Source organism: Chionomys nivalis, chromosome 1, assembly GCF_950005125.1.
Source record: "Chionomys nivalis chromosome 1, mChiNiv1.1, whole genome shotgun sequence".
Lineage (NCBI taxonomy): Eukaryota > Metazoa > Chordata > Mammalia > Rodentia > Cricetidae > Chionomys > Chionomys nivalis.
In genome coordinates, this window is record NC_080086.1 from 137,079,978 (window position 1) to 137,152,066 (window position 72,089).

The 72,089-nt window shown below is 41.8% G+C and overlaps 1 protein-coding gene across 1 annotated transcript; it reads right to left on the reverse strand.

Annotated features, from left to right (window-relative positions):
* Positions 1-1,482: 1,482 nt before the first annotated feature.
* Positions 1,483-59,303, reverse strand: Rab10 (RAB10, member RAS oncogene family). Its single transcript, XM_057781460.1, has 6 exons — positions 58,635-59,303; positions 20,803-20,863; positions 12,361-12,499; positions 8,793-8,882; positions 8,126-8,227; positions 1,483-3,908 (listed from the first exon to the last, which is right to left on the reverse strand). Exons 1-6 carry the CDS (start codon positions 58,759-58,761, stop codon positions 3,825-3,827), a joined length of 603 nt encoding a protein of 200 aa, XP_057637443.1. The 5' UTR covers positions 58,762-59,303; the 3' UTR covers positions 1,483-3,824.
* Between the last annotated feature and the right edge of the window lie 12,786 nt (positions 59,304-72,089).

Below are 72,089 nucleotides of genomic sequence, written 5' to 3' on the forward strand. Positions count from 1 at the left end.
CTATAGTTCAGTTGGTAAAGTGTTTGCCTATCTTGCACGAAATGGGTTTGATCCCAGTACTGCTTTACAGAAACAAAAAAGGGACTAGAGAGGCGGCCTGCAAGTTAAGGGTGCTTGCTGCTCCTGCAGAGGCCCCTAGCTCAGTTCCCAGCACACACATGGCGGCTCACAGTCTCCTGTGACTGCAGCTCCAGATGTGATGTTCTCCTGTGACTCCTTCAGGCACCCACATGCACGGGCACATATAAACCCACACAAATTAACAAACAGAAACAAAAAACAGGTGTGGCTTGTGTATAACCTCTGCAACCCTCCCACCCTGACCCCAACTTCTGCTGTAGTACCTCCCATTTTGACAGTCAGCGGGAAGTCCAGTCTGACAGCGTTTTTCTTGACCTCACTAAGTCTCACCTTATTTGTGTGCCCACATCCAATCAGAAGTCAGCTGGTCTCAATAAATTAGATCTTCTCCTGAGGCTTCCAGCAAAATGCAGTAAAATGAGAAGCCCCAGGTTACTGGCAGGGAATTTTTGGGAGACAAAGATGTGGGCTCCTTCTGCCTAAGGCTTCTGCCCTGACAGGGAGCTCCCTCCAGCAGTATCCACCGCTGGAATCAGTAGCCGCAGGCAGAGGGCCTCACCCCTGCCTAAACTATGAGACCTGAGACTCCAGTCCTCAAGCCCCAGACTGGCTCTGCAAGGGCCTTTCTCACCTGCTCCCCCCCTTCCCCAAGCCCACTAGGAGCCAACCACGTGACTGGCACCCATTAGGGGGAGAGCACAGAGGGCTGTGACTCGCCGCTGAAGCTCTCCCACCACACCAGTTACCTCGGCTTCCCTTGGCTGTCCAACCAGTCCATTCCTGGAGGAAGGGCAGACAAGAGTCCAGCTGGAGCAGCTCATTCTGTGTGTTTCGTTATACTGTGCCACGCCCTGCCTTCACCTCTACTCAGCTTGGGAGCCTGGAGGCCCTCGGGCAGCTGTGGAACTCCTATAACTAGAAGGGAGTCACCAAGGGGGTCACCAAGGGGCCTGGCAGCACTGAAAACACTCAGACTCTCAGAAACTACGTGTGAGCACCTGTGCATGATTCTTCTGCAGAGACAAGCAGCCATACTCTTACTGACCAGGCTTACCGTGGGGTTAGGCACTGTTTTTGCCGACACTCGAGCAAGGACAAGCCGTGGTTCCTGAGGCTGTCTAAACACGGCTGCACCATCCTTTAGGAGGAGAGCCTAACTTGGCCCTTGGCACACAGAACTAGCGTGAGCTGGAGAGGACCAGGGCAGTCATCCTACAATCAGGATGATTTTGCTTAATGTCCTAGAGCTCCTTGTGGTTTAAAAGTTTGCTCTACAGTTCTCCCAAATGCTGACAAAATGATTTCCCTTCTATCTTTACCAAGCTTAACAGGATGCTTTTCTGTATTGTTTTCAGAAGCAACCCCCTAACTCTAAAAATAAATGAAAACCAAACCACACAGTTGGAAATCAAGTTTTCTTTTTATATGAACAGAAGTAGACCATCTAGAAATATTTCAGTTTATTTAAATTGTTAAGTAGAGTATGAAACCGAATTTGTAGCTAGTACCAGAGAATGGACTGAACTGTTGGTGTTTGATGAGAACAGCTTCTACACAGGATCCCAGGAGACTTACAGAAAGGGGACAAAGCCCTAATAGTAAGCAAATAAAACTCAGGTTTCAAACAGATTATACAAAAATTGATTTATACTCCATTTCCCTTTTTTTGATATTCAGAAAGTGCAGATTTAACAAAAGGTAGCCATATCCTTTCTCTGTACAATGCCAATTGTAATTATGCAAACAACAAAACTGTCAGCCTGTTAGCCAAAATCCCAGTGTGCAGCTCCAGACCTTAAGTCACTGAGTTAAGAATTAAAGAGGTTGAAAGTGAAGCGGCGACTGCCACATCCCAGACAAAGGGAAGCAACACAGACAGCAAGGACTTGACGACTTCAAAAGCTTAAACATTGCATTTTTCAGAGTGGAAAAACAGGGATTATTTGGCAATGCTGCTTTTTACTAGTAAACAATGATAAAGTCAAGTGTGTGTGGGGGGACTAAGAGCCACCAGTGAGGCATATAAAACTGTCTTTAGGGCACTATCTGAAAAATTCATGGGTTCTCTTAGCAGATATGTCCCTATATTGTTTATGAGAGCCAAGAGGCCATTAAGATGCGTGTCACAGAACTCTTCAATGGAAGCTGCTGTCCTAAACTCAGCCTCTGCCTGAGATGAATCACGCTATTCACAATTATCTCCACAAAGGTATCATCTTAGGATGCCAGCAGCATAGGGAACTTAGCCTATCCTGTCCTAATGAGAAGCAATGGAGCCAAACCAGAAAGAGGAAGAGAGGCGAGGGTCAGAAAGCCAGAGCTCTATCTCAGCTTCATGTGAGAAGCCTTTCGCTGTCCTTTGTAGTCTTTAAAAGTCCATGGTCTTAAGAGTTTTCTGAGAGGATGGGAAGAGAGGACTTGAAATTAATAATATTATAATGTATTTCTAAATCTTACAGTAAAGACAACTTAACACTGAAGTGTTCTTCAAAGGCCAAATCTCAATATATTTGGCAAACATCACTAAGATCCGCTCCTCCTTCCTGTTCTTCACGTTTATTTCAAAACCAGTCTTTCCTGGGCTATGAAACTGCTGGAGGAGTTGCCAGAGTGGAGACTACTCAAATTCAGGTTAAGAAGTTTATTCTAGGAAAGTGAATAGGATATATACCTAATTAGAAAGACAAACCACAACACCCTCCAAACACTAGTGCATGCAATTAACTCTTCCATTTCATAAACTCAGTGGATAGACAGGAAGGGCGGGCAAAGGGAGGGAGAGGAACAGAAGTCAGACAGTGGGACAGGTTTAGGAGAGAGAGTAAATGAGGGGCCAACACCGATTAACTGACATATGATAGTAGGCAGTTAGAATTTATCTTTCCATTTACTTAGCAAGGTAAATCAGTGCTTTATGTTAAACTCGACAAACCTTTTATCTTTAAATAACTCACACCAGGAGTAGTGGGGCAAACAAAGCAGCATGCAGAAAGATGAGACGCAGGGACAGAGTGGCCAAGGGACCTGGTGGCAGGAATCGGTGTAAGTATCAAGGCCACTGGAAACGAGACTGCAAATCAAGTATCATTTCTGCATTACCCTTTGTCCTCAGTTAACTACTGTCAAAGTTACAGCCGAGCACACTGCGAGCATCTGAACGGGTTTATGTTGGGATGAAATGTCTCCTGCACATGCTCCCACCAAAACAAAAAAAAGAAAAACCAAAGAAGTTCCTTTCCACATAAGGCACAGGACAAAATTAACCCCACATACAGATTCAAGGCGAAAATGAGTGTTTTCCTGGCTTTTGTTTCTTTGCTATCACGTCTACAGATTATAGGGACTCAAGCACATTATTCATGACAGAAAATCCCACTGTTGTACAAAATAAAACTGTTAATTCTAACTTTTATTCTTATACAATTTTGCAGAATAGAGTTGAAATGATTGCTATAGTTTAATGTTGATAAGAACTGGACTATAATACAACTGAAGTGCAGTGGTGAGCTGAGCAAGTACATCTGAAAATGAAGTCACAGACATGATTTTTCTATACATTTTTTTGTTTGAAGAAAATTATAATAGTCCGCAAGCAGTCACAGATGAGAGACCAAATAAAATAGGTGGACTGAATAGTTAAGATGAGGAACAAAAATATCTGTTTAGAGTTAAAAATGGACAGTGTTTTATTTTGCAGCGAGAAGAGACGGATGGTGGATGGTAACAGATGGACAGGAGAGCGCTCAGCAGCATTTGCTCTTCCAGCCCGTCACGCCTCCTCCACTGCTGATGTCTACGTTTTCACTGTTGGGTTCTTTTACAGGGGTCTGCAACAACACAAGGAAGCAAGCCATGAGGAAACACTGGCCTGGATGAAAACAGACTCAACGGAAAGAATCACATCAATATCAGCTACACAACAAAAGGCAACAGTCACACGAGAAGCTTGTCCCTTCCCCATGAAAGTCTCAACTTGGAAACTCTTTCTGGTTGTCCTTTAGTTGGTGTTTCTTCTGTGGAGAGTGACAGGTATCTCTGGGCGATACTTACTAAAGCATTTCAAACCATCCCTGCCTAACTAACTCCTTTTTTTGTTTTTTTTTTTTTTTGTTTGTTTGTTTTTTGTTTTTCGAGACAGGGTTTCTCTGCAGCTTTGGAGCCTGTCCTGGAACTAGCTCTTGTAGACCAGGCTGGTCTCGAACTCACAGAGATCCGCCTGCCTCTGCCTCCCGAGTGCTGGGATTACAGGCGTGCACCACCACCGCCCGGCCTAACTAACTCTTCTGAACAGGTTTGGCATCTCTTAGCCCTCAACTATTAGTACTTAGTATTTAGGATCATTAAGCCAGGTGAGGTGGCACATCCTTGTAATACCAGAAAGTAGAAGGCAGAAAACGAAGAACTGGGCTACACAGCAAGATCTGTGTTTTGTTTTGAAAGGCAGACAAGATACTTCAGTGTGTAACTGTCTGTTGCTAACCCTCATGACTGAGTTTGATCCTTGGGACATTAAAATAGGACAGCACCAACTCCTACAAGCTGTTTCTAAGCCCCACAAGTGTGCTGTGGAACCTGTGCAAACCCTGCCCCTCCAACTAAAAGACATAGTAATTTATAACTCACAAAAACCATTGTTAGATCACATCTGACACTAGGGACACCAAACCCTTGCTCTGTTCAGTTTTTTGCCTTTTCAGACAAAAACAATTTGAATTGTTAATATTACTGTACCAGTGCTTTAAACGAGGCCATCTTCATGGTGGTGGTACATGTCTTTAGTCCCAGAACTTGGGAGGCAGAGGCAGGTGGAGCTCTGGTGAGTTCGAGGCCAATCTGGTCTACAAAACAAGTTCTAGGACGGCCAGGGCTACACAGAGAAACTTGTCTTGAAAAACAAACAAACAAAATGGCAATCTCAATCATGAGTAAGTGGAAGAGGAGAGGGAAAAAATGCAATTTGGGTGGGCAAGACTTTCTAAAAGCTCCAAGGACATACCAAAATGTTGACTGTTAACTCTCAGGAGTGGCTTTCTCCGTCATATCATTCTGCTTTCTCCAACATCCTGAATATGATTCTTAGAACATCATAAATAGAACTTTAAAGGCTAAGGTGTGCCTGAGAACTCAGCTTTCATGAAATAGTTTAAAAGTGAAGATCTTTAGCAGAACAAGGGAAAATCCAGGAGCCCTCAGAACGTCTAGTAAACCTGAAGTGAGAATCCTGTCTGACTTATTTTTGCTGTCTCAAGATGGGCTTGTCCCTGTAAACATCAGGGAACCAAGGTGCAGACTAACAAGACTGTCCAAACCCCATGAGCTTCCTGACCACTGCCTTTGCTCCTTGAACAGCTTTTAAGGAAAATACACAGAAAATAAAGAGGCAGCTCAAATAGGCCACACCAAGAAAACACAACTGCACAGGAGTTCACCTTTTCCAGGAACTCTGGTTCCCAGGGTAAGTGTGACTCAGGTTTACTCCTGCATCTCAGTTCAGCTTTCTCTCACTTAAGTGAGATCCATGTAGATCTCAACAAAGGGGCATCTCTTGGTAACACACTTGAGAGTCGCAATATGAATTCAGTTTATGAAGCAGACTTTAATCTGGCTCTCGGCCAGGAAAAGGAAACTAACCCAACAGAACAGAGGATTCTTTAAATTTGGGGAATTATGATGATGATGATGTTGTTACTGAGACAGGGTCTCACTATGTATATAGCCCTGAATGTCCTGGAACTCGCTCCGTAGATCAGGCTTGGATTAAAAGTGTGCACCATTATGCTGAGCAGTTTTTTGGTTTTAAAGGATCTCACTGTGGTATGCAGGCTAGCCTTGAACTCACTATGCAATTCTGCCCCAGCCACCAAATGCTGGGATTAAAAGAGTGTGCCAATGTACTTGGCTTTAAAACATTCTTTCTCATCATCTTTTTTTTTTTTTTTTTTGGTTTTTTTCGAGGCAGGGTTTATCTGTAACTTTGGTGCCTGTCCTGGAACTAGCTCTTGTAGACCAGGCTGGTCTCAAACTCCCAGAGATCCACCTGCCTCTGCCTCCCGAGTGCTGGGATTAAAGGCGTGCACCACCACCGCCCGGCTCCTTCTCATCTTTTAAACAGATTAACTTACAAAGTAGGTTTCCATGGCATTTTCAAGTATAAAAGAGCTATAATTTTCTTCTTTTTTTCTGAGATAAGGTTATCTCATTGCATATCCTGGCTGGCCTGAAACTATGCAGACTAGACCAGCAGAGAACCCAGAGCCTCAAGCATGACAAAGACGTGCCCTGACACCAAGCTGCATTCCCAGCCCAAACAATTAATGCTTAAGAAACAAAACAAAAACAGCACTTTAAAACATTCACATAATTTAAAGATTTTTTTAAAAACCTACCTTTCCAGATCTTCCTTTAATATATGTAACCTTTACTATATAAAATATCTGTTTGGTATCATATAATCTTTTAAAATGAAACCATTATCTTTCCCTGGACCTTTTTTTAAAATTTGAGATGGGATCTCTCTCTTTATTACCCAGACTGGCCTCAACATATGAACAATCTGCTTCATCTTCTTTAGTGATGGGATTAGACATGTGCCATCATGCTTGGCTCTAACCTGCTTTTTGCTGCCCAGTACACTAAAAATATCCTTCATATATTTATACTACACTTCCCTCATTCTCTGAATGCTAGAGATTGAACTTAGGGCCTTTCACATCTATCATTCCACGAATGACCTACACCAGAGGTTCTCAGCCTTCCTAATGCTGTGACCCTTTAATGCAGTTCCTCATACTGCGATGACCCCAACCACAAAATTGTTTTCATTGCTATTTCACAGCAATTCTGCTATTGTTATGAATCGTAATGTAAATATTTTTGGAGATAGAGCTCTGCTAAAGGGGTTGCAGCCTGCAGGCTGAGAACCACTGATCTACACTCTTAGCCCCAATTTTGCTTCTTTTTGCAGGTTTCATCACCAACATCACACCGACCACAAGGAGTTGTACAGGGAGCCGTGTGGAACAGAGACCAGGTAGTGAACACCAACACTACCACTGACTGCCTCCTCCTCCATGTTGCCACATGTTTTCTTCCTATTTTTTTTTGAGATTATAATATAATTACATCATTTCTCTCTTTTCTTTCCTCCAAACCTCCCCATGGTCTCTTTTTTCATTAATCTATTCCTAAATATAACCTGCTCAGTCTGTATGATGTTACTCATGCACGTTTTCAGGGCTGACCTTTTGTTTTGAATAGCCAACTGGTGTGCTTTTCCCTAGGGAAGACTGTTTCTCCTCTCTCATCATTCCTCTATCTATCTATCTATCTATCTATCTATCTATCTATCTATCTATCTATCTATCTATCTATTTATTTTTATTATTTTTTGGTTTTTTGAGACACGGTTTCTCTATGGCTTTGGAGCCTGTCCTGGAACTAGCTCTTGTAGACCAGGCTGGTCTCGAACTCACAGAGATCCGCCTGCCTCTGCCTCCCAAGTGCTGGGATTAAAGGCGTGGGCCACCACCGCCCGGCTTCCCTTTTTTTTTTTCTTTTAAAGATTTATTTATTATGTATACAACATTCTGCCTCCATGTATGCCCACATGCCAAAAGAGGGCACCAGATCCCATTACAGATGGTTGTGAGCCAACATGTAGTTGCTGGGAATTGAACTCAGGACCTCTGGAAGAGCAGCCAGTGCTCTTAACCACTGAACCATCTCTCCAGTCCTTGCCACATGTTTTCTAGACATATAACTTTAAGTTCCTTAATTCATTCTGGAGAATCAAATATTGATAAAAGGTGATCTTTTAGAAACAATAGCACCAAAACTCAAACTATGTGAATACTATATTTAAAGAAACAAAGAACAGAAGGTAATGGAGTAATCCCAGCATCCATAAAGCTAAGACAGAAGGAACAAGAGTTGCAGACCAGCCAGAGGTATGTGTAAGATCCTCTCACAAACAAAAACAAAAACTACCACTACCACCATCACCAAGCCAAAAAATTCAGAAGTGTCAGCGCAGAAAGGAACTTACCTTTCGGAGGATGTCTTCAGCTAATGTGAGGAACGCCTTTTCGATGTTTATATTTGCTTTTGCACTAGTCTCAAAAAACCTAATACCATGCTCCCTTGCAATCTAAAATAGAAGCAAAATAACGTCATGCAACTGTCAAATATGGACTGCCAACTAGTGGCAGCAACATTTTAGAGATAACAACTTTACTCTGAAGCTAGGGTACCAACTAGAATATGTAACACAGACCATTTCCATGAGTCAAGACCTTAAAAAGAGAACTAGGTAATAAAAACAGCCCTCTCCACCATAGGGGTTCATCTCAGATACTCTAAATCAGGAACTATGTTAGAAGTTTGGCATGATGTACTGAATTTCCACCTGCCAGTCTTAGCTATCAACTGTCAGAGTCTTAATAACTGACACATTTCATTAACTTCTAAGAGTAAAATGACTGCAACAAAAACCATCACTGACATGCTTTTCTGTATAGCTTACACAGAGTAACAACTACGAGGCAAAGATGTGGCCCTGCCCCCATGTTAGTTACGCAGTAAAAGTATTTTCTCAGAGGACAAGCTGTTGTTTCCAACAAGCACTTTCTGTAAGGCCTGGTAGACCTGCCCGGTGACCACAGCAACGCCACAGCCACTCGGTCAGAGCTGTCACCACCACGGCTCACTCTTACCTGCTCTCCCTTGCTTTTAGGTACAACTCTCTTATCATCCATGTCACACTTGTTTCCTAGTAACATTCTTTCCACATCTTCATTGGCATGCTGAAACAGGATAAAAGTTTACTTTTGCACAGTGACATGAATAATGACTTAATATTTTCTAAACATGACAGTATGTTTCTTAAACTCATGTCCTTTTTCACATATCTGTGTGTGTGGCATGCAGTCTAAGGGCAGGGACACAGACCCATACATGGGCTCAAGTTTCCTTTCTTCCTAATTACCACCCTTTTATAAGAAGAATTATCTATACCAAAGCTAAGAAAAAGAAAATAACTAAAAAAAACAGCTGACACTTGCTTCTCAGTACCCCCCGCCCCCCGAATTTTTACAAGTCAAAACAGCATTAAAAATTCTTCATTCATGCTGCAGAGATGGCTCAGAAGAGCACTGGCTGCTCTTCCAGAGGTTCTGAGTTCAATTCCCAACAATCACAACCATCTAACGAGATCTGGTGCCCTCTTCTGGCCTATAGGTATACATGCAGGTAGAACACTATACATAAAAGGTTTAAAAAATTCTTCATTCAGCAAATTAAACCTAAGCCTGGGGGGAGAACTGGCCAAGAGCACTTACTGCTCTGGCCGAGAAGTCAGATTGATTCCCAGCAACCACATGGTGACTCACACACATCTGTAACTCTTATGTCAAGGATACCTGAGGCCCCTTTTGAGATCCATGGCACCAGGCATACAAATGGCACACATTCAAATGTGTAGGCAAAACATTCATACACGCAGATCTAAAAAAAAAAAAAAGGAATGGTGGATCATGCCTGTAATCCTAGCACTTGGGAGGCAGAGATGAGAGGAGGATCAGAGATTTAAAGTCAGAGAGCTAAGGCTAGCCTAGGCTATGTGAGACCCCGACTTAAAGACTCAAACCAAAACCAAACAATCAAAAAATCTAAACCAATACGTTTGTGCAACCAAAGGGGTAGCATTAATTTCACTGCAGAAAAGAATTGCAGCATAACCTGGCAAAACAGCTTCTCTCATCTTGGGCTGGAGAGATGGCTCAGCAGCTAATAGCACTTGCTGATCTTACAGACAATACAAGTTCAGTTCCCAGCACCCACACCAGGTCAATCAGAACAACCACCTGTAACTCGAGCTTCAGAGTATCTGATACTCTCTTCTGGCATCAGTGGGTGCGCGCGCGCGCACACACACACACAGTATTTACTCATACAGGTACATTCCTATAAGTAAAGAAAAAAATTGTTTAAAAAAGAGAGAATCCAGGACAAATCAGTGTGAAAAACAAAACAGAAGTTTATTAAGAGATTTTTAACATATACTTAAGCACAGAAGTTAGTAGAAAATGAGGCACTTGGGGAAAGAACTGTGCCCAGACAACTGTGGACATGATTCAAGAGTTACATTTAAGATTGTAGCAACCATTATACATATCATTTTTGGCTTTTTAATTTTTTTTTAAAGACAAGGTCTCAGTAGCTTTGGTGGCCTCGAACTTCATAGAGATCTGCCTGATTCTGCCTCCCAAGTGCTGAGATTAAAGGCATACATCGCCATGCCTGGGATTTTTTGATGGGACTTTCCACCTATTACCACCCCCTTTTTCTGTAAATGACATCACATCATAGGGTGGTTGCTGAGACACACTGGATAGGATTATGGACTGGTAAGGTAAAATCACAGATCATAAGCATTGTACAGGGAGCTAAGACATTTTCATTGTAAATGAAGTTTAAGTTGTAAAATTTCCAGAAAATTACAAGCTAATACCTGGGAAAGGAGGAAGGCTATACTTGCTATGCCTCATATATGCCAAGACCTTAAACATGGGTCACTATTATTTTAAATCCTTTACTGGGAATGTCTTTATACAAAAAAGTCTCTCCTTGTCGGGAATCTACACAGTAAACTTTACTATGTTGGCAGTAATTTGGCAGAATTTCACACAGACTCTGGGATATGGGGCAGCATTCTCAACTCATGTCCCATCAAGTGACAGGTGACCTCATTTTTCTTTCCTGCTTTCTAAGTATGCAAAAAAAGTGAACAGAACTGCAGCTAGCTCGCTGGGTGACTTCCTGCCTACTACACAGGAAGCCCTGAGTTCACTCCCTAGCAGTACATAAACTGCAAGAGGCAGGAGTGATGGAGGAGGTCATTGGCCTCATAGGTTAGAACATAGGTGGGTGGAGTAAACAGAACAGAATGCTGGGAGGAAGAGGAAGTGAGACAGACGCGCGATGCCGCTGCTCGCTGCTCTCCAGGGCAGACGTGATGAAGCAAGCCGCCAGGTCAGACATGCTGAATCTTTCCTGGAAAGCACATCTAGTGGTGCTACGCAGATTATTAGAAATGGGCTAAATTAATACGTGAGAATTAGCCTAGAAGAGGCTAGATATAATGGGCCAGGCAGTGTTTAAAAGAATACAGTTTGTGTGTTGTTATTTCGGGGCATAAGCTAGCCAGGCGGCCGGGAGCTGGGTGGCAGAAACACAGCCTGCAGCTCTCACAACACAGGGAGACTTTAGTTCAAGGCCAGTCTGAGATGAGACCTCTCAAAAGACACTAAAAAGGCCACCCACAAAACAGACAATACTTGTAAACCACATACAGAGCTTCAAGCCAATAAGATGATTCGGTGGATCAAGATGCTTGCTGTGAGCCAGGTAATGGTGGCTTTAATCCCAGCACTTGAGAGGCAGAGGCAGGTGGATCTCTGAGTTTGAGGCCAGTCTAGTTTATAGAGTGAATTCCAGGACAGCCAGGGATACGTAGGGAAACCTGTGAGGAGGGGGGGAGGTGGAGAGAGAGAAAAAGAGCGAGCGAGTGTGTGTGTGTGTGGGGGGGGGCTTGCTGTGTCAGCCTGGTACCATGAATCAGTTGTCTTCTGGCCCCCACATGTGTACCCTAACATGTATAGCCCCCTCTATATCACGCATGCACATACACCAGCATACCTCACACAAATATCTCCTTGTTTTAGAGAAGGAACATGAGACTAAGCCTCCCAAGAATTTGGCTAAGGCTAACTACTTTGGGCCAAAGCACCTTTCCATGAGTATTTCTACAGCCAGGTAGTTACCCTGCTTCATGTATCCAGCTAAAGCATGCTTTAAAAAGTCAGTCCTAGTGAAATGTAAATGCTAAGGACAGTAATATAGTGTGAATAACAATTCCAACAGGAAGTCTCAAAGCTCTAGCAATGAATAGATATGCTTTGATATGTAATTTCAGCTTACACAAAATTGTTAACTTCACATGCATTTGGCACTATTTCCTTTTGGTTAGATTTACTGTTTTTATACCTAAACATTTCAAAATGTCTAGAAACAATATAACCTTTCTATAACTTACTAATAAAATTTTAAAAATTAAATCATTCAATAAAGATTCAGTGAGAAACAAATAATTTAGAAAAAAAGCATCATAAAAACCACTGGTAATTCTTATTATCTTGTGGATACAGAACTATTGAACAAAATTTTAAGATAAACTACTCAGGTGGTGAAGGGGAGAGGGTTTATGCTCCTCCTAGGTCTTACCTCATCTATGTTTCTAAGCCACTTGCTGATGTTTTCAAAACTTTTACCATTGGTGATGTCGTACACTAGCATGATACCCATTGCTCCTCTGTAGTAGGAGGTTGTGATGGTGTGAAATCGCTCCTGGCCTGCTGTGTCCCTGAAATAAACAGTCAATAATTATATTAAGCATTTTAATATCACTACACCACAAAGAAAGGACAAAATAAGACAGCAGCAAAAAAATAGATTAAAATTCACGATTTACCACAAAGGAAAAACAGAACAAGCACTCATTTAACTCTTTCATTTGAGACAGACTTGCTTCAAACTTGCTAGGCAATCAAAAAAGGCTTGAGTCGGGCGGTGGTGGCGCACGCCTTTAATCCCAGCACTCGGGAGGCAGAGGCAGGGGGATCTCTGTGAGTTCGAGGCCAGCCTGGTCTACAAGAGCTAGTTCCAGGACAGGCACCAAAGCTACAGAGAAACCCTGTCTCGAAAAACCAAAAAAAAAAAAAAAAAAAAAAAAAAAAAAGAAAAAAAAAAGAAAACAGTAGCAAGGGACAAAAATGTTTTGAAATTATAAGTAAACCCATAAGTCATATAAAAACTCCTGAATCCATTTTATTCAGTACCTTAATTTTATAACATAACACAAAAGCATGTTTAATTCTTAAATCATTTAAAGACCACGACTCATTTACAAAAGCTGTAAAGACACCCGTTTGTTTACTAACTCACTCACTGTAGCCTGACCTATGGCCCCGCACATGCTGGCCAGGCATTGCACCACTGTGCTACATCCCCTCCTCCTCCGCTTTCCACCTCATTTTACTACATTTTTAAATTATTTTTATTTCTCTCTGTGAGCATTTTGCCTGCATGTATGTCTGTGTACCACATGTTTGTCTTGTGCCCATGGAAGCCAGAAGAGGATATTAGATGCCCTTGGACTTGAGTCATAAATAGTTACGAACTGCCATGAGGATGCTGGGAATGGAACCTGGGTCCTCCAAAGAGAAGCAAGCCAGTGCTCAGTCACCAAGCCACCTCTCCAGCTCCCTCTCTCATCCCTCTTTAACTGTGTATCTTTATTTTATTTTATGTAAATGTATAAGGGTTTTTGCTTGCATGAATAAATATGCACCACATGATTGCCTAGTGCCTTTCAGAGACCAGAAGAGGGCAACAGAGTGACACCTTTTTTTTTTAATTTAAAAAATTATCTATTTTTATCTTACATGTTTAAATATTTTGCTGGCATGCATGTATGTGCAACATGTGCATACCTGGTGCCAGTAGAAGCCAGAAGGGGGAACCAGATCCCCTGGAACTGGAATTAAGAAGAGTTGTAAGCCATATGGGTGCAAGAAGAGAATCTGGGTCCTCTGGAAGAGTAGCAAGGCCTGGACCTTGCTACATAGACTAGGTTGGCTCAAACTCTTGAGATTCCTGCCTCTACCTTTCAATTACTGGGATTAAAGGTGTGCACCACCAGGCTTGGCCCATAAACGTATCCAAAGGTATGAATTAGTGTAGTAGCAAAACCAGAACTTGACAGAATTCAGATTTCACTCTTGCCTTTCACTTACTTGTGTAAGTATAAATAGTTCTCTGCATGTAACATGGGTCAGCAGTTAAGAACACTTGTTGCTCTTGCAGAGAACCCAAGTTCTGCTCCCAGTCCACATGAGATGGCTCACATCCACCTGTATCTCCAGCTCAAGGAGATCTGACACCCTCTTCTAACCTCTACAAGCACCAGGCATGCACATGGTACACATACATACACGAAAACAAACAAACAAAACACCATTTTTAATCTAAAAAATTTTAAATTATATTTACTTATTGGGTGTATGTGTGTACATATATATATGTATGTATGTGTATATGTGTACACACATATATACATACACACATATGTTGATGAGCATGTGTATACCCTGATATATGTGTGAAGGTCACAGGACAACTTTCGGAAGAGATTACTCTTCTTCCACCTTGAGGGTCACAGGATCAAACTCAGTTGTAGCTTGATGGCAAGCCCCTTTCTTTATTCATTGAACCAGCTTCCTGGCTCTTTTTATTCTGAACCTGTTTTGAAAAATCAAACCAAAGCAAAACAAAACACTATCTGTAGTTGCTGTTTCTCCATACATCTTTGTCAGTTAATTCATGGGAGGGGCGGGGGTGTGTTTGCTGGGGGTTGACCTAAGCAGGATCTCCCACTTGGCTAAGCACTGAGCCACACACTTCCATGTCCCCTCATCCAACTGTAGTTATATATATCCTTTTATTAAATCCAGAGAGACTGTGTTTCAAAAGACTTCCAGTAACTTTCTTGTCGTCAACTAGATAGCCATTCCTTTCCCTGTATCTTAATCACTAAGCAGGATTCCAAACAGCTGATCATGTCATCTAGGGTTACAGAGAACTGGCTATAAAGCTTAGGCTACCGTCAAACTTACAATCCTCCCGCCTCAGCTTCCCAAATGCTGAAGTTACAGGCATGCCCAACCATCCTTTTCCTTAAAAGTGATCTTCAAGTTCATGTTGCTCTGTTTCAATTTTCCAGTCAGTCACTTAAATGCAGAATAAGTTTTCCAACAATTTGCTGGAACTTTATATTCCCATGTAAAACAGCAAAGCTGAACCCCTAACTCAGATACAAAACTAAATTCAGCTCTGCAAACCAACACTCCAAAAAGTCTTTAGAAAGGCTGGGAATGTGTAGTTCAGAAGCAGAACATTTGTCCAGTGCACAGGAGGCCTGGGTTTGATTCTAGCACTGCACATCGCAACAGAAGAAAACAAAAAAAAATCTCGTGAATACAAAGGGATATAGCTTCATTTATCTTAGCTATGTTACCAAAGTATAAGTAACAAAATTTAAATAAACTAGACTTCATAAAAATGAAAAACCCACTTTTCCAATTTTGTTTTATGGTGCTAGGGATCAAACTCAGCCCTTGTTTCCGCACCCCCTCCATCTTTGTTGAAGATAGGTGCTTGCTATGTAGCCCAGGCTGGCTTTGAACCCACATCGTCCTGGCTTATTCTCCTGAGTGCAGGGATTGTGTAACACCACACCTGGATTTATTGCCAATGGATACCATGAAGAAAAAAGACAACCCACATAACACATAAATGTATTTGCAAAGGGTTTTGTGCATGCTAAATAATAGTAGACTGTCTTATCTTCAAACAACAAGAGGACAAATGAACAAACTTAAAAATAATCAAAAAGGAGCCGGGCGGTGGTGGCGCACGCCTTTAATCCCAGCACTCGGGAGGCAGAGGCAGGCGGATCTCTGTGAGTTCGAGACCAGCCTGGTCTACAAGAGCTAGTTCCAGGACAGGCTCCAAAGCCACAGAGAAACCCTGTCTCGAAAAACCAAAAAAAAAAAAAAAAAAAAAAAAAAATCAAAAAGGAGTGAGTGAGGGGCTATATAGATGGTTTAGTGGTTAAGAGCACTGGCTGCTCTTCAAGAGATCCTGAGTTCAATTCCCAGCACTCACATAAGCAGCTCACAACTGCCTATAATGGGACCTGGTGCCTTTTTCTGGTGTAACATGCATGCACACAAAGCACCCATATACATAAAATATATAAACTTAAAAAATAAGCAAAAGATAGTAATGCATAGGGGAACAGAGGTAGGTGGGAGGTGGGGGCACGGACGACTAAACAGAATGCTGGGAGAAAAAAGGGAGGAGTCAGAGAGAAGCCATGTAGCCCCACCGGAGACAGACACCAGAACTTTATCGGCAAACCACTGCCACGTGGCGATACACAGATTAATGGAGATGAGTTGAATTAATATGTAAGAGTTAGCCAATAAGAAGCTAGAGCTAATGGGTCAAGCAGTGGTTTAATTAGTACAGTTTCTGTGAGATTATTTCAGTTCTGGGCGGCCAGGATGAACAAGCAGCCCCCTCCATCATAGCCAACTAAAATCCACTTAAAACCTTCCTTTTTACTTAAACAGAAAAGGGGAGGTAATGTGGGATTGTCCTCTGTATGCTGTGAATATGATTGGTTGATAAAGAAAGCTGGCTTGAGCCTATGGCAGGGCAGAGCAGAGGTAGGTGGGGAAGATGGAACTGTATGTTGGGAGAAAGAAGGGCAGAGTAAGAGAGAAGCCATGAAACCACCACCGGAGATAGAAGCTGGGAACTTTACCCGGTAAGCCACAGCCATGTGGCAATATACGGATAATAGAAATGGGTTAAATTCAGGTGTAAGAGTTAGCCAATAAGAAGTTAGAGCTAATAGGCCAAGCAATGATTTAATTAATACAGTATCTATGTGGTTATTTCGGGGCTAAGTGGCTGGAAACCAACAAGCGGCCTCCTACAAACTAGAATTATTCAGACATATAAGTTAAATCTGGCCTTTGCCCTAAACATTAAACATGGGACTGACTGGAGAAATGGCTCAGCAGCTAAGAATGTTTGTTGCTCTTTTAAAGGACTCAAGTTCAGTTCCCAGCATCTACATCAGGTGCCTCAAAAATGGCTGTCTATTATTCCACCTCCAGAGGATCTGATGCCTTCTTCTCACCTCCTTGGGCAATACAGTCACACAGAGACAGACAGACAGACAGACAGACAGACAGACAGACACACACACACACACACACACACACACACACACACACACACACACACCATACTATCCCAGAAGTGGAAAGGCAGTGATACATGTATACATGTGTAAAACAAAAGAATCTTGATAACATGCTAAGAGAAACAGCATCTAGTCACAAACTATCAGGTATTCTACAATCCTATAGATAGGAAATATCTAGACTAAGAAGAGCCAAGAGACAAACTGCAAACTAATAGGGTTTAGGAGAACAGGGTGTGAAAGTAAGGAGTTTCTTTTGAGAGTAAGTATTCTAAAATTGTAATGATGACTACACAGTCTTGTAACTAAACTAAAAACCACTCAACTGGACACTTTAATTGGTAAAATGGCATGTGAAGTAACGATTGACAAGTGTCAATGAAAAAAACTTAAGGGCCAGAGATTGGGGCTCTTCCAAGGGAGAAGTCTGCAGCAGTGACTGGCTACAGAACTTATAGGAGACGGATTCCTTCTCCTTATCCCTCAATGAGAAGCCCGTTCAGTTTTCCCTGAGGAAATATGAATGTCCTCAAGGGTGAGAGATTCTGGTTTTTCTTCTTTCCCCATCTTCATGTGTCTGTGGTGTGCATGTAAGCGTGTAGAGGGCCAGGGATGATGTCCAGCATCAATCTTGATTGGCTTCCATATGATTCATAGGGTCACTCAAGAAAACCCAGAGCTTGCCAATATGGATAGTCTCAATAGCCAGTTTGCTCTAAGGACCTCTTCTGCACCTTCCCAGACTGGAATTACAGGCCAATGCCTCCACCCACCCAGTGTTTATGTGGATTCTGGGAATTTAAACTCTGGTCTTCCTATTTGTACAGCAAAATCTTAACCACTGAGCCAACTCCTCAGCCCCTAGGTGTGTACCAGTGCAGGAACAGGCAAACTCCTGATGGCAAGCAGAGAAGGGTCAAGGCTTTTTTTATTCTTTGGCCAGGGTGTTGAATGCTCCATTATCAACTGTCAACCACAGAGCCATTTTCCTAGACAACATTTCCACCATTCTGAGGACCCCAGAGTCTTTGGCAAGATATTTGGTCACTGCAACTATGCACTGGTGTGGCCTCATCTCAGTCTGTGTCCAAGAAACTCCTTCTAACAGTTTGTAACAAGGACCAGTTTGTAGGCCAGAGAACAGAACACTGTCACCCAGCAACTTTGACAAGGTCACTTGAAACACTATTTCCAAGACCCACAGCTACTTCATTGATACCACCCCCCTCCCCATCCTGCCCCAGGGACTGACCAGAATCACCCTCTTGGAATCCACTGACCATCCTGTGAGAACTCTCCAACAGAGGGTCTGGGCTGCACCTGGACTACCCCAAAGTATTTTTATAGGAGAAAAACAAACTGCTCTGTTGATGAAAGGGAGTGGGATTAGAAGCTGATGATGGGTTGAGACAAAAAGGCACAATTTAAATAAGGGGGTGATCTATGTATGATAGAGAGTTAGGGAAATAAGCCACATCAATATTTGGGAAATGGTGTTCCAAAAGGGGAAGAGGGTGGGAATTTGCAGATAAGTAGGACTGTGTCTTCAAAAAGTAAAAGAAAACACATAATGCACACGTATATTTGTATTCAGGTGTTTTATTCTCTGTTACTTTTAATAATTTTTAGATACTAACAATCAGTACAAGAAGGAGCCTTATGAGAAGCTATTACTCATGTACTATCAAGTTCTTTTTCAACTTTTCTTGGGGAAAAATAGTTTGTTCTATTCCTTTTCCTTCTTGCCTTGGATGTCAAGGTTTTCAGTTAAATTCTACAAACAGACCAAAACAAAGGAGTTGTATAATAATCTGCTCAAATTTTCTCATTTTTAATTTCCTGTTCATCTCCTGCTAATTTCATGTATTTAGTTATAAGTGCTTCTAATCATGTCCTATTAACATGATAGAAAAAGTGGACCAGTGCCGAGATAAGGTCCTTGCCTCTGGGTAAAAGATAAGGCTACCAGTAAGTACAAAGTTGTAGTGACCAAATGCCATGCAAAAGACTCTAGGATCCTCAGGATGATAGAGATGCTGGCCCGGAAAAAGACTCTATGACTGACAGCCATCTTTTTTTATTGATTGATTGATCTTTTTTTTTTGGGGGGGGGGTTTCGAGACAGGGTTTCTCTGTGGCTTTGGAGCCTGTCCTGGAACTAGCTCTGTAGACCAGGCTGGTCTCGAACTCACAGAGATCCGCCTGCCTCTGCCTCCCGAGTGCTGGGATTAAAGGCGTGCGCCACCACCGCCCGGCCTTGATTGGTTTTTTGAGACAGGGTTTCTCTGTGTAGTCCTGGCTGTCCTGGAGCTTGATCTGTAGACCAGGTTGGCCTTGAAATCACAGAGATCTCCCTGCTTCTGCCTCCCATGGCAGTGCTGGGATTAAAGGCATATGCAACTATGCCTAGATGATTTATTTAACATTTATTTTCCTATTTTTTGAAGAGAGGCACATGTATGTCAAGATATACATGTGGAGATCAAAAGGCAACTTCTGGGGAGCCAGATATTGCTTTCCACCATGTAGGTTCTGAGGGCCAAATTCAGGTTTTCAGGTTTGGTGGCAGCCACCTTTCTCTATTGAGTGATCCCACTGAGCCTGTTTTTAAAAATTTTGTCTTTATTTTTCAGAAAGACAACACCTAATTGTTGCCTCCCATTTCTGTTAGAATAACCCAAGTTAATTTTTTATTAGTTTTGTGTCCCATTTTAATTTGCATACTTCATACATTTATACTTTTAAATATAACTGTACTTGACCAAAATGAACTGGCTCCCTTGCTTGTTTTTTAAAATATAGTAGCATGTAGCCAGGACTCTCCTGGAACCTGGTACATAGCCTTGAGTTCCTAATCATTCTGTCTTCACTTCTCCCAAACTGGGAGTACAGATACCATGCTGGGCTCAACCTGGGTTCTTCACCTACCCTTTCCTGAGTTCCAGACCTGGATTCTCATTATGTTGCCCAGCCTCCATGAGTCATTAAGGCAATGAGCAATGTATTTTTTAATTTTATTTTCATTATTGTATTTGTGTCTGTCTGTGCTCACATGTGTGTGTGTCTGTGTGTGTGTGTAGGCATCTGCAGAGGCCGAAGGTATCAAAATTCCCCAGAGCTAGAGTTACAGGTGGTTTGTGAGCTCCTTGATGTAGGCGCTGGGTACTGAAGTTGGGTCCTCTGCAGAGTTCATGTTGTAACCACTGAACATGGTTACAACTTACTTCAAACCAAGAGAAAGGTGGCTTGCCTCACTACCTCTGGGATAACCTACCAGTAACTAACTCCTTTGCTTAGGGCTAGAGCTGCCTATTTACTGATGAAGTTATTTCTAGAACTTCTCACATAGGTCCAAGTCTAATCCAGTATTCTAAGTTCAACCCAATAAGCAAAACTGATGATAAATATCTGAAAAATTATTTTCTTTACCAGACTAGTTAGTATGATTGGGTTTCTAAAATTACAAGCCAGTAGCAAAATTTTCCTTTATAAAAGAGGCACAGCGGAGAGGATGTTGTAAAAACTATTTCTCCTGATAACATGCCGTAAAAAGTGTGCTACATCCTAAGAATCCAAGCAGCTCCTTCCCTCTTGGCCCCACCTGTGGGGTGGTTGAGCTGTGAGCTCTGGGCACTACTCGAAATTATACAGTCTAGGCACAAACAGTGCATGAACTGTGACGTCAATGCAATGTTTTACTTCCTGAAAGTCACTGATTGTTTGTTTCAGGGGGCAGTCTAGAAGACGCTAAACAAATGGCAAATGGGAGTCTCACCACAAACCTTAAGCAACTGGCACCAACACACAAAGATAGGACACTTGTCACTTACCAAATCTGTAGCTTGATCTTCTTTCCTTGTAGTTCAACTGTTTTGATCTTAAAATCTATTCCTGTAACAAAGGGAAGGTAAATTGTAACTGCTGCTTTATACTTAGGGACAATAAAGTTTTCTGAAGTCAAAATGTTTATACTTTTGAAACCGGCTTGCTTGAACACATACACTAAGAGTAAATGTGTCCACACATGAATATGTGTCCACAACTTGGTTTGAGTGATATAAACTCTACCCTGATAGGAACAGTAACTACACAGAAAGAACTTTTCCAAGAAGAAAAAAATTTAAATCCTTATTACTTTAGTTGGAAATTTTAATGCTTATTTATTCCTTAAAAATTTGTTATTTTTACATGTAGACAGAAAAATCCCTACTCACCTGCATCACCATTTTTTTATTTTTTGAGACAGAGTCTGACTATGTAGCCTTGACTGGCCTGGAACTCGCTATATAGATATTTAGACCAGGCTAGCCTCAATTCCTTCCAAGTGCTGGGATTTCACACTCTTACAGAACAAGATGAACATGTATCACAATAAAATGTTTACATGTACTGAAATCATACAATGTATGTGTTCTGATTCCATAAATTTTAAATTGGAAATCACTACAAAAAGTCATTTGGGAAAATTACAAAACATTCAGAATCATGAATCAAATTGGTTGAGATAAAAACATCACCCTAGGGGCCGAAGAGAAGGCAGTTAAGAGCACTGGCTGCTCCCCCAGAGGACCCAGTTCAATTCCAAGAACCCATATGGGGGCTCACAACTGTCTATAACTCCAGTTCCAGGGGATCTGGTACTCTCTTCTGGCCTCCTCAGGCACTGCACAGATAAGGTGTATGTGGGGGAAAGGTAAGCAAAAAACTCGTATACATAAAATAAAAGTATTTTTTAAATTTATTTATTATGTCTACATGTATGCCTGCAGGCCAGAAGAGGGCACCAGACCTCATTACAGATGGTTGTGAGCCACCATGTGGTTGCTGGGAATTGAATTCAGGACCTTTGGAAGAACAGGCAATGCTCTTAACCGCTGAGCCATCTCTCCAGCCCATAAAAATAAATTTTTAAAAATTAAAAATAAATCTCATCCTAAACTCCTTGAATTTTTTCAGAACCACATTTAATCAACACCCACCATTAACTCTCTGAAACTTAAAACCAAAGAGATCTACTTTTGAAAGACTCATCAAGTATATACATGAATAAAGTATGACTTATACCAAAACACATCACAGAAAACACTGGGGAAAGCTTATAAGTGCTTGCAGAGAAACAAAACACGTCACATAAAGCCCAATTCTAAACACCTCAAAAGCAACAGAGAACAGGAGGCTTGGTAAGTGAACTAGTTTCGTTTCCATTGCTGTGACAGATATCTGGCAAAAAACAAGAGTTACTTTAGCTCACAATTCCAGGTTACACAGACCAGAGCTTAAGTCCCAGTGGCAGGAGCTTAAAGCAGCTGTCACATCACACCCACAGTCCAAAGTGCAGAGACATGGATGTACACACCCCACTTGCTTGCTTGTGCTTAGCTCTATTTCTCCAGTTTTACACCATCCAGAATGGTCTTCCCATGTCAATAAACTTAATGCCATGCTAACAGGACAGTCCACTGTGGACAGTCCCCACTGACAGTCTCTTCCCAATTGATTCCAGGCTGTGTCAGCTGACAACTAAAGCTAACTATCACACTGTGCAAGCGTAAATTCCTGAGTTCAGATTCCATTACTCAAAAAGTCAAGCGTGGTAGGTAACCCCAGCACTAGAGGGCTAGGACACAGGTCGAAGACAGGAGGATCCAAAGGTTAGTAAAAGATGTTGCCGCAAAAACTTAGGCCTCTGGACTCCACGTGTACACATATGAACACAGACGTACCAAGTATTTAACATGAGTCTCACCAATACTAAATGAAAGCTATTCTCAGACATGTAAGATAGCAAATAAGTCAGTTCCCATGTGTTAACACAACAGTGCCTTAGAGACTGGCACTGTGACAGGATGAGGGGCAGAAAGTCTGAGAATGGAGAGCTCTCTAAACCTTTTTCAAGCTTCAATCATGTGACCCTTCTTTGAATTTTATGTTTCTGTGAGGATCTGGCACACGTGTGCACATTAATCTTTATACCCTTTTCTCCTGTTTATCTTTGGGTTTCCTTCTACTCGATTACAAGCATTCTGAGGCAAAGTGTTCATTTTTATTTGTATGCATCCTGCAGAGACAGCTACAAGGAGAGTTTTACCAAAGCAAAGAAGAAAGAGACAGGAAATCACTATAAGTGATGAAAAGAACAGGTCAAATTGGCCTGGAGAACCAGAAGTAAATTATTTTCATGATGGGAGCTTCACACTACCAACCCTGAGCTCAGGAGGCAGTTTAGCCTCAGCTACATATCAAGTTCAAGGTCAGTCTGAGCTACAGAAGACCTGGCCAAATAAATAAATAAATAAATGGAGGAAAAAAAGAGGAAGAGGGGTGTCTACTGAGCCTAGGGGTGGGTTATGGAAAAGGAAACAGCAAAACAACCTACAAAAAGCAATGTCTGTTGATTCTGATTGTATTAAAGGAGAGCATCTGAAAATCTAGGTGACTGTAAAAAAGAAGGGACTATAAGTAAAGGTATCCAAGAAAAGAAATGTAAATACAGTGCACTACTTGATTAGGCACTTAACCAAAACATTTGTTATTAGAGGTACCAGGAACAAATTATGGTGCTAAATTCTTATGTTCAACAATAAGAAGAGGTTCCTGAAAATTTTGTTTTTTAAGTTATAGAAATACAGCCTAGGGGGCTGGAGAGATGGCTTAGTGGATAAGAGCATGGATTGTTCTTCCTAGCACCCACATGGCAGCTCACAACTGTCTGTAACTCCAGTTCCAGGGAATACAATACACTCACAGAGACATGAATGCAGGCCAGTGGACATAAAATAAAACCCCAATGGACATAAAATAAAAATCAAATTAAAAATCAAATAAATTATTAAAAAAATACAGTCTAGTAACAGAAAGAGCCAAAAATGTCTGAAAAGTCAAAACAAGCGGGGCACAGGGTAAGGATTTGTTGTTGTACCTACTACATCAACAGAATAAAAATTAGGTTAACCAAGGAGGCATATTTGCAAATACACACTCTCCACTACATGCACAACAACAACTGGATCATCACTGTGTGTAAACATAGATACAAAGATACTCAAGCGGGGCGGTGGCAGCACATGCTTTAAACAAAGGTGCTAATGTTTCTTAGCATAGCCACTCTAGTTTTCCTCCTAGTCACAATCTAGTTCGTTCTGATATAGGGTCTGGCTATGTAAAGCTCATACTGGTCTCAAAATCTCTATACTCTTCCAAGTGCTAGGATTATAGACGTGTGACACCATACAACTTTGACAACTTTGTAACTCTTAACTTTTTCCTAAGTAAATACTTTTGCTATACCAGCATGTAGTTTTTATACTCCGATAGATGCCCAGAATATAGCAAAGCGTGGAAAACTAACCAGAAAGACTTAAGATAAAAGTTAGGGATCAAGACTAGAGAACTGTCTCAGGAGTTAAGAGCACTTGTTCTTGCAGAAGACGGGGGTTCGATTCCCAATAACTCACATGGCAGCTCATGATAGTCTGTAACTCCAGTTCCAGAGGATCCAATGTCCTCTTCTGATTTCTGTGAGCACTAGGTACACATGTAACAACATACATGCATGCAAAACACCCATGCATATAAAACAATAAATTATCTTTTTTTTTTAATTTAGGGACCAGAGCAAAAATAAATAACTAGCTCAGCTGTCTAGAGAAGACAGAAAAACATACCAATAATCCTCTAAGATTCTGTCAAGAGGAATAATCAGATTCTACTGCAATCCTGCCATCTGCTGAAATAGTCAAGTAAGAATTTGATCCCATGAACAATGCCCCCTACAGGTTATACTTAAACACACAGAAGTTCTATTTTATGTTGATTCCACTTAAAAGAGTATTTCATTTACTACAGTAAACGTTTATCAATATTCAGCTGCTCAAGAGAGAAACAAGACTAGAAAACATACCTGAGTTGTGTATAGTAGGGAGTCAGAGGCATGAAGACCACTGCACGTTCAAGGCCAGCCAACCCTACCGGACTTCAATGTTACACGAGCACCATCCAGTGGCAAGAAAATTAAGTGCACCCTCCAGCCACTGCACTGTGAAATAATCTGCATAGACATCAGTGCAGTAAGTTCCAGAGTACTTAAATTTATCAGTTTACAGACTAATTGTCAACATTTGTGGTTTTTATCAAGTAAAATCAAGTGTCTCTGAGAGGGATTAAATACAGTTACCTTTGAATGTTCCCTGGTCTAGAATTTAAGAAACCAGTTTCTAGCCTCGGTTCTTTCAGGAAGAGCACGCTAACGGTACTTCAAAAAGTCCATTCCTTTTTTTTTTAACCTGTTTGTGCATGCAAACAAGTGTCTTGACAGTGTATCAACGGGTAAGGATCCTTTCATACAGTAATAATAGCTCAGTCAACATTTCACAGTGCACTTAGAACACCCTTTGCCTGGATTACCACTTAAATGCTCTAAACAACCCTACTCAACCTTATTATTACTAAAAGATAAATGGGGAAAGAGTTGGGAGGCACAATTCAGTTTTAGAATACATTAGCAATATGTACAACCCTTGTTTCAATTCTATCCTTTTAAAGAAGCAGGGGGAAACGCCAGCTAGTAGAGACACATGATACCTTTAATCCAGCATTTAAGAGGCAGAAGCCAGCCTGGTCTACAGAGCTAGTTCTAGGGCAGCCAAGGCCATACAAAGGAACCCTGTCTACAAACAGACAAACAAACAAAAAAATGGAAGGGGAAGCTTATTCACACTGCTCAAGCTTGATTCTTCTTACTGCTATCCTTGTCCAGACTCCCAGCTTGTCTTTGTGGACAGAACACACCAGTGACTTGGAACTTCCAAGCCTTCAGCCTCAAACCAAGGCCGCATCATTAATTGATCCCTTTTGCTTTGAAGTGCTGCAGTTTTCTTTTTCTTTTTTTTCTTTTTTCTTTTTTTCTTTTTGGTTTTTCGAGACAGGGTTTCTCTGTGGTTTTGGAGCCTTTCCTGGAACTAGCTCTGTAGACCAGGCTGGTCTCGAACTCACAGAGATTCGCCTGCCTCTGCCTCCCAAGTGCTGGTATTAAAGGCATGCGCCACCACCGCCCGGCATTGAAGTGCCCAGTTTTCTGAACCAAGTAGCTACTGATTTCCTAACTGTGATATTATGCAGCCTCCAATATAAACTAACCTAAAAGCCCATTTTATAATTATATACACATTCTATTGGTGCTGTTCTTCTGAATCCTACAACTGTTTTCTTGTACTTTGTTATTCATTTGTACAATTAGATGATTTTCTGAGTTTATATTTTTTGATTAAAAAAATCAATAAATGTTTTTTTAAAATATTTATTCATTTATTATGTATTCAATATTCTGTCTCTGTGTATGCCTGCAGGCCAGAAGAAGGCACCAGACCTCATTACAGATGGTTGTGAGCCACCATGTGGTTGCTGGGAATTGAACTCAGGACCTTTGGAAGAGCAGGCAATGCTCTTAACCTCTGAGCCATCTCTCCAGCCCCTCAATAAATGTTCTTACCTTAGTCCCTCAACACATCATTCCAACTCCAACCTACCTCACTCCACCCCACTTTATTAAGCTTTGTTTTTGAGGCAGGGTCTTGTTACCTAGCCCAGTCTAGTGTTGAAATCCTACTACGCCAGTGCTGGGACTATAGGTGTCTACCATCACATGTGGCTTTTATCATGCCTTTTTATATTTAAATATATCAGCGTTTTGCCTGCATGTATGGATGAACACCATGTTAACTCCTGGTACCCATCAAGGTTAGAAGAGAGTAATGGATCCTCTGGAACTGGGATTAAGATGGTTATAAGCAACCATGTGGATACTAGAAATAGAACTGGGGTCCTCTGCAAGTGCAACAAATGATCAAAAACACAGAACAACCTCTCAGCCCTATACCATTCCCTTTTAACTCTAGTTTTCAATAATTTGGGTAGGATGTGTCTTAGTGCTGTTTTCTTTGTATTCATCCCACCAAGGTTCATTAGAGTCAGCAGGCTTATAGCTTTTATTGTATTTGAAAATTCTTCAGCTGTTATTTATCAACAAATAATTTCCTATAAACTACCTTTTTCCTGGATTCCAATGACATGTGTATTAGGCCAGGTGACAGTGTCTCAGACATCACCGCCTGGTTTTTGTTTGTTGATCTGTGCTTCAGTGTAAATAGTTTCTATTAACTTTTCTTTCTTTTTCTTTTAGAATGTATAATAGCCAGAGATCCCTGACAGAACTTTTCATTTCAGATCCTGAATCTTTCAATTCTCTGGGTTAGTTTCACTGGGTCTTTTTTCTTACGCCTTTCAACGATGGCCTGATCAGGCTTTAAGTACTTCACTGCAACTGTCCAATCTGTCCTCTTTTTCATTTTATCTATCTTTTTTCTTTTCTTTTGTTTTTTTGTTTTTTGAGACAGGGTTTCTCTGTAGCATTGGTGCCCGTCCCGGAACTAACTCTTGTAGACCAGACTGGCCTCAAACTCACAGAGATCCACCTGCCTCTGCCTCCGAGTGCTGGGATTAAAGGCGTGCACCACCACCACCCGGCTTCTTTATCTTTTAATATGGGATTGGAAACTTATTTTATATACTTTGCTGACCTTTAATTTTAGAAAAGATCTCACAGTGCAGGCTGGCCTTGAACTTATTGTGTAAAGAAGTCCTAGTGAGCCTTAACACTCAAGATTCTTCTGTCTTAAATTATCAAGAGTTCAGGTTGGCCTTGAACTCTCTAACAAAGCTGAGGCTGGCTTGGAATCCCCCCCACACACACACCCCCGTTTGTTTGTTTTTCGAGACAGGGTTTCTCTGTGTAACAGTCCTAGCTGTCCTGGAACTAGCTCTGTAGACCAGGGAGTTCGCTGGCCTCGAGCGCACAGAGATCCAACCACCTGCCTCTGCCTCCCAGGTGCTTGGATTAAAGGCATGAGCCACTATTGCCTAGCCTGGCTTGGAATTCTTGATCTTTCTGTGCCTCTCAAATACTGGAGTATTTGCACCACCACACCTGGTTATAATGGTATATAAACTGTTTGCAATGTTGGGGGTTTTTGTTTGTTTGCCCCATGGCAGATAATTGAGAATTGGCTTGATCTTTTTTTGCTAACTTGGTGACTCTGGGAATAGAAGCCAGTGTCTCCTGCATGGAATGCAAGAACTTTAGCACTAAACTGCACCTCAATCCTAGCTTAGTATTTTGAAGCCCCCCCCCCCTTTTTCTTCTCTACCCTTTCCACTTCATCTTCAGGGCAGGGCTAAAATGGGTCTTTTCTCGGGTTACTTTATCCTTAATGATGAGGATCTACTTAGCACATTACAAACTAGACTGCTTCCCAGCCTGTGGGTGCCAATAACGTCTACCAAGTTCTTCATAGCTTTACCTGCCCCAGCCCCTGAGTCTCACCCAAAGTCAGCCAAAGACAAAAAAGGGGGCTCTTCTGAAGATTTCTAAATCTCACTCTTTATTCTACAAATTCCTGCCTTCCATCCAGCCTGCCCTTTGTTTTTTATTCCCTTGGCCTGAAAGGACTGCCTTTCTCTGCTTCAACTGTGCACTGGAATTCAGTTTCACACAGAAACCTGAGGAGATAACAGGGCTCATTTTTTCCCTTTTCATAGGGAGCAGTTGTTTCAGTTTCCTAGTTATTTATGGCTAGAGCACTGGCTGTGTACTAGTTACTTTGTAGTGATCACAACTGGAAGTCCTCAAACCTTTCTGCTTTTAAAAGTTAAGCAGCTGGGGTGGTGAGATGGCTCAGTAATTAAGGAGCCGAGGTTGAACTACACAAATGCACCCAAATGGCAGTTCACAACTCCGGCCCCAGGAGATTCAACACCCCCTCTTCTGGTCTTTGCAGGCAGTACATGCACATGGTACAGACATACATACATGCAGGCAAAACATTCATGCACATAAAATAAAGTTAAGCAGTGTTTTACCCTTTTGGGGAACATTTTCTCATTGAGAACCCGAAGAATGTCATGTATCCTTTGCCCACACCCCTTACCTAAAAATCTCCTAGATTTAGGATCTCCTGTAAAATCCTGTAAAACCCACTTTACCTGTTAACTATATGAAGCTTTTAGTATTCTATTCTGATTCTCATCTATAGTACCAGCTCTGAAAGCCTGGTTCTGGATAGGATCTGCTAATTAAACATCCTAGAAGGAAATGAAAGAAGAAAAAGCAAGTCATCTTATTTTGGTAGTAGCTACAACAAACCCTGCGGCTCTGCCTCTACTCAGAGGTCACAGTAGTGGGCAATCCAGTACAGGGAATTAGGTCAATCATCAGTACAGCAATCACAGCAATGAGAACAAAAACAAGGTCTCTGTTTTAAGATGAAGTCTTGTCCAGGTTGGTCTTGAACTCACAAGCTCAAGTGATCCTTGCACTTTAGTCTACAAGTATGTGCCTCTATGCCTAGCTGAACAGAAAGGACACCTCCAACAGCTCATGAGGTTAAGTACATGCTCAAGAGCTGCAGCCCTCAGAAGGTGGTGGTTCCTTCTTTGTCTAAGAACCCCTTCTCCCATTTGTTCTTCCAACCTAGGCCTTCCATCACTTCTGAAACAAATTCTACTAGTAGTTCCTCCTTTCTTCTCAGTGTTTTGAGTCAGGGTCTCGTGACAGTCGGGGCAGTCTGGAACCTGATGTTATAGCAAACTTGCAACTGTCATCCTACTTCTGGCCCCAGAGTGCTGTGATAGTAGGCCTGGGGTTCCATGCCCAATCTTCCTCTTTCCCTTTAAAACAAATAACTATACTCTGAATTAAACCTAGAGTGGTGTCTGCTTTCTAGAGTCCAGCACAGACTTGTCTCTGAGGTACATTTTACGATCTCAACATGTACACAGGAGACACAGAAACTGTTTCTTGTTAACTGAGGTGTCAACAGTTTCTCATATTTTTTGTTCTGTCCTTTATAACCCCAAATTACTGAGGACCCAATTAAGCTTTTGCCATATGGTTTATGCCAATCTGTATTTACCATACTAGAAACTAAAACTAAGAAAATTTTAAGCACATGACTAGTGTGTTTGAAAATAATAAACATACTGCGTGTTAACATAAATAACATTTCTACTAAAAAATATCATTATCCAAAATAAAAATAAAGCCAGTGAGAAAAGTGGCATGATGTTAAGGTTCTGTAGCTCTGCTGTTCCCTTGACAGCAGTGAGTCTGAGGTCCTGCACTCAGTCTGCTACAGATTGCTTGGCTGAAGCATGAAGTATATAAAGCCAAGAGAAAATCTAGTTGCATACAGATACGTATCTGGAAAGGGGGGGAGCTTTGAATTTAGAACAGTCTATCTTCTAGGTTTCTAATTCAAGTGGTACAGCCCCAGTTCCCTGAGTACTGCACAACCATGCCCAGTGGACATTTCTTTCTTTTTCTTTTTTGGTTTTTCAAAACAAGGTTTCTCTGTATAACCACCACCCAGCTCAGTGGTCATTTTTTTTAATTTATTTATTTATTTATTATGTATACAATATTCTGTGTGTCTGCCTGCAGGCCAGAAGCGGGCATCAGATCTCATTACAGATGGTTGTGAGCCACCATGTGGTTGCTGGGAATTGAACTCAGGACCTTTGGAAGAGCAGGCAATGCTCTTAACCACTGAGCCATCTCTCCAGCCCTCAGTGGTCATTTTTTAAAGACAGTTACAATCTAGAATCTGAAGCTCTATCGCTGAACTCTTCATACATTACTACATTAAAATACACTAGTCACTCACACTTTCAATGGGTCTTCTTGCCGAGTATGATTTTTTAACATTATGTGCTGGCCATTTGGAATTACAAGTTTATTGAGCTACAAGTTCCTTAAAATGCTGACACATTTCATTACAACATGGGGAAAAGGCCATGTTTATTATCACCATGGAACTTACCAGACTGTAACTGTTTTGTTTTAGACAGTGTCTCACTCTGTAGTCTAAGTTGGCCTTTAACTTCTAGTGGTCCTCCTGCCCCCACTTCACCGAGTGTGAGCCACCAGGCATGGAAGGAGAAAATTCAACTATTGGGAAAATGTGCCACAGAGAATCCCACAAGGTTACCAAAACTGTAAAGCATGAATTTTATCAGCAGCAAATATTGTCACTTGGTTCATTTGAGAAACGTATGAGCCAAGTCCTCAGGCCTAAACAACCATTGTTATTACAAAAAAAAAAAAAAAAAAAAGGTTAATTCCAACTATCTCAAAGGTGCTTTTCCTTAGAAGAAGTTCTACTGTCTCACAATGAGGCAGCTGTTTCACAATGACTCCCAATGTACTCACACAAAAACAGGCACACAAAGGTCAGGGCTAACCACAAACTCATTTTTTTCTGGGGTTTGTTTTGAGGGACAGCAAATTTTGCTACTTAGCACTGGCTGACCTGGTACTTGCTATGTAAGACAGGGTGGTTGTTGGATGGCCTTGGACTCACTCACAGTGGTCTTCCTGCCTCGGACTCTAAACTGCGGGACTAACAGAAAAGTGCCACTAAGTTCATCTCACAGACATTCTTTGGGGTGCAGGAAATTTAGGCAGAGCCAAATTAAACTTAAATGTCTAGTCCCAAAGCTTCCTATCACCACACTAAAGGCCTGGCTTCACTATACTTGTCACATGATCAGCATATGCCGCTAAGCCACCTCGCACACCTGCACAATAACAATGGCTACGTCTTACTCTCTTTACTACTATGTGAAAGAAGCACAAGGAGGAAAGAAAATGCAATCCAGAAATTTCTAAATATTCCTAAACAAACAAAAACAAATCCAAGAAGAAATAATCCTAGAGGCTCAACCTAATACAAACTTTATTACATGATTATAAAAGTTTACAAGCCTGTTTAAAGAAGTCAAACCTAACTAAAATTAGATTTCTTCTTCATCTAGTACTTGATCCTTGTCCCACCATTCTCTACTGTACTCAAAAACCTAGCATCCTGTAGCAAGCTTCTACACATTGTTAAAAATCCAGGAGACCATGAAGACTGGACCCTATGATAAAGCCAAGGATGCATAATTTGAAGTCCAAAGAGTTCCAAAATAAAAACATATCGCTGCTAAGTATAGCTCAACGCAATAGACAATGTAAAGATAGAAATCTAAGACTGACATACAGCATTCCCAAACCAAGACTATTATAAAAATACCTGATCATGCTAAGTGTGGTGGCTCATGCCTGTAATCTGTAATTCCAGCACTCTCTCAGGAAGCTAAAACCTAAGCCACACAGAAGTTCCAGGATAAAGAGACCTTGTCTCAAAACCCCAAAATAAAGTCAGGCATGGTAGTATTCACCTATGATGCCAGGACTTGAGAGATAGAAGTAGAAGGATGAGCTACACTGCTGAATGAGGTCAGCCTGGGCTACATGAGACTGTCTCAACAACTGAAAAACAGAAACTGTTATGGCAGACTGGAAAGTGACCCCAGAGCTGTACACCTGCTAGACATGTGCTCCATCAGCTCTATCTCCAGCCTGTTTTATTACTTTCCTTTTGAGACAGATTCCTCCTAAGTGGCTTAGACAGGCACTGAACTGATATATAGCCCAGACAGACCTTGGACTTGAGACCATCCAGTCTCAACTTTCCAAGTATCCAACTTGGCTGATAGTTGAGATTTTTTTGAATGTCTTGCTATTATTCCCTAGCTTAAATTATTATTACTTTTTAATTCGGTAGGGGCTGGAGAGACGTCTCAGAGGTTAAAAGAACATACATACTGTTCTTACAGAGAACTGAATATGAACTCAAATTCAGTTCCCAACACCACATCAGGCAGTTACATTAAGCTGTTTACAACCTTCTCTAAATCCAGCCCCAAAGGATCCAATGCTTCTGGCCTCCACAAACACCTGCACATATTCATACACAGGTACACATGTACCCCCGACACACACACAGTTAAAAAATAAAATCAGGGCTAGAGACATGGCTCAACCATGTGGCGCATGTGTATTATTCTTGCAGAGGATCTGTTCAGTTCAGATTCCTGCACTCAGGCCAGGTGGCGCAGAGCTGCTTATAAATCAAGCTCCAGGTCTCTACAGACACATGTGTCCACACACACATACATATAATTAAAACTAATAAATCCTATATATTTCTTAAAAAGCTTGAACTAAAAAGAAACCAGACTAGTATGATGGTACACACCTTTAATCCTAGCACTTGGAAGGCAGAGGCAGGTGGATTTCTCTGAGTTTGAGGCCAATATGGTCTACCATAGGAAGTTCCAGGTCATTCAGGGATACATATATATCTCCAGATCTATGTATGCAGCTCACACCATCTGTAACTCTAGCTCGAGGGATTCTAATATCCTCTTCTTGTTCCTGTGAGCATCAGGCATTTCATGGAACACAAATATACATGCAGGCAAAAAAAAAAATTCATACACATAAAATAATAATAAAATACTAAAAGAGAAAGATTTGAAAACAACTACAAAGTCAAAGAAGCAGTTTAATAGATGCAACTAGCTAGAGGCATTCTACTGCCAAAGAGCCCAGTACCCTCCGATGGTTAAACTGCAGAAATCATGTTATTTGCAATCCTAGCACCTAGGCACATAGAATGCATGTTCCAGGCCTGTTGGATTATTTAGCAGGATTCTTTCTTGAAAAACTGGAGGTGGAGGCAGAGGCACAATAAATGAAACATACATGAAATAACAGAAGAGGTATGGGGTATTATTAAGTTTTCTTAGTTGGTTTTAATTAAGCCTCGCCCACACAGTCTGAGAAAATGACTCAGCAAGACTCAGCCCATATGTGAACTAGAGTTAAGCGATTAACACAATTAAGTTAAACACATGTTTCTTAAATTTACAGATAAAGAAGCTCAGAACTTAAAAGACTTGATCAAGTTTAAGAGCAAATTAACTACATACAGAATCTGACCTCAGGTTCAATATTTTGCTAAATGTATTTAGCACTTAAAGGCCATTAAAAAAACATAATTGCCACAGTCCCTGATTGGTCATTTTCACATATACAGCAATCCGTGTACCTTAAAGGTTAAGTAATTCAGTGTATCTCTAGAAGTTTAAAGACGTCTTTGCTTTGGCTAAGTCTCTAACCAGAAAATTTCAATTCCAACCTATTCTGCACCTCATCTCACAGCCATTTCTTTTGTAAATTGAACCAAACCATTTCACATCCCTGCTCAAAACTTTGACAGAATTCAAATTCTTGCCATAATTACCAGGCTCTACACCATCTAGCCCACATCAGCTTCCTCAACATCTGACTCTGATTACTTCATCCCAGTCCAGCTTGCAGCAAACAAGGAATGGTCTTCACCTGATCTTTACATAATTATTTCACTATTTCCTCTACCTAAAATGTCCTCTCTCCTCTGTATTTTCCCTTAATTACTTAAAAATGAAAGACTGAAAATATAATTTTAGAGATGATGAAAATACAAATGGTTTAAAAGGATTATTTGGTTTTTAAATTGTAAAAACCAAACAAACAAAACTTGTGAGGAAAAGGGCCATCAAGACTGCTCAGCAGGTAGACATTTGCTAACAAGCCTGACAATCGAGTGAAGGAGAGCTAACTCCAGAGAGTTGTCCTCTGAATTTCATACACTCACCCACACACATACATACTAATTAATTAACTAAAAAAGGTAATTAGAAAAAAAAAATAAAAAAAAAAAATAAAAAAGGTAATTAGATCAGCAAGATGACTGAGGGTAAAGGCACTTGCCACCTCCAAGCCCGAGGACCAGAGTTCAATCTGTAGAATCCACATGGTTGAAAGAGAACCTACTCCCAACAAACTATCCTTTGACCCCTATATCACTCCATGACCCACATACAAAATAAATAAATTTAGTTCTAAATTTTAATTTTAAAACTGGAATAAAAATACATATAAAGTGTAGTGAGAGCGGCTGGCTGCTGAAGGAGCTGCGGGCTGCATTCCTGCCGCCCGGCTCCTGGCCGCCAGCTAGCTTATGCCCCGAAATAATTACATGGAAACTATATTCTTTTAAACACTGCTTGGCCCCTTAGTTTTAACCTCTTATTGGCTAGCTCTTACATATTGATCTAACCCATTTCTAATATTCTGTGTAGCACCACAAGCTGGCTTACCAGGAAAGATCTTAACCTGCATCTGGAGTGGGAGAATCATGGCGACTGCCTGACTCGGCTTCTTTCTCCCAGCATTCTGTTGTGTCTACTTCGCCTACCTAATTTTCTGTCCTATCAAAGGGGCAAGGCAGTTTCTTTATTTAACCAATGAAATTAACACAAAACAGAAGACTCTCCCCCATCAATAAAGGGCTATGCTGTTCCCCAAATGAAAGATCTGCTTTAAATAATAGTGCAGAAATATACATACATGGTAAATACACTGTAAAATGTGTTACTTGTTGCACAATCCTAGAAGCAGTTACTCTTCTTTGCACTCAATAATTTTGTTCCCAATACTTAAACACACTAAGTCAAGTTGACCACTTTATTAACCCAAATTCTCACCTTTCTAACTCCAATGGCATCTTTTGCTAATTTTCCTCTCTTCCTTCATTAACTTTCAAGTTAACAGTTTGGTTTATGAGTCTTCATGTTCTTCTCTACATTCATGATGGTACTAAGAGCATCACTTATAAAGGGAGATAGAAAGTCATACATTAACTATGAAATCCCAGCATTTGGGAGGCAGAGGCTTGAGGACCCTGAGTCCCAAGCCATTGTTCCTTCTACACCAAAATTCCCTATAACTTCTTAGAAAACCCAAAACTTCTTAATAAGACTTTCACAGCTGTCTATGCTCTCCCAGCTCACTGCTGGCAGGCCCCCCACACACACTTCAGCCACCTCTTACTCCCCGCAATCTCTATACATATCATATGCCTACAGACACATTTCTCTGAGGATGCCATCCAACCCCCCAGAACCTTATTCCTCATGTTTTAGGACTCAAATGAGCTTCCCTGTAAGTCCTTCAGAGCTCACTTAGCCTCTCCCTTGTGCTTCCCACACAAGGTCCTGTTTTAGGTCTAGAGCCATGGGACAGTGTGGCAGATTCACTGTCACTCTCTCTGCTGCTAGGATAGGTGTTGATCTCCCATTTTACAGATGAAGAATGAGTTCCATGTGAAATTACTCCCACCACATAGGAGCACTCCTGACTGCACTGACTGAAGGTCTAAGTTCTATCAGCATGTTAAGGAGTTTGAAGGGGCAAGGAAAAGGGGGCTCACAGGACATTCATACTAGATCATTAGAATATGTCGGTAACATAGGTAGTCAGAAAAGTTCTGATATAAGAAATACGACAGGTGCTTGTAGCCCTCATTTGCACGCTAGGACAGATTCTATGCTATTACCTAGTCATGTGTCCAGAAGTCAGGATGCTACTGACCTGTATGTTAGTAGCATATAGTAAGAATCTTAGCCGGGCGGTGGTGGCGCACGCCTTTAATCCCAGCACTCGGGAGGCAGAGGCAGGCAGATCTCTGTGAGTTCGAGACCAGCCTGGTCTACAGAGCTAGTTCCAGGACAGGCTCCAAAACCACAGAGAAACCCTGTCTCGAAAAAACAAAAAAAAAAACAAAAAAAACAAAAAAAGAATCTTAAAAGTTCTTCCTGTATCCATTTCAAAAACAAAAAACAAAAACAACAAAAAACCCACCAGGGATGATGGCTCATGCTTAGAATTCTAGCACTCAGAAGGCTGAGTAACACACACACAAAGAGTTTAAGACCAACCTAGGTTAAACAGAGAGACTGCGTCTAACAGATAATGAGGCAGGCATGCTGGCTCACCCAGCACTGGAAATGCTAGGGCAGACAGATCATCATAGGTCTGAGGACAGCTGGAGCTACTGAGTGAGACCCTGTCTTGAAAAGGGGAGAGGGACAACAAAGAATGGGATCTGTTTAAAACTAGCTAAGTTAGATGGCACAAGAGAGAATCTGAGGACAATTTTTATTTCCCACACATCTACAAAATGCTGCTGTGTTGGTAAAGGTACCATCTCATTTTGTGTTTGCTTTTAAGAATTTCAGGCCAACCAAGCTACAAGAGGGGGGAAAAAGAATGAATGAATTAATGAAAACAAACAATCAAGAGTAAATGGGTTGAGAAGGACAAATGCTGCCTAAAAGCAAATCATTAACTAACCCAGATTACAGCAAGCTGTGCAATAAAAATTAGCTGACAAAATGCAAGGATATGAACCAACCTGTAATACTATTCCCGGGAGGATTTTAAATTCTACAAACACCGGCAATCAGAAACACCACACCACCGCTTTCAGGAAAATATGTTTTCTAGAGTCAAAGCTTCAGCATCCATGCCTCCTTACAAAAAAGTTAGAACAAATTAACACTGTTTTAATTGTTCACTCATATAGTTAGCTTAAATGCTTTTTTCAAAGCCAGTGTTTAATAAGACCATCTCTTAAAGCTTAAACACTTTAGGTTTTCTACTGTCCCTTTCCCCTAATGCCTGTGTTAACATCAATAATAAAACCATCTCATACTGAGTATGTAGCTCCAAACCTGTAATCCCAGCACTAAACAGGCTGAGACACAGGGATCACTGTGAGTTCAAAAACTGTCAAGAGTTAGACTGAGTTCATGGCCAACCTGGGGGCAAGGCATTGTCTTAATAAACAAAACTAAGCTCAGTTTGGTGGCCTCCACCTAATCCAGATGAAGGTAAGAGGATCTGGAGCTCAAGGTCATCCTAGGTACAAATTCAGTTGAAGACCAGTTAGACCATTTGAAACTCTCAAAACAACAAAAAAGATGCAATACGTTTTATGTTGTTGTTTTGAGACAAGGTTCTCTATGTAACCCTAGCTGTCCTGGAAGTTGCCATGTAGACCATCCTGGTCTTGAACTCACAGATATCTATCTGCCTGCCACTGCCTCCCAAGTGCTGGGAAAAATACATTCTCTTAATAAACTCCAACTATATGCATCATTAAAAAAAATATGAGTTCCAGCAATTTTACTTTATGTATGTTCAAAGAACTGTTCCGTTCACCAAGGACATACCTGCTTCCCCAACATCACTGCAGCATTACTGATAATAGTCAAGATATGTAAGCAACCTAAATATCTGCCAATAGATGAATAAAGAAAATGTGATATATGCACAACAACATACACCAGTGGTTCTCAACCTATGGGTCACAACCCAAAGGGGGCCAAATAACCCTTTCACAGGGGTTGCCTAAGACTATTGGAAAACACAGATATCCACATTACAGTTCATAACAGTAGCAAAATTACGGTTATGAAGTAGCAATAAAAATAATTTTATGGTTGGGGGTCACAAAAAGAACTGTATTAAAGGGTTTCAGCATTAGAAAGGCTGAGAATCACTGCCATACACCACATTTTTAAAAAAAAATATTCTGTTGTATACAGCAATATGGACAGAACTGGAAGAGAAGACATTAAACTCCATCAAATCAGACACAGAGAAATGAATACTATGAGCCAGGCAGTGGTGGCACACGCCTTTAATCTCAGCCCTAGGAGGCAGAGTCAGGTGGATCTCTGTGAGTTCGAGGCCAGCCTAATGTACACAGCAAGTTCCAGGACAGTCAGGGATACATAAAGAATCCATGTCTTGAAATGAATAATTTTAAAAATTAATAAATATTAGGGGCTGGAGAGATGGCTCACCAGTTAAAAGCACTGGCTGCTCTTCCAGAGGACCTGAGTTCAATTCCCAGCAACCAAATGGTGGCTTGCAACCATCTGTAATGAGATCTCGTGCCCTCTTCTGGTATGCAAGCATACAAGCAGGCAGAACATTGTATATATAACAAATAAATAAATATTTTTTAAAAAATAAAAAAAAAATAAGTCAATCTCACAGTATTTCAAGAGCAGAAAAGTGACTGGTATTAGTGAGTGGAAGGGAGAAATGGATTTAGAAAAAGATGTTGTTGAAAGAGCATTAAGTTTCATATAGGTTAGATGCAATTTTAGCAATCCACTGTACTGCATGGTGGCAGTAATAATGTATTATGTATAGTAGAACTGCTACAAATTCTGTGTTCTACACACAAAGTTGCTCAGGGAACAGATGTTAATACACTCTACTAAATCACTTAACAAAGTGTCCATAAATAACAATATTACAATAAACCCTTATAATACATATATTTATCTTTTTAAAAGATTTATTTATTATGTATATAACATTCTGCCTCCACATATGCCTATATGCCAAAAGCAAGCACCAGATCTCATTACAGATGGTTGTGAGCCACCATGCGGTTGCTGGGAATTGAACTCAGGACCTCTAGAAGAGCAGTCAGGGCTTTTAACCTCTGAGCCATCTCAACTCCTATTTATCTTTTTATTTAAATGAGTAGCAGCCGGTGCAATGCCTTTAATCCCAGCACTCAGGAGGCAGAATCAGGCGGATCTCTGTGAGTTTGAGGCCACCGTGGTCAACAAATCGAGTTTCTTGACAGCCAGAGCTGTTACACAGAGAAGCCCTGTCTCAAAAAACCGATAAGTAGACAGACAGACAGACAGATAGACAGACAGACAGAAGAAAGCTGAGTATAGTGACAGTAATACCAGTACTCAGGTAAACACAAGAGAACCAGGAGTTCAAAACCTGCTTGTGCTTTGTGAGAAAGAAAAGGGGAGGGAGGAAGGAAACGGTTCTAGGGCTAGCAAGTCGGTTCAGCAGGTAAAGGTACTTGACCACCAAATTGATGACCTGGATTCAATCTCCAGAACCTACTTGATGGAAGGAGAAAACTGACTCACCAAATTGTCTTCTGACCTTCACACTCTCACACCGTGTGTGGCACATGTGTGCCTACCCATCTATCTACACATACACTAAAATATAAACATTAGTTCTGTAATTTGTGTCATCTACAAGAAAAACCTTTGGGCAGGAAGAGATGAGGCAGGTTGTGTGGATGAAGTTGGAAGTGAAACCCTAGGAAGATTCATAGTGGTCAAACACTACACTTCTCAGTTATCCCTTGAATTACAGAAAGCATCTGTCTGTTTCAAGATAGTCTCACTCAATAGTCCAGGTTGTACTGAAACTTATTATATAGCCCAGGCTGGCCTCATACAGCAACACACAGCAATCGGCCTGCCTTAGCATCCTGAGTGCTGGAATGACACGTGTGGAGCACCATGCCCAACTCAGACAAATATTTTTAGGCATGTGTGTGAACACGGTGTGCTCATATCCATTTAAGTGCATTTATGTGCACATATGTGTTCATGCCTGTGGAAGCCAGATGCTGAGAATAATTGTCTTTTATTCTTGCTAAACCAGATTCCTAGATTGAGCTAGTTAAGCAAGCCACCTTGCCAGAAGGTCTCCTGTCTCTCCTCCAAAGCACTGGGATTCAGGCAGTTGTCAATCACACCTGCCCTGAGCCATCTCCCCATTCCAGAAAAACAAGTTTTTTCAGAAGAAAAGCTACAAAAAAATTAAAGAGGGAATGTCATATTATACTCTAAAAGTTAGTTATGCTAATTAGTTAGTAATTATCTGATTAATACTGAAATTATTTTTATTCCCTTAAAGCACTCATTCTTCAACCACCAAATAATCTGATAGCTCACGTGTTGCTTAATTTATAATTATTTATATTAAAAAATGTTCTACTTAGTAATAGAATATTTTACTGCTAAAAAATCCCAGAAAGAGGGGCTGGAGAGATGGCTCAGTGGTTAAGAGCACCGCCTGCTCTTCCAAAGGTCCTGAGTTCAATTCCCGGCAACCACATGGTGGCTCACAACCATCTGTAATGAGGTCTGGTGCCCTCTTCTGGCCTGCAGGCATACACACAGACAGAATATTGTATACATAATAAATAAATATTAAAAAAAAAAAAAATCCCAGAAAGATATCAATCTGCAAACTCTCACATGATCCAAAATGCCTAGGTTCTTCTCCGAGAGGACTACTAAACCAGAGTGTGACTGGCTCCCCAGATCCTCACCTTAGAGGCTGGGGAACAGCCGGTGTCTGTTAAGGAGTTCTTTATGTGCCACATGTGTGACATCACATGCCTGGGGAGGCCCTTTCTGAACCAACTTAATATAGAAAAATCACCTTTTTAAATTTATTCAATAAAATCCTTTTATTTATCCCCAAAACTGGTTCACTTACATTTCAAACTCGCCTACAATCCTAATACCTCAGTATTAGTAAGTATTAAGTTTCTCTTATCCAGGCTATTCCTATGTGCTTACATTATACTCTCCCTCCGGCTTCGCTTTTCCACTGATGCATCCAGTACTCAACCTTCTTTAGGCAATCATCTATTATCTTACAAATCATTTATGTGGTATCTTATAGAAAAGACTTACTCTACTTCAAACCCTCATTTACACTTGAAGCACCAAAAACTTATTTTCATTGTTTCCAAAGTACATAATTTTCTTACCTTTACAGAGATGAGAGGAAATAAAGGAATTTCTTCTCATAATCACATCTTTTTTGTTTGTTTGTTTGGTTGATTTTTTGTGACAGGGTTTCTCTGTGTAATAGTCCTGGCTATCCTGGAATTCACTTTAAATCGGACTGGCCTGGAACTCAAAGACCCACCTGCCACTGCCTCCTAAGTGCTGGGATTAAAGGCGTATGCCACCAATACCCAGCCACATCATCTACTTTTATCTGCATGGTATGGTAATATAATCTCAACTTTAGCTTACAGATTTCCATATATTTCTATCTGTTATTTCCCCTGGATGAACATGTTAGCATTTAACAAGCAAAGTTTGCTCTTCTCAGTTGCCTAGAGCTTAATACAAATCAGGTAAAAGGTCAAAGTCTGATGACTCTAGAAACACAGACTCATACTTCAGGGTGTCTCCTTTCTATCAAACCTCTATAAATGCCAACTGTGATAGAAAAAGAAAAATTAGAGCCAATGAGATGACTCAACAGGCTAAGAGGATCTACCACCAAGGCCACCAACCTGAGTTTGATCCCTAAAACCCACATAGTAAAAAGAACACACTTATGAAGTTTGTCCTCTGACCTCCAACACACAAACTGTGACATATATGCCCATACACAGATAGATAGATAGATAGATAGATAGATAGATAGATAGATAGATAGATAGATAGATAGATAGATAGATGATAGATAGGCAAGCAAATAAAAAGATGACTAATAAATAAAAATTTAAGTTAAAGAGCAAGGCAGCCAGGGCAAGTCAAGCCTGTGATGCCAGTACTGTGAGACTAATATGGATTGAAAGCCACAAAGTGAGTGCTAAACCAACTTGGGCTACAGAGTGAGACCCTGTGTCAAGCACAGTGGTCTGTGTCTGCAATCTCAGCACTTTTGGTGTAAGTGATGGAAAATCAGGAGTTCAAAGTCATCTTCAACTGCTCAACTACAAAGTGAATTCTGGCCAGCCTAGACTTGGGATCTTGTTCAAAACAAATATAACACAAGGGAGGGAGGGAGGGAGGGAGGGAGGGAGGGAGGGAGGGAGGGAGGGAGGGAGGGAGGGAGGGAGGGAGGGAGGGAGGGAGGGAGGGAGGGAGAAGGGCAGATAGAGGCTACAGGGTTCTCAAAAAATTACAACTAATGTCTCACTTAAGAGATAAAATATTAGCCGGGCGGTGGTGGCGCACGCCTTTAATCCCAGCACTTGGGAGGCAGAGGCAGGCAGATCTCTGTGAGTTCGAGGCCAGCCTGGTATACAAGAGCTAGTTCCAGGACCGGAACCAAAAATAAGCTACGGAAAAACCCTGTCTCGAAAATTTGAAAATTTAAAAAAAAAAAAAGAGAGAGAGATAAAATATTGTTAATATTATGATTGTATAAAGGTAAATTAACTCAACATTTGCCTTTCATAAGCAAATATTTACTAGGTTTTGAATCAGCCAAAATTCAAAATTAGTTCTTACCATTTAAAGCCAAGTGCTATATGTAATTCTGACAGGTTATGAAGCAGCTAAGCCATTTGTTGTTGGGGGTTTTACAAAAATAATGTATCAAGGGGGCTGAAGAGATGCTCAGCAGTTAAAAGCACTAGCTGTTCTTCCAGAGGACTGGGGTTCAATTCCCAGCATTCACATGTGTCAGCTTACAGCTGTCTGTAACTCAGGTTCCCAGGGATCTGACACCTTCATACTAATGCACATAAAATGAAATTAAAAATAAATTTTAAGACTGGCATTTAAGACTATAGTCACACTCTGTTAAAAAGCAAAAATATCTCCAAGTAATCAAATGACTAGGTAAAAAACTAGGCATTTAATGTTTACTTAAATGTCAGCTATAAAAAGTAGTAGAAAACTTCTGATTCTTTTCTACATTCATCTGATTTTCCTAAGTAACATTAATATTACCTTGAGAGTAAATAGGGTATTAACAATATCAATAGCAAAATACTATGATTTATTTTTATCTTATATGCTTGGTGTTTTACCTATATATATGTCTGTGTGATCTCCTGGAACTGGAATTATGACAGTTGTGAGCTGCCGCATGCCCTAGCAGAATACTTGCTGCCTTACATGTAGGAAGCCCTAGGTTCAATCACCAGTAAAGCATTGTGGCACATGTGAGTTGGAAGCAGAAATATCAAAAATTCACTGATATCAAGTACAAGGACAACTTGTGATACAACCTTTCTCAAAAATAGCAGAAGGGGCTGGAGAGATAGCTCAGTGGTTAAGAGCACCGAGTGCTCTTCCAAAGAACCTGGGTTCAATTCCCAGCACCCATAATAGCAACTCACAACTATCTCTAACTCTAAGATCCAACACCTTATACAGACATATACCAATAAAATCAAAATAAACAAATAACATGAACTCTAACATCCACTGTAAGTTCAAAAGTAGAGTCATGGGTTGGGGAGATGGCTCAGTCTGGAAAGTATTTACCTTAAAAGCATAAGAACCTGACTTTAATCTCTAGAACCCACTTAAAACTGCCAGGCATAGATAGTAACACTATAATCCCAGCATTGGGGTACAGAAACAAGATTCCTGGGACCCATTTATCCAAATTGGTGAGCCCCAAGCCAATGGGACTCTGTCCTGAAAGAGGTGGATGGTGTTTCTGAGGATGTCACCAGAGGCTGCCCTCTGGTACACACACACACCCACACACACACCTGCTTCAAAAAAAAAAAAAAAATAAGTCACTAATTTAAAAATTATCTCAAATTCCAATAGATAGAAAAGCTGATTCCCTACTTCCTTCTCTCTGAACACTAAAACAGAGAAAACAAGAGTTATAAATTCTATCTTCTTTTCAATAACTAGACACTGCAACTCTAAAAACTCAGGGCCAACTGAAGACAGCAAGTAGGAACATACCAATTCATGCCTTAGAACCCTAGAAAAGTTTAACATCAGGAGAACGGGTCTCAAGATGCATAGGGGTTCCAGGACAGGAACCAAAAGCTATGGAGAAACCCTGTCTCTAAAATTCAAAAAAAAAAAAAAAAAAAAAAAAAAGGAGCGCTCACCTCTATGAAATCTTCAGACTGAAAGAGAGTGAGTTCCTGTCTCATCCCACCTTATATTTCTCTCTAGGACTGGTGGTACACCACCAACACCTGGCCTCTGTGGCTAAGTAGTGTGGCTGCTGGGATTAAAGGTCTGTGCCACCACTGCCTGGCCTGTATGGCTGACTAGTATAGCTGTTTCGCATTCTAATCTTCAGCCAACATTTATTTATTAAAATACAAATGAAACACCGCTACAGTTCATCATTCTGTGAAGGTCTCAGCATTCATGATTAAAGATTAAAGGGACTACAAATATCCTTTTCTTTCTTTTCTCTTTTCTTTCTTTTTTTTTTTTTTTTTTTTTTGCAACACCCTCTCACTATTTAGCCCTGGCTGGCCTTGAACTCACAGAGATTCACCTGCCTCCTGAGTCTGAAATCAAAGATTTCAATACCATGTCCCATCAGTAAATATTTTATCAGGGGTGGAGGTCTGGGGGTGAAGGGAGGAAGTTAACTGGAAATTGAACCTGGTGCCAAAAATGCTAAGCAAGTTCTCCTATCATCAAAAGACATGGCCACCCTTTTTACTTTGCTCTTAAGGCAGAGTCCCACTAATCTATCTGAGTTGGCCTTAAACTTGTCGTCCTCATTTCAACCTCCTGAATAACAGATTACAGGCCAGCACCACCAGCTGTAAATTACCTTTTAAACAATACACTCTTCTTAAATTTTTAAACCTCATTATGTGCATATGCACACCTGCCATCCAGGGTGCATGAGTGAAGTCAGAGAACAATCTGTGGCAATCACTTCTCTGTTTCAACAATGTGAGTACCAAAACCAACTTGGGACATCAAGTTTGGCAGCAAGTACCTACTGAGGTATGATCCCATTACTGGGAGGCAGAGGCAGGACAATTGTTGAAGGCCAGTTCCCAAGCAAGTTCAAGACTATTCTAGAATTCGTAAGACCCTGTTAAAGAAAGAAGGGAAGGAAGGAAGGAAGGAAGGAAGGAAGGAAGGAAGGAAGGAAGGAAGGAAGGAAGGAAGGAAGGAAGGAAGGAAGGAAGGAAGGAAGGAAACCAAAACAAAGGCCAGGACAAGAGTTACTGAAGTTGAAATATAAGCTGGACATAATAGGGCAAGACTGTAATGCTAGCCAAGAGGCAGAAACAAAGTTAGGAGTTCAAAACCATCCTTGAGGTTCATAGTTCAGGCCAGTCTGGGCTACAGAGGGAAAAAGAGAGAAATCAAGTGAGCAAGACAGAAGGACAGACCCAGACCCAGATCTATTCAATAGAAAAAAAAAGTTTAAATATAGTGGCACGAGTCTATAATCTGGAGGCTGAAGTTTAAAAAAGGAGGAAAAAGAAAAAAAAGAAAATAGCAAGGCTAAAAGATAAGGTTGAAGAAACTTCACAGGTGGTAAAACAAATCAATAATATTGGAAAATTAAAAACTAAGACAATTCATATAGTCCAACATCCAGTTAAAAAGACAACAGAAAATAAAGAGAAAAAAAAAATGCAACAAGATTTCCAGTGACGAACCTGAAAAGACACCCATGTGTCCAGAACAACAGACTTTAAAAGAATGCCCAGCAAGCTAGAACTAAAACCTCTAACTAGGAACTTGAAGAATTTTTAAATCCCAAGACTTTCAAAAAGCAAGCTCTGCCACTAACAAAGAAGGAATCAGAAAGGTGCTGAAAAAACAGCATCATCCAAAGCTAGAAAACAAAAAACTGCTTTCCATCTATGATGTGGAGTGTCCTTCTGTGTTGCTTTTATTGGTTGATGAATAAAGAGCTATTTGGGCCAATGGCTTAGCAGAACAAAGCCAGGCAGGAAATCTGAACAGAGATATAGGGAAAGAGTAGGCAAAGTTAAAGCAACGCCATATAGCTGCTGAAGGAGAAGGACATGCAAGAACCATACTGGTAGGCGATACACAGATTGAAAGAAACAGGTTAATTTAAGATATAAGAGTTAGTTAATAAGAAGCTGAGCAGTGTTGTAATTAAAATATAGTTTCTGTGTGATTATTCGGGTCTGAGCAGCCAGGAACAAAGAAGCAGTCTCCACTTACAAACCCAGACTCCCATCAAACACTCAAGTGAATCAAAGAGAGGAATTAAAACACTGTCATGGAACTAGAGGCATGTCTCCAAGGTAGAACCCTGTAGCATATTATGTGAGGCCCTGTTTCACCCCAGCACCACTTTAAAGAAAACTTGTCTATGATGAGATGTCTCACAAACTTCTCTTTATATGCAATCTTTGTGTGCAAGAAGCTACTAGAGGATGACAGGCTTCAAGCTAGAACATTCAGCAAAAACACTGTCACACACAGGAGAAGGCCTAGGGAATCTCCCAGGCTATAGTTATGCAACCAGTCTAATTAATAACCAGCCTGTGACAAAAAAGAGGAGAAAAGGTCTAGACTAGAGATAGCCAGGAAAGCAATAGGAGCCAAAAGACTATCTCTCTGCTGGCTTCCCTGTGAGGAAACTCACAAAGGTTACTGAGGCTATAGAAACAGATAAAAGGTAATTAGTCAAATAAAGAGAATTTTTAACTCAGAAAAAAAAAGGAGGGAGGGCAAGGTGGCTCAGTGGATAAATATGCTTGCTAGGCAAGCCTGACAAACTAAATTCAATCCCTGAAACCCACCTAAATGTTGAAGGAGAAAACCAGCTTCACAAAGTTGTCCTCTGGCCTCCATACGCATGCCATCACACACACACACATGCACACACACACATGCACATACCCTGTGTATGTCCAAATAGTAATTTTTTAAAAAAACTTACAAGAGAAAGACAAAGAAGGGTGCAAAGATTTTAGGGAACAGGAATACATTTCTATAGAGAATAACATTTGCCAGACATGATGGATGTGACAGCACAACTGCACACATGCTGGTACTACATGTACAAAACTGAAAACTTGTACATATTCAAGTCAGATAAAAATCCCAGCACGAAGAAGGTGAGTTGGGGGTAGGTGGGCATTGAGAAGCTATTGGCAGGTGATAGTTGCTGGGAGAAGGAGACTGTTTTCTTCAGGGATGTTCCAGTAAATGGTCCTACACTATGACATACAGATAGCAACTCAGTAGAACTAAAAAAGAGATAATACAGGAATAAATAAGCCACATAAAGATGGAATATACACACAGAGTCTGGATTATGTATATTGTGTGTTTTTTTTTTTAATTTTTGACTACAGAGAGATATCTGATTCTGGGGACTGCTAAGCTAAACCAACAGATATGTTTTAAAGGTATCTTGACTTCAAAATTTGGGTCTAAGGATATGTTGCTTTAGAAAGGAGGTTTTGCTTTTGTTTCTACAGAGGACAAAAACCTGTGGATTCCTTCCAGACTAATGTGGTTCAATGGACCAAGACCACCCAAAAAAAGGGGTCTCCATAAACCCCTAAAATTACTTCATCCAAAAAAAAGCAGGAGGGGGCTGGAGAGATGGCTCAGTGGTTAAGAGCGTTGTCTGCTCTTCCAAAGGTCCTAAGTTCAATTCCCAGCAACCACATGGTGACTCACAACCATCTGTAATGAGGTCTGGTGCCCTCTTCTGGCCTGCAGGCATACATGTGTATACAAAATAAATAAATATTAAAAAAAAAACAGCAGGAAGCAGTTTGAAGAGAACTATGCCCAAATTCCTAAATATTGTTTATAAATGTTTGTTTACATTTAAAGGGGGTATGCTATAGAGATGAGTACTTTGCATTGGTATGGATCTTGGTTTATTGATACAAATTTAAGGTCAATTTTGTTATATGTATATTTCTGCTCTTGATTAAGGTACTAGGTTTGTGCAGCTCATTTTAAAATGTAAAGTATAATTAAGAAATATAGGTGAATAGAGAGTCATCTATAGTCAGCTTATAGTCATGTCAGTTAGGTTTTCTAAACGAACAGAGATATATTTCAGTTAAATACTCTTCAACACTTTCAAAGACCTACAGAATATGGCATTTAAAATGTTTTAAGAACTTGGGACCTTTCATGACAGTGAGAAACATCTGTTCCTGGCAGCACCAATCTACTTCAAGAGAATGATGGGCATCGAAGAGGCTCCTCATGGAGTTTGTTAGTCATTTGGGCAAGAAACTGCTCTTGCCTGAACTGCTTGACTGGACTAGCAGGACCCACAGAAAAATGACTGTTGAAGCTGCCTAAAAAAGGTGAGACAGTCCTTTGGGGTTCCTGCTCCATGAAAGAGTCTGCCAGACATTCTGCAGGACACAGAAGAAAGTTACTGACAAACTGGCAATATAGGTGGAACTGTCTTTGAAATTTCCTGCTTCATGGAAAAGTCTGCTGGATACTATGGGCCAGTAGGCTAAAGATGGGTACCCATAACATTACAGAAGAACTTTGGGTGACTGTCCAGGCAGTGAGATATCTCTGTCAATTCTAGAGTTTTGGAAGTTACTTATAATGCACTTCCTGTTTACATAGGTAATATTATATCCTTCTGGAGTCTTTGATGGAGCTGAAGGATAGTTATAGTTTTCCTTAGTTATGATAAAAGATGAAGTAGATATAAATATTATAACTGTAATTCTTGCTTGATACCTCCTTTGTTATATGTAATTTCACTATGTTAAAGTTAAAACCTACCTTTTTCTTTAAACAGAAAAGGGGAAATGGTGTGGGAAGTCCTTCTGTCTATGTGTTGCTTCTATTGGTTAATGAATAAAGCTGTTTCGGCCAGTAGCTTACCAAAAGAGGGCAAGGAGGGAGTTCCAAGCAGATAAAGGAGGACAGAGGTCAGGGTCAAGGAGGAGCCATGTAACCCCTCCAGAGACAGATGCTGGGAACAGAACTTTACCTGGTAAGTCACAGCCATTTGGCAATACACAGACTAATAAAGATGGGTTAGTTTATGATATAAGAGCTAGCTAAAAATATGTTTCAGCTATTGGCCAATGTTGCAATTAATACAGATTTCTGTGTGATAATTTCTGTTCCGAGCAAACAGTCTCTGGCTACTGATATGAAAGAAACAAATCAACAGTATGTTCTGAATATGATGCATTGTACCTTTTCTATCTTCTTATGTTTTGTAACCTTGGGTGCTTTTTCTGCATCATACTGGAAACACATATCTCCATCACTAACACCAGTTATTCATGCTTACAACCCAAATTACATGACAATATCATTAAAAAAAAACTTTTTCTCATTCTTAATTTCTTTAAGTTTTATTTTCATTTTCAACAGGTCTCCCTCCTGCTTCTACCTCCCAAGTGTTGAAACACATGTGCACCACCATGCCCTTTATGTTGCTCTTAGAATCAGAGGGTTTCCTGCATATTAGACAAGCTTACTATCTACCAAAGAAGCACAAACATTTTCAGCTCCACTCCTTTTTTTTTTCCTTTACCTTTATTCTCCTTTTAAATTCCTATCCTCACCAAGTCCAACTTAAGAAATTTTGTTTCATTTACTCTGGTTTTTGAAACAAGGTCTTGCCCTGTAGTCCTGGCTGGCCTCAAACTTACTACATAAATCAGGCTGACCTCAAACTTCCAGCATTTCTTCTGCCTCTGCCTCCCCAGCACTGGGGTTACAGGAGTACAGGTACAGCTTCAAAATTGATGTATTTGAAAAACTCCGTATTGTTCTTACCAGTTGTAAAGGTTCAAACATATTGCCCCAACCTCAGTATACTTTCTCACTCTTTTAAACTCCTCCTTTATGACTTAACCATCTTCATAAGAAGTTTCCTCATGTACATCTACAGCTAATAATAAAATGTGTATGTTGTGCTCAATAAACAATCTCATTTGTAGATCAAGACTTAGCAGCCTCTACCACAGCACTAGCTGGGCAACCTTGTACTGTTTCAAGTTGAAACAGATGCCAGTATTTCTCCTCCCATTTTTTTCCTCCTCTGAGTCACAAGATAGTATCAGTGGTTTCGTTCCAATACTTGTCACAGCATTATACCCTATAATCCTTGAACTAATGTTACCACCTCTGCTCTATGAAGCTCTGGACAACTCTACCACGAAAAGGACAAATAACCCAAGTCAAAACATTGCCCCTCGCCGGGTGGTGGTGGCACACGCCTTTAATCCCAGCACTCGGGAGACAGAGGCAGGCGGATCTCTGGGAGTTCGAGGCCAGCCTGGTCTACAAGAGCTAGTTCCGGGACAGACCAATGCTACAGAGAAACCCTGTCTCGAAAAACAAAAAACAAAAGAAAAGAAAACAAAAAAAAATTGCCCCTCCCAAGTAACCCCAGTCTTCAAATCAAAACTAATGTGAGTAGAACTATCGTACCCCACCAATATTTTGGGGGGTGTATAACATAACAATTAAATTCTCAGAATGAGAAGTATAGTCATGAACAGAGCCCTGAAAAAGAACAGTGCTAGACTCTAAGTGAAACCCTTTTACTGAAGGTTCCTCTTTCCTCACCAGTCACTGTCAGCATTAGCTGTCATCTGGAACAGAAGGGACTTTCTATGATCAAATGCTCTTTTAGAGCACAAGGTCAAATGTTTCAACAGTCTTGTAGGTTATTTGGTAGTGGGTGTCACATGTCACAAAATTTACCATTTTAGCTTTTAAAAAACTGAACTTAGGTTGGGCTTGATATTGCAATCTCAACCAAAAGGGTGGGTGAAACTAGGGGATCAACAGTGCCCCATTACCTCTAACTAACACTTACTCAACAACTCAAATGAAAAATTCTATGCCCATTAACCATTAACTTTGCATATGTCTGCCACTGACATCTTGGTAATCACTATTTCCTTTTCTCTGTAAGTCTGTCTGCTCTAAGTACCTAACATCCTCTTACATCTGACTTACTTTGTTGTTTTGTTTTTGAGCCATAGTCCTGGCTGTCCTGGAACCCACTATGTAGGCCAGGCTTGCCTTAAACTCAGAGAGATCTACCTGCCTCTGCTTCTGAAGTGCTGTAATTAAAGGTGTGAACCACCACAGTGGCTATTTTTATGTGTTTGAGGCCCATCTATGTTATAGCACTTAGCAGAATTTCATTCTTTTTCAAGGATGAATAATCCATGGCATAAAAACATATTTTAGTAATCATTCATCCATCAATAGGCTCTAGGTTATTTGTACTTTTTGGCTACTATAAATAATGTTCCTATGAACACTGGCATACAACCATCTGTGAGTCCCTACTTCAAACACTTTGAATAGGTCTAACCTGGCATGCACAAGGTGCGGGGGGGGGGGGGGGTGTCAGAGTTCTAGCACAAATTTTTTTGTTTTTCCGAAACAGAGTTTCTCTGTAGCTTCGGAGTCTGTCCTGGAACTTGCTTTGTAGACCAGGTTGGCTTTGAACTCACAGAGATGTGAGTTCACCTGCCTCTGCCTCCCGAGTGCTGGAATTAAAGGCATGTGCCACCACCACCTGGCTCTAGCACAATTTTTTAAAAATGCTTTTAACTGTCTTGGGTATAACTTAGAAGCAGATTTACTAGATCATATTCTTGTTGCCCTTTAAAAATAAAAGCAAGGGGCCGGGCGGTGGTGGCGCACGCCTTTAATCCCAGCACTTGGGAGGCAGAGGCAGGTGAATCTCTGTGAGTTCGAGACCAGCCTGGTCTACAAGAGCTAGTTCCAGGACAGACTCCAAAGCCACAGAGAAACCCTGTCTCGAAAAAAAATAAATAAATAAATAAAAAAAATAAATAAAAGCAAGGGGCTGGAGAGATGGCTCAGTGGTTAAGAGCATTGCCTGCTCTTCCAAAGGTTCTGAGTTCAATTCCCGGCAACCACATGGTGGCTCACAACCATCTGTAAAGAGATCTGGTGCCCTCTTCCGGCCTGCAGGCATACACACAGACAGAATATTGTATACATAATAAATAAAATAAATATTTAAATAAATAAATAAACAAAAATAAAAGCACGTTTTGTAGCCAGGCTAGACTCAAACTCCCTATTTAGCCAGGGATGTCCTTGAACTTCTGATCCCTTTGCCTCTTCCTTTTGAGCACCAGGATTACAGGTGCATCACCACACTCAGTTTATGAGGTGCTGAAGACTAAACCAGGGCTTCCTATGTGCTAGAGGAGCAGTCTACCAACTGAGCCATGTACCCACGTCCTTTTTTTTTTTTCTGTATTTTTTCAAGCAGATTATCACTGTATAGCCCAGGTTAGCACTGAACTTACTATGTAGCCGAGCCTGACCCTGAACACACAGCAATCCTCCTGTTGCAGCCTCATGGGTCTGGAGTTACAGTCATGAGCAGTAACACCAGGCTCACATATTCAATTTTAGAAAAACTCCTATGCTGTGTCTGAAAGTGGCCAACTATCTGAAGTCCCAGAGACATCACAGAGCTCCAAAGGCTCCACATCGTCAACACTTGCTTTTTTGTCTCTGTTTGTTCTATGGGTACTGTAAGAAATCATTTATTCTCGCACATACCCCCACGTGAGCCTCACACAAGCTAAGCACCCTACATCCCCAGCCCTCCTTTTGTTCCTTTTGAACAAGTTCTCACTAACTTGCTCAGGATGGTCTTGCTCTGTAGACTAGGCAGGCCTTGAACCTGAAATCCTCCTGCTGCAGCCCACATAGCCTGTGCCACCATGGTCTAATAGAGAATAGTAAAATGACTGTAAAATAACTTCTCACTGTAGCTTTGACTTGTATTTCTTTAAATATTAGTGATAGTGAACATATTTTCATGTGCCTGTAAGCCATTTGTACATTTTTTTTGGGAGGGGGGAGTAAAGTTTACATAGTTTCAATCTATCCTAAAAGCACATGCTTCAATGAGAAAAATCCCTTAGGCATTCTAGCATTCCTGCAGCATGAGCCTGAGTATCATCACTGCATAGCTCTCACATGCTTTATATGACAAAGGTTTGGCTCATTTCTCTAAAAAGCAGCACTATGTAAAATGGAGTCAGTTGAGTTTCATCAACTCTTCTGTTCTTTTCCTTTTGTATGGGAAGCCAGTATCTTACTTTGTAGTATGGGTTAGCCTAGAACATGTTACATAAACCAAGCCTGCTTCAATTTGCAGTAATTCTCTTGCCTCTGTCCTGAGCAATGGATGGCATTACAGAATTGTGCCAACAAGTTCAGCTTATCTCTGGTCAGCCTGGAATTATTCATGTAGATCAGAATGGTCTCAAACTTACTTAAATCTCTGCCTTTTGAGTACAGGAATTACAGGCATACACCACCACATCCAGTTAAATCAGCTGATTCTTAGGGGGTAATAATTTATATTTACTGATTTGACTGTGTGTGTATTCATGAGCACACTGAAGTGTCACAGCATACATGCAGAAATCAGAGAAAGACTTGGAGATCTGATCTCTCCTACCAAGTGGGTCCCAGGGATCAAACTCAGTTCACTAGGCTTGGTTCAAGTACCCTGCTGAGCCCTCTTGCTGGCCCAATCAACAAGTCTTTATTCAGATTAGTGGAATCAATTTACTCTTCCAAAGAATAGGTAATGCATTCAGTTGATAAAGACACTACACCTCTCAGAGGCAAGTCTTTATCAATTTAAGTTCTTACATGAGGGCTGGGATTACATTATATTCAGTGAGGATATTGTCCTTACAGGAAGAATATGTATGGGGGGAGGATTAAGGACCAAGCGATAGCACATGCAGTAGGAACAACCCATTATTCTTTTTTTTTTTTTTTTTTTTTTGGTTTTTCGAGACAGGGTTTCTCTGTGGTTTTGGAGCCTGTCCTGGAACTAGCTCTTGTAGACCAGGCTGGTCTCGAACTCACAGAGATCCGCCTGCCTCTGCCTCCCGAGTGCTGGGATTAAAGGCGTGCGCCACCACCGCCCGGCTACAACCCATTATTCTTAATTGTGTACTTTGCTGGACAGTGGTGGCACATGCCTTTAACCCCAGCACTCGGGAGGCAGAGGCAGGCGGATCTCTGTGAGTTCGAGGCCAGCCTAGTCTACAAAATGAGTCCAGGACAGCTAGGACTGTTACACAGAAAAACCCTGTCTCAAAAAAATAAAAATAAAATAAAAAGAATGTGTGCTTTGCCTGGCAATGGTATCACAAGCCTTTAATCCCAATACTTGGGAGGCAGAAGCAGGCAGATCTCTGAGCTCCAAGCCATCATGATCTACAGAGTGAGTTCCAGGACAGCCAGGAATACACAGTTGTCTACAGAGAGACCCTATGTTGAAAACCAAACCAAATCAAATAAAAAACAACAACAAAACAAAGCAAAGGACTGTGTGTCTTTAAGAACAAGTTCATACAACTATACTATCATAGAGTAACACTTTCCAGAGCTCATACTGCCAAAATTATGGTCAAATCAACTTCTGAAATTTGTACATCCAGAACCAATAACTTTCTTAATTTCCAAACAATCACTGAACTTCTAAGACCAGTTTTGCTCTAAAATGTTTGATGCACAAGCAGAAAGACCTTCGTGCACATTCCCAGTGTCCAAGTAAAAAGTCAGCATGGCACAGGGGAATCCCAGCACTGGGGAAACTAAGACAGGAGGATCTTTGGGGTTTGCTGGCCAGTCATTGTGACCAACTGGCAAGATGGGTTCAGTCAGAGAACCCATCTCAAAAAGTGCAGCGAGAACAACAGAAGCTCGCACCTGACCTCATCCTCTGGCCTCCATCTTAACCACATGACCACACAAACACACATACACACATTACTCAATTATCTAAACAGCTAATATTTATTAACTAAAATATGACCCCAATTTATTTTGTAATAGAAAGCAAATAAAGAATGTTCCGTATAAAAAGGATCCCACTGTATTATCTCATTTCCCTTCCCCTGTGTTCATTTATTCATCGACCACCTACCTCTCTTAGGTGCTTAGCACTTACAGGCAGAAAGGCATAGATCCCTGCCTCTATGTAACTTATTTTTCAAATGATCTTAAGATTCACTTTTTTGGTATTGTTTGTGAATGGTCTTACTATTTGAACCTGTGATTTTCCTGCCTCAGCCACTCAAGTTTTGAAATTAGAGGCATGAGCCACCACACCCAGCTGTGACTTTAGATTCACTTTGGTTAAATGTGAAACATACCAGTAATTTATTTTTGCAACAGTATTCAATAAATCTAATCATAAAAACTCACATAATTTCTAATATGAATGTAAAAGAGCTAAAGTCTACAGAAATGCAAGCCCAGTAGCCCTGAGCACTCTAACAACCACTAATCTATAAAGAGTCTTCCTTCAGAGTCAGTATGAAGCTAAAATGACCCTGCCTGAAATATAAAGGGCTGCATTACTTGTCGCCTGGTCCTCCAGAACACTTGTAAGGTGAGTACTTCTTCTTAATTGCAAGTGTTGAGGCTCGTTGTATATCTCAGTAGTGGAATGCCCATCCAAAAGAGGAGATGAGACTCTGGCCAACTGGCAATACTTTATATTTTAAATGTCCTAAAAGTGGTAAACAAAGTATCTCTAGCTATCTGTACATCATTTGGCTACATTTCTGTTGTTTGGACATATACTGTCAATAGAGTAGCCAGTAGCAACATCTGACAATCAGACAATTGAAATATGCCTAATATACACTGAGATGAGTGGCCCATACAGCTCCCACACTAGAGGAAAACAATGGAAAATACCTGTTTGAAGCAGGCTGCATAAAAGTACATCTTTGATGAGGTAAAGAATACTATTAAATTTTTCCTTTGTGACTACCAAAGTTTAATTACACGGGTAGCTCACAATTCTTTCAGACAGCACTCTTTTAAGACAGTAGAAAAATTCAAATTTCTGCACAGAGCTAATGTATGAATGTGTTTGAGCAGGACTCAGAATTGTCAGAATTGTGTTGATTTTCTCAGCTACTTTATTCAACATCTCATACCAAAACATCAAATGTTTTCATATCAAAATGTGTAAATGTCAGAGGTTACAGTAAAATTATTTAGCAGAATACCAGCAAATATTTAAGTGGCCACTCTGTACAGGACACATTCAATCCATAAAGCAACATCTTCTGTCACACACCAGTAGCACAAAGGCCATAAATTCTGCACAAATCTGCACGTGCTCCTACAAAGTACCTGGCACCATTGCTAAGTGCTTTGCTCTCGACGACCTATAAAACCCTCACAAGCACCACACACAGTAGATACTGTTACACTGTTTAATACTATTTTAAGACATTGTAGCCAAAGTTGCAGTTAGTAACCTGTGGACTCAGGATTCCAACACAACAGACTACAAGTGAAACAACCCATTTTCCCAAGTGGAAGGACAACAAAAAAAACTATGCATGGAATCTGGACTGGAGATGTAGCTCAGCAGTCTGCCTACCAGGCATGAGACTTCAATCCCCAGTACCTGGGAACAGGCAGCTTGGGAGCTGAGTGATCAACTTTCAGTAAAAAACTTTGCTTCCTACTTTCCACCTCACCCTTCTGGATGGCAGGTTTTAAAAAAACTGATCATATGCTGGGCTGTGGTGGGAGACACCTTTAATCCCAGCACTCGGGATGCAGAGGCAGGCAGATCTATCTCTGTTGAGTTGGAGGCCAGCCTGGTCTACAGAGCAAGTTCCAAGCCAGGCTCCAAAACTACAGAGAAACCCTGTCTCACAAAAACAAAAACCTGACCATACATTAAATTCTCTTTCAGAAAGGCTGTCTCCCTCTGACCCAATTTACACTTGTCTTTCAGGCTGCATCTGAAACTGTCCATGCAAAGCTACTCAAGAGTCCCCACAATTTAGACTAGACCCTTCCCTCGCTCTGCTCACTACAGTGCTTTGCACATCACTGTGCCTGTCTTTATCAGAGTGGTCAAGGGGTCTATTGTATCCATCACTTATTCCCAACACCTTTAACAGTGCCTAGCATTAGGTGCTCAATAAATATTTGCTGATCTAACCACCTGACTCACCCAGCTACACCTCAAAGCAAACTCGGTTCTGTAAGTGCTAACCCACAAAGCAGAGGGCAAGTTTAAGCTTCATAAAATTTTGACAATCCCTCCCACCAGTAAGGTAAAGCAATTTATTTTAAGTAAAAACTTGTTCACTCTAATTTCAATAAAACTTGTTTTATATGAATGAATTTAAGTTATTGATAAATACCTGTCCTAAGGAAATACAAGCCGATTTCAGTAATCCTATAAATTGGTTGGAATCAATTTGAGTTTCACAATTCTTAAGAGCTGAAAACTGCTGTTTCTTTAATCTCATCATGAAATCAGTTACATTTATCACAAGGTTTCCGGCACTGCCCTAATTCTGAAGCCGAGGTCCAAAAATGATAGACACAGTATACTTTAAAAAATGGGGGGCGGAGGTGGGGGAGATGTTTCATGTACAGTTATTTTGACAAAATTAGTATTGGTGCCAGAGTCAAAACGACTTTCTTGGAACCTTCCCTTTTCATTTCCGAAACAGGAAACCCATTTAAAAGGTCAACCCCCGCGCCCCAGCTTTTACTTCCATACCAACTAATTCCGAAATATGAGGTAAAAGTACATTAGAAGTCCGTAAGGCCAAGACCGGCGAAACATTTTCCTGTAAATTCTAGCGTCAAGTAAAACACGAGAACTTGACTTGATTCCATCGGGTTGAAGACAGAAGAAACCGACCATCTCCCTCCGACTACCGCTTCTGTTGAGGTCCTGAAAAACCACTGTGAGCCAATCATGCCAGATTCCCACCCCAAGCACGAAGAGCCTCCGATTGTTTGACACATCAATGGTTTAGTCAAGACAGCCAACTCACTCCCCCCTCACCGTCCCTCTCAATTTCCTTAATGATTCTGCAACTCTCAAGTTTACTCCAAGTTACAGCCAGATGGAATATACTCTGTGACAGCAAATATAAATTCGGGCATTTACCACGTAGCCAGCAATGCTTCAATCTCAACCACTAAAATATGACTATTACAAATATCACATCAAGCAACTTCACCGATTATGGAAAAGCCAGTCAAGTCAGTTAAAGAAACAGGATTCTGGAACGCTGCTAAATGCTGCTGCATATTCTTGTGCCAGCAGGCAACGAAGAGAGAAGGAGACTTGAAAGCAAAGACCGGATGGAAAGCATGGGAAGACCCCGCCCCAGTAAGCGCTATTCCGATTCCAACAGTAACTTAGGTCTGTCGTCTGGAATCGGAATTACTGGAACAAAGGCGTAAATTCCGGGAAGCAAGACGTCTGGCATAAAAGAAAACGGCTCGCGGCTACAGAGCCCCCACACCATCCTCCCACAGGTCTTACCTATGGTGGAAATAAAGGTGGTATTGAAGGCATCATCCGAAAAGCGAAAAAGGACGCAGGTCTTGCCCACTCCCGAGTCCCCGATCAGGAGCAGCTTGAAAAGCAGGTCGTATGTCTTCTTCGCCATTGGGAGGAGCGGCTCGGGCGCTCGCCGCCGGTAGTCCCAAGGGATCGGTGCTGCTCACTACGGCCAACTCCTCACCCGGGCGTTCTGGGGCCGCAGCAGCGGGGAAGCGTATGCCAGGGAGAAAGCAGCTCTCGAGACGGAGAGGGAAACCTTCCGAACGGCCTCGTCGAGGAAGCCCCGACGGTGGCGGCGCCCGTGCCTCCGAGGGGCGGCGCCCGCGGCTCCGCAGCCTCTCCCAGCCGCTCCGCCCGGTTCCGGGGAGTCGGTCGGGACAAAATGGCCTCCCCTCCCCCCTCAGCGCGGCTCGGCCGGGACGCTCCCACGGGCGAGCGAGCGAGCTCTACGTCGAGGGAGCGCGGCGGGCTTAGACACGGCCTCCGCCCGGAGCACAAACTCCGCGCTAGGACCCGGGCGAGGGCGGCGAAGGAGGTCTCGCGAGCCGGCGAGCCCTGCTACATAACCCCAGGAAACCGAGCCGCCCCGGCCAGAGCCACCTTTTTCCCCGTGCCCTCTCACGCCGGCGTGCGCGCTGCCTGAGACGCACGCAAGGACGTACACCCGCCCTTCTCTCGCGCCCTCGCCCCTGCGGTCCGCTTCTGCGCACGCGCGCGGGAGGGCATGTAGGGCACACGGAGGTGGGACCAGAGAGCGCGAGGCCGCGGGCGCGCTCCCTTCGGCCTTCGGATTGGGTGAGCGGCGTGACTAACCCGCCTCTCGGGAGGCGCGGCCGGGAGAATGCGCAGGCGCACTACGTCCCTGTAGCCCCTGCCTTCCCGCCCCCCCTTTGCCTTTTCCGGGGCGCCCTGCTGATTGCTGGGATCCTCTGCTCCTCCTCAGTCTCCTGTTGTGGAGCTAAGGATGTTGGCTCAGCGACGTGCGTGGGTGGCCACGCGTCCCTGTGTATGTGTAGTTCGTAGATGCGAGAGAATGGAGTGCACTGGGCCATTCAAGAACCGCCTTACTAAAACCAGACGTCTCCAGAAGGGCCCTTGCTTGTGAGCCCGTCGTGGCATCGCGGTCTTCTCAAGGAGCTAGAGTTCGAAGGAGCCGGAATTCCAAATTGAAAAATCGCAGCGCTCCTGGGATCGGAATGATGTCATCGGCCTGAGGAACCCCGGGTGCAGGGAGAACCTTCCTGCGAATGGAAGCTTCGCTGCTCCACGCCTAAAGAGTCTTGGAATCCCCTCGAGCTGGAGCGCTCTAGACAAGAGAAGGCGGGACAGGTCACTGTTGCCAAAGTCGTACTACAAAGTTGAAAATGCAAAAGCCTGCCCCATCCCAACCGATCTCTTCTTTGCTTTTCACTTCTTTGTAGGTTGGTTATTTTGTTACAAAGTCCGGCTGTGCACCGTACCCTCATGCTGACCTCCAATTCATGATTTTCCATTCTCAGCCTCCAGTGTGCTTCTCTGTTAGACTTGCACCGCCAGAACCTGTACCATGTCTTTTCATCTGCCTTACCCCTTTTCCGTCTCTCCCTATCTGTCTTATTTACACGTCCCCTTTCCCGTCTTCCTTTCTGTAGTTGAAACAGCCATGTTTCTAACTTACCTTTCTTAGTAGGTTCCATCACTCCAGCACATATAGGATGTGGTTGATGGTAGAATAGTTGAGACTGGTGAGCTGGTTCAACTTGGAACATCTAAAAACAAATAGTTTTTTTTTTCTAAGAGAAGTAAAAACTTCATTTTAACACACATCTCACCATCACCAAAATGTGCATTTCATGTGTAACCTAAATAAGCTTTTGATCATGTTCTTTTGTGACCATCTCAGTTCTGGTCGTGTTCTTAAAATATTTGCCTTCCTTCTAACACCCCTAAAGCTATGACAATGTTTGCATTCCCTAAACCATCTCCCTCTAGTTGATTGCTCTTAGTTTTATCATTAAACTATATCCTCGGAATCATTCTTCCTTCAGTTGGGAATGTCTTAATGATAGCATAAATCAACAATTTTACGTAAATTGCAGGTGAGCACTGGCTTTCTGGGTTTGTCATTCAGTCATAATCCTGAGCACCCCAGGAAAACCTTCCAGGAGTTGGGGATGTAGCTCACTTTGTAGAGTGACTGTTTAGCATAAATGAAGCTCCAGGTTCAACATTCGCCTGCTTCCCCCTCCCAGATACTGAGTTTGCGGGTAGCTTTCCACACCTGCTTGAATGTTACAGGTTTGTTTATATGGTAGCTGAATTTAGAATGCAATGCCATCACATAAATTTGGGAAGTAATGGACTGCTAAAAATAATTTTTTGAAAGTTCATTCTCTGCCCCAGTTGTTTCCAAAATCCAGAGTCTGAAATTTTGCAAATTATTTGGTTATGTTTATTAACAGTTGTTTTTATTCTTAAATCAGGATTGTGGGATCTAGAGCTATCCCATCTTTGAAATCATGACTGTGTTTGGATGTGGTACAGATGCTGTGATCTTAATGCTTAGGAGGCTGAGGCACAAGGATCAGACTCTGGCAACTATTGTGCTGTAGACACGGTCTCACTCACCCCATCCCACCCCATCCTCACAAAACTAAAAAAGGAATTGACTCTTGCTGTTGGGAACTGAACCCTTGTGCACAGTAGGCAGGAGGGTCACCAACGTCTCTACCTGACTTCTTGCTGTTTGGTCTACGTTCCACTCCTGGGTCACACTGTTCTTCATAAGAACTGTATCTTTGCTTGAAAGGTGGGGTGGTCTTGCTATATGTATCATCGCCTAACTGTAAAACCTGCCTCTTCCAGTCTGTAGGACTTTGCCTGTTTACTACTGCCCATTTCCTGTGCTCACACCCACAATCTTCTGCAGGGACTTCCTGGAGGAAAGTTTTCTTTAGTCTGACCTGATTGCCAAGAGGCCACCACAGTTCTCACCAAGCCTGCCTCCCATTGGCTGTTGGCACTGAAGAGACTACAGGCCCGGGTAACTCCCCTAGCTCCTACAGCTCTCTAGAAAGCAGGAAGAGTTTTCTCTCCCACAGTTACTATTGTATCTTCCGGATTTCAAGGTTATTTTAATGTAGTTCTCTCCTTGTAAAATGTACCTCAAATCACTTGCTCTCCCTTCAGCCTTGAGTGTAAATGCTTCTCCCCATAGCCACTTCTGCTGTAAGTAGCTTGTGTCTCTCTGAACCTCTTCAGTACTTCTCAAAATCAGTTGTATTGTGGGGTGTGGTGGTGTAGCCTATAAAATACTAGGACTTTGGAGGCACAGGTAGGAGGATCAAGGAAAGTTCAAGTTCAAGATAGAAACCAGCCAGGGCTACATAGTGAGACCCTATTTCAAAGAACAACAAGTAATAAATTGTATTTTTTCATTTAATTTCACAATTAATAGATATTTATTTGCCGGGCAGTGGTGGCGCATGCCTTTAATCCCAGCACTCGGGAGCCAGAGGCAGGCAGATCTCTGTGAGTTCGAGGCCAGCCTGGTCTACAAGAGCTAGTTCCAGGACAGGAACCAAAAAGCTACGGAGAAACCCTGTCTCAAAAAATCCAAAAAAGGGGGATGGAGAGATGGCTCAGAGGTTAAGAGTATTGCCTGCTCTTCCAAAGGTCCTGAGTTCAATTCCCAGCAACCACATGATGGCTCACAACCATCTGTAAGGGGGGTCTGGTGCCCTCTTCTGGCCTGCAGGCATACACACAGACAGAATATTGCATACATAATTAATAAATAAATAAATATCTTTTTTTAAAAAAGAAAAATCAAAAAAAAATTTATTTTAGAAACTTCATGGTGCCTCATGCCTGTAATGTCAGCACTCAAGAGGTTAAAAATGACAGATCTCTGCCAGTTCTAAGTCAGCCAGAGCTAGGTACATAGTGAGACCCTGCCCACCCCCATCCCTCCCAAAAAAGTTACAAAAAGTTTTTCAAAACAGGGTTTCTCTGTGTAACCGCTCTGACTGTCCTAGAACTTGATTCTAGGGCCAGGCTGGCCTCCAATTCACAGAGATCCGCCTGCCTCTGCTCTGCCTCCTAAGTGCTGGGATTAAAGGTATGTACCATCACAGCCCAGCTTATTTCCAGGGTTTTTTTTTTATAATAAAGTTTATTTTTTAAAAAAGTATTTAGGTGTCTGGAGAGATGGCTCAGTGGTTAAGAGCACTGGCTGCTCTTCCCGAGGTCCTGAGTTCAATTCCCAGCAACCAAATGGTGGCTCACAGCCATCTGTAATGAGATCTGGTGCCCAGAAAGGCAGAGCACCCATATACATAAAACAAATAAATAGTTTCTAAAGGGTTTAAAGATAAAATGGAAAAATAACACATTTGGAAAAAATTTTTGGAATAATATTTCATCCTTTATTACTTTTAGGACATACATGAAAAACTCAACTCCACTGAAAGGCTGGTTTATCCTGTAAATGTGATCAATGGCAAGGCTAATCAGGCAGCTGTGATTCAGCAGAATGTACTAAACTTGCGGCCAGACAACATGTAGTTCAGAACTAGCTGCAGTGCCTGGCTCTGTAATAAGGACGACTCATTGAACCTCATTCAGCCTATTCTGCTTATGTACCAAAGGGCATTTTACTCACAATGGTTCCAAAATTAAATAAGATATGCCTGTTAATATACTTTGTATAGCCGGGCGGTGGCGCACGCCTTTAATCCCAGCACCTGGGAGGCAGAGACAGGCGGATCTTTGTGAGTTCGAGGCCAGCCTGGTCTACAAGAGCTAGTTCCAGGACAGGCTCCGTAGCTACAGAGAAACCCTGTCTCGAAAAACCAAAAAAAAAAAAAAAATATATATATATATATATATATATATATATATATATATATATGCTTTGTATAGCCAGAGGAGTATGCAAAGGTAAGTTCTTTTATTATATTAAGAAACAATGAGTTCCACCATAAGAAAAAGAGCGAAAACATTACACATTAGAAAACATAAATGAGCCGGGCGGTGGTGGCGCACGCCTTTAATCCCAGCACTTGGGAGGCAGAGGCAGGCGGATCTCTGTGAGTTTGAGACCAGCCTGGTCTACAAGAGCTAGTTCCAGGACAGGCTCCAAAACCACAGAGAAACCCTGTCTCGAAAAACCAAAAAAAAAAAGAAAAAAGTATTGATGAGACCAGAGGAAAGAAAGTCAGTGGCTGAAGGCAGCAACCTCCCAACCCCCAATAAAAATCCCCAAACTGCAGACTTCAGCAATGCCAGCTCTCTTTGCGCATGTCAGGGCCTTGGGCCAGCCAGGTGGATCAGTGGGCATCATTGCTTAATGCACAAACCTGACTTTACCTGAGTCCTCAGAACCCGAATAAACTGATTTCACCAAGTGTGTCATGCTCTCACACATCACACACACGCAGGACTGTGCGCATGTGCAAACACTCACACGCACATACAACATGGCCCTGAGTTTTCTAGACCTAAAGTTCTATTTTTAGATCATTTTGTTGAAAGGAGACTGAGTAAGTTGCCCAACCTCTCTAATCCTTTCTCTCCATCTGTGAGTGAAACAATCACAGGATTGTGCAAGGATTAAATGAGATGCAGCGTTTTGCATCTGTTGTTACTGTTCTTGTTTGGGGATTTTTTTGTTTGTCTGTTTCATGCTGAGGATTAAACCCCAGGCCACAATAATGTTAGACAAGAAATCTACCACTGAGCTATATCCCAGCCCTCAAAAAAGTTCTATTTTAGCATCATTGGCTTAGAAAAATGTAATCTAGAAAGAAACGCTATTTGGGGATTGGTTTCTGTGGTCGTCATTGTCACTGTTTTTGAGACAGTCTCATGCATCTCAGAGTGATCTTAACTCATTATGTAGCTGAGGCTAGCCTAGGCATCATGATCCTCCCACCCTCACATTCTGAGTACAGAGATAAAAAGCATACCCCTTAGACCTAGCCAGCTAATTATGAAAATAATTATTGAACTGGCAAGACAGCACATCAGGCACTCGCTACCATGTCTAATGACCTAAGTGCGACCCCCAGAAACTAACCCCCAAAAGTTGTCCTCTGACTACACACACACACACACAAATAAATAAATATAATTAAAAAGACTTGCCGGGCGGTGGTGGCGCACGCCTTTAATCCCAGCACTTGGGAGGCAGAGGCAGGCGGATCTCTGTGAGTTCGAGACCAGCCTGGTCTACAAGAGCTAGTTCCTAGTTCCAGGACAGGCTCCAAAAACCACAGAGAAACCCTGTCTCGAAAAACCAAAAAAAAAAAAAAAAAAAAAAAAAAAAAAAAAAAAAGACTTTTTTTTAGAAAGTTGAAGGTAGTAACTGCTCTGTTTGTGTCACCTAGACAAACACGGTCTGCAACACAAAGCTGTGCATAGACAGGGCCTGGGTGGGTCAATGAAACAGAGCTATAAGTCCCAGGACCAGGACTCCGTGGTTCCAGAGAACCCGGCATGTTTACAGTGGCATAAATGCCTTTTATGCCTAACAACTACATAACCTAACAAAAGTTCCACAAAACTTAAAACAGGACAGATTTATGTGATCATGAGAGCCCACACTGCATGGACCTGTATGTTCCTGGAGCATGGTGCTCAGTGTTCAGTGGACAGCTGTCAGCTCTTGCTTTGCCCTGCCTGCTGCTGGCTCTTTGGAAGAAGCAGTGTGTTATTTGCAGCTGCCCCACCCCTTTCCTGGAGCCAGGGATAGAACAGAAGTACAGAATAGCAAAGTCCTCTTGTTACACGCCAATAGAGTCCAGTGCTGCCAAGACCGTATCTGAAAGCCACCATCGCTATGTCCTAAATATTCCAAAAGAGCCTAAGCTAGTACTTTTTTAAAAAAATAATGTATACTTTTTAATCTATTGATTTTTCTTTTTTAAAAATATTTATTTATATGTATACAATATTCTGTCTGTGTGTATGTCTGCAGGCCAGAAGAAGGCACCAGACCTCATTACAGATGATTGTGAGCCACCATGTGGTTGCCGGAAATTGAACTCAGGACCTTTGGAAGAGCAGGCAATGCTCTTAACCACTGAGCCATCTCTCCAGCCCCCTGATTTTTCTTTTATTGGTGTCTTGCCTATATGTATGTCTGTGTGAAGGTGTTGAATCCTGGAGTTACAGACAGTTGTGAGCTGTGAATTGAACCCGGGTCCTCTGGAAGAACAGCCAGTGCTCTTAACTGCTGAGCCATCTCTCCAGACCCCCAAGGCTAGTTCCTGATTGTGTTTGTCCACTCAGGGTTCTCCTGCCTTCTGCCAGTCTCTGGGCGCCATTATCCTCAAGAAAGATTTGCCCAGTGTTCTTTTTTTTTAAATTTATTTATTTTCTGTGCATTTGTGTTTTGCCATGGGTGTCAGGTCCCCTGGAACTGAAATTATAGACAGTTGTGAGCTGCCACATGAGTGCTGGGAATTGAACCTGAGTCCTCTAGAAGAATAGTCAGTCCTCTTAACCACTGAGCCATCTCTCCAGCCCCTTGCCCAGTGTTCTTAAAGGCCAAATAGGGATAATATTTCTTTGCCACCAATGGCATTCCCCACCTTTATCCACATTCACCCTCTGTGTGCTTGTGTGTGTATGTGTGTGTGAGTGTGTGTGTTAGGAGGAGCCGTGCCACGGGGAACATGCAGAGATCATATGACAACTTTATAAAGTCAGCTATCTCCTTTCTGTTTTATGTGGGTTTTGGGAATTGAACTCAGGTCATCAGCCCTGGCTAGTGATTAGTCAAACTGAGCCATCATGCTGGCTCTCATGGCCTGTTTCTGCCCCATCCCCAATTCCTGAGTCAAGTCCTCTGGCTTTTCAATTAAAAAAAAAAAAATCTAAGCCCTTATCAGTAGCCTTTCAATAAATGTATGAATTGCTTCTAAATGCCAAAGTCCTCTTGTGGTACAGTGAAGACTCCTGACTAACTTGCCACTGATAGAATTGCAGTGGGTGGCGGTGGCATTTACCTTATGGTCACACTCTCCTTCCCATGGCTTGCCGACCTCCCCACTAGAACTTGGCTCCTCTCTACCAGACTATCCCTGGGGGCCAGTGTATCCTCGCCCCCTCCTCCCTGCAGCTCACTGCCTTCCTCTGACCCCAATCTGGGCACAGGCACTTGTGCCTTCAGGCCATCCTGACATCCCAGCATGGTGCCGGCAGGAAAGACTCTCTCCAGGGGGTTCACTAAGGGGCAAGGGGCACAGAGAGGCAGGAAGGAAGTAGAAACTTCTTATTTTCCCATTTTAATAACATAAGTTCATTTACTTAGTTCCTGCATTGTGCCAGCTTTGTCCAGGCATGACTCATAGCAATGTTTTGAGGTAGAGCTGGAGAGATGGCTCATGGGTTAAAAGTACCAGACACTCTGCCAGAGGACCTGGGTTCAGTTTCCAGCACCCACGCCAGTGGGCTCACTTCTGTGACATTAGTGGCAGGGGATCCATCACCCTCTTCTGGCCTCCTGGGGCACCCACTCATACATGAAGTGAAAATTAAAAAATTAAATACTTTAAAAAGTAGATAATAATTTCTGCATTTTTTTTGATGAGGAAACAAGGGTTTAAAGAAGTGAAGAAAGACAAAATTGATGCCTGGAACCTCCTTGAAAGTAATTGACTGGGGGCAGAAAATGCCTCAGCAGGTCAAAGAACTTTACAAGATTAAGAACTCAAGTAGGAGGGAATCAATTCCCCAAAGTTGCTCTCTGTTTTCCACACTCCTGATGTATACTATACCTGTGCCTACACACGCACACATACACACACACACACACACACACACTATGGATGGATGGACGTGTGTATATATATTATATTTAATATATTGTGAATATATAAATACACACTATAATAATTTTAAATATTTTTAAAATAATACATGGGTAGAAGGAAGGAAAGCAGAGTAGAGATGAAGCAAAACTAGCCATGGGTTGGTAATCTTCCCAGACACATAATGGACATATGGAAGGTCATTATGCTATATCAAATTTCATGTCTACATTTCAACTTTTCAATTATTAAAAATATTTTCAGGACTGGGGATGTAGGCTCAATAGTAAAATGCTTGCCTACTACGCATGAGATCATGGGTTAAATTCCCAGGACCAGGAAAACAAAATTAATTAACAAACAAAACTAAACTTTATAAAGTCAAATGAATAATAAGTCATATGAGGGCTTCATCTCAGGCTCCCAGCTTTAGTGTCTTCTCTCTCAACTTCTACATGGGGTTTCTGGCAAGGTCTCTTAAAAGACCTAAGTAGAACTCGTAAGTGATATTCAGAGGAATCAACAGAGATCAAAAACATGTCAACTAATCTCTGTTCTTCTTCTCCACATCAACGGGGCTGTAGAGATAGATGATGGCTCGGCAGTTAAAAGTCCCAACTGCTCTTGCACGGAACCTCAATTTTGTTCCTAGCACCCAAACCCCACAGCTCACCATCACCTATAACTCCACCTCCTTGGGACCTGCTGTATCTTCTGGCCCCCCGGATCCCCGCATTCACAAGTGTACAAACTCACACACAGACACACAAGCATAAACAAACAAACAAAAAGCCCGGCAGCAGCGGTAGCTTTTTGATCACACCTTTGATCCCAGCACTCGGGAGGCAGAGACGGGGGAATGTCTGTGAGTTCGAGGCCAGCTTGGTCTATAGGGTGAGTTCCAGAACAGCCAGGGCTGCACAGAGAAACCTTGTCTTGAAAAACAAATGAAAAGGAGCCACGTAGGTCACACACAATTTAATCCCAGCGCTTAGAAGGCGAAGTCAGGTGGGGCTCTGTGAGTCTGACGCTGGTCTGGTCTGTCTAGTGAGTTTCAGGCCAGCCAGGGCTTCCCGGTGAAACCCTGACTATAAACAAATAGATGACCCCCCACCCCAGCCCCCACCCCCAGCAGTGATAAAACACTTTCCATTTTTCTGCCTGCCTTGGAGGAGGTAGAGACACAACCCCACAGAGCACTTAGCAAGCAAAGCTTTCTAAAAACACCCAGCAACAGCTGTCCTTGGTTGTCACTGGACCTGCCAAAGCCTGAGTCAGCACCACACCCCTTCCCAGCCTCCCCTGGGAGCCAGAGCTGACTTGCCCTTTCCTGGCTGGGTTGAACGAGTCGGGCCAGCCTAATTCTGCCCTGTCCCAGGATTCTCCTCAGTGGACAGAACCTCCTGTGTGATTCTGACCTAGGGTCACCGTCCTTGTCCTTTAGTCACCCAGAGTAGGGCCTAAAACAGTGGTTCTCAATCTGTGGTTCTCAACCCGAACAGGGTTCACATATCAGATATCTGATATTTACATTATAATTTATAACAGTAGCAAAATTACAGTTATAAAGTAACAACAAAATAATTTTATGGCTGGGGGTCACCACAACATGACGAACTGTATTAAAGGGTCGCAGCATTAGGAAGATTGAGAACCACTGGTCTAAAAGATGACCAGCCAAAGCTGGGGATGGTGGTGAACGACTTTAATCCCAACACTGAGAAGGCAGAGAAAGGTGGCTATCTGGGTTTGAGGCCAGCCTGGTCTACAGAGCGAGTTCCAGGACAGTCGGGGCTACACAGAGAAACCGTGTTTCTGAAAAAAAGAATGAGTAGAAGAAGAAAGAAAAAAAAGGAAGTGAGGGAGGAAGGCCTCTGAAAAAAAATCCCTGGGTGGAAAAGATAACTCGGGCACCAACATCTCCTGCCATTTGCCAAATCTTCCCTTCTTTGGATCGTTCTGGAACTGACTTTAGGAGAAACACAGAAGTAAATGTAAAAGCACCCTTCAGGTGGGGAGTTGGATCAGCCGTGTAAGGCAAATGGGAGGGACTTGAATTAGATTCCCAGAACACACATCTTAAAAGCCTCATGTGGCAAGCAAGTTTGTAATTCCAACACTGGGAAAGCAAAGATAGGTGACCCCTGGGGTTTGCTGGTGAGTTAGCCCAGTTGAGTCAGCAAGTTCCGGGTCAGTGAAAAATCCTTTCTCAAAAAACAAAGGAGATGATACCCAAGGAATGATATCCTAGGTTGACCTCTGGCTTCCACACACATGTTCACACATGTGCACCTACCATTCTCTAACACATGCACACAGTAAACAAACAGATAAATTGAAAAAGGAGAATGAGAGCAATCCTCCTAAACAACAAAAGAGTCCACCTCTAGGTTCAGTCCTAGAAGAGATCAAGGTTGGGGCAATACAGAAAACAAATTATTATTTTTTAATATAATCTTTAAAAGATTACACTTAGTGTGTGTGTGTGTGCATGTGTGTGTATGTGTATGCGTGTGTATGTGCATGGATGTGTGTGCATGTGTATGCGTGTGTGTGTGCATGGGTGTATGTATTCACACATGACTTTCATCAGTCACGGTGTGCTTGTAGAAGTCAGAGGACAATTTGAAGGAGTCAGTTCTCTGGTTCTACCTTGTGGGTCCTGGGGACCCCACCCAGGTCATCGGGATTGGCAGCGAGCATTCTTACTCCCTGAGCCACCTCTCCAGGCCCAGCACCAAACCCTTGCTCAGGGACCCTTCATGGTCTCTCACAGACCCCTCATTCTCTCTTGGTTTCTAGCAGAAGGCGGCTGGCCTTTGCTCTCACTCCCCCCACACCTCCAGGCTGGACCGGGCACTCCACTTCCACCCCATACGCTCAAATCCAAAAGTGTCTGTGACTGAGGAAGTTTACTAAAAGCTTCATGGGAAAATGGAAAGGATTACATCACATACCACAGAGCAACGCTTAATGAGATCCTCCACTTGACAAGCTAGACCTGTTCTTCCTAAGGTCTTCCCTTTAGTTCTTCCCCTTCTTCAGGCAGAAAAGCAGACAAACAAAAAGCTGTTCCGATCGATGGGAAGATGGATGTTTTCAACAAATTACACAGCTGGATATCTACATACAAACGGAATGAAGTCAGACCGTCCCAACTTCTGAAATTCACGTTTATGTCAAACCATTCAGTTGTGGTGTCAAATTATACATTACATTCAACCAACAAAAGCCTTGTGCTTACTACCTAAAAAGCAACCACTGTTTTTCTTCAAATGTTACGTGGGAAAGAGGGGGGTTACCTCTACTCATCCGATAGTGACAGGACCATATCCATAATAAACATTTCTTGTACTGGGGATAAGGCTCAGGTGGGAGAGTGATTTCTAGCACACATGAAGTCCTGTTTGGTCCCAAGCTCTGCATACACTGGGCATGGTGGCACATTTAAATAATTCCGGCACTCAGGAGGTGAAGGCAGGAGGATTGTAAATTCAAACCCAGCCTTGGCTACAGGATGAGCTCAACACTGCCCAGGCTCCATTTCTTCTCTTTCCTTCTTTTTTTTTCTTTTGGACAGTCTCAAGTAGTCCATGCTGACCTTGAAGGACCTTGAAGTTTGCTATATATATGTAGCCAAGGTTAGCCTGAACTTTTTGTTGTTGTTTTGGTGTTTTTGTTTTTCAAGACCAGAGTTTCTCTGTGTAGCTTTGGAGCCTGTCCTGGAACTCTGGAACTCGCTCTGTGGATCAGGCTGGCCTCGAACCCACAGCAGTCTGCCTGCCTCTGCCACCCAAATGCTGGGATTAAAGGTGTGCACCATCACCACCCAGCCAGCCTTTAACTCTTAATCCTTTTGCTTTCACATCCCAAATACTGAGACTATAAATCACAGACAAGTACAATCATATCTACCTGATCTGGTATCAAATTTAAAAAGTTTAAAAAAAAAAAAGAATGCTAGAGATATAGAGATATCCATTAGTACTTGACTAACATTCAAAAAGCTCTCTGTTCGGTCTTCCTATCCTGCAAATATAATGGATGAATCCTGAATGCTTATTAAGAACAAAATACTAGGGTTAGAAAGATGGCTTAGTGGTTAAAAAAACTGGCTGCTCTTCCAGAGGATCCGGGTTCAATTTTCAGCATCCATTTGTTGGCTCACAACCTTCTGTGAGTCCAGCCCAGGGGATCCAGTGTTTTCTTCTGGCCTCTGAGGATACCAGACATGCATGTAGTGCACAGACTTATGTGTGCAAGCAATACACCCGTACACATAAAAAGTTTTAAATAAAAAACAAAATATTTGTGTAGGTATCTGACAAAATGTGTTAATATAATATAGCTCATTCATGGTAAAGTTGTTATGTAGCTTTAATTATTAGTTAAGTCATACCTTTTCTGTTTTATTTCTGGAAATTTTTTGGTTTGAATATTTCTTAGATGTTTAAGTGTGTGTATGAATGTTTTGCCTACATGTACCTATGTGCACCACATGTATGCCTGGTGCCTGTTGAGATCAGAGTAAGGCATCAGGTCTCCTGGAACTGGAGTTATGGATAGTTGTGAGGCACCATGTAGGTGTTAGAAGCCAAACCTGGGTCCTCCACAAGAGCATCAAGTAGTCTGGACTGCT

What these genes read in the sequence shown, in the direction of transcription:
- Rab10 (XM_057781460.1), bottom strand. Translation starts at nt 58,761, where the DNA reads ATGGCGAAGAAGACATACGACCTGCTTTTCAAGCTGCTCCTGATCGGG. An exon ending in GGCTTAGAAACATAGATGAG is followed by an intron (nt 8,883 to 12,360) that starts GTAAGACCTAGG and finishes ATCCTGTTTCAG; the next exon opens with CATGCCAATGAAGATGTGGA. An exon ending in CTAAAAGCAAGGGAGAGCAG is followed by an intron (nt 8,228 to 8,792) that starts GTAAGAGTGAGC and finishes CTTCTATTTTAG; the next exon opens with ATTGCAAGGGAGCATGGTAT.